The sequence below is a fragment of the Bos indicus x Bos taurus genome, chromosome 10 (genome assembly GCF_003369695.1).
Source record: "Bos indicus x Bos taurus breed Angus x Brahman F1 hybrid chromosome 10, Bos_hybrid_MaternalHap_v2.0, whole genome shotgun sequence".
Taxonomy (NCBI): domain Eukaryota; kingdom Metazoa; phylum Chordata; class Mammalia; order Artiodactyla; family Bovidae; genus Bos; species Bos indicus x Bos taurus.
In genome coordinates this window covers 38,955,333-39,027,421 of record NC_040085.1, presented here as the reverse complement: position 1 = coordinate 39,027,421, position 72,089 = coordinate 38,955,333, and the positions used below count along the sequence as shown (strand labels likewise).

Sequence of the window (72,089 nt, the reverse complement as noted above, 5' to 3'; positions counted from 1 at the left end):
AGTACTCTAGGAAGTTTGTGCCTGGTTTTTTCTGCACTTCACCCCCACGTGCTTTTTCCCATTGCTGACTGTACTTTGTAGCCCCATGCCCAAGGGGCGGCAGCCAAGAGGAGTTACCCCACGTCCGAGGTCAGGGGCAGCAGCCGAGAGTGCCAGGCTGCGACAGCGCAGGAACGCTGAGAAGAGCTACCCCGCTTCTGCTTCCGAGGCTGGGGCAGCGGCGGGAGGAGCAACCCCATGCCCAAGGCCAGGGGCGGCGGCCGGGAGGACCAACCCCACGTCAAGGAGCGGTGGCTGCGCGGGCGCAGGAGGGCCTAGAGGAGCTATCCCACATTGAAGGTCAGGAAGGGCGGCGGTGAGGACATGCCCCTCGTCCAAGGTAAGGAGCAGCAGCTGCACTTTGCTGGAGCAGCCGTGAAGAGATACCCCACGCCCAAGGTAAGAGAAACCCAAGTAAGACGGTAGGTGTTGCAAGAGGGCATCAGAGGGCAGACACACTGAAACCATACTCACAGAAAACTAGTCAATCTAATCACACTAGGACCACAGCCTTGTCTAACTCAATGAAACTAAGCCATGCCCGTGGGGCAACCCAAGACGGGCGGGTCATGGTGGAGAGATCTGACAGAATGTGGTCCACTGGAGAAGGGAATGGCAAACCACTTCAGTATTCTTTCCTTGAGAACCCCATGAAAAGTATGAAAAGGCAAAATGATAGGATACTGAAAGAGGAACTCCCCAGGTCGGTAGGTGCCCAATATGCTACTGGAGATCAGTGGAGAAATAACTCCAGAAAGAATGAAGGGATGGAGCCAAAGCAAAAACAATACCCAGCTGTGGATGTGACTGGTGATAGAAGCAAGGTCTGATGCTGTAAAGAGCAACATTGCATAGGAACCTGGAATGTCAGGTCCATGAATCAAGGCAAATTGGAAGTGGTCAAACAAGAGATGGCAAGAGTGAATGTTGACATTCTAGGAATCAGCAAACTTAAATGGACTGGAATGGGTGAATTTAACTCAGATGACCATTATATCTACTACTGTGGACAGGAATCCCTCAGAAGAAATGGAATAGCCATCATGGTCAACAAAAGAGTCTGTAATGCAGTACTTGATGCAATCTCAAAAACGACAGAATGATCTCTGTTCGTTTCCAAGGCAAACCATTCAATATCACAAGTCTATGCCCCAAGTCTATGCCCCAATGCTGAATAATGCAGCAATGCAGCAAAGTAATGCTGAAGAAGCTGAAGTTGAACGGTTCTATGAAGACCTACAAGACCTTTTAGAACTAACACTCAAAAAAGATGTCCTTTTCATTATAGGGGACTGGAATGCAAAAGTAGGAAGTCAACAAACACCTGGAGTAACAGGCAAATTTGGCCTTGGAATATGGAATGAAGCAGGGCACAGACTATTAGAGTTTTGCCAAGAAAATGCACTGGTCATAGCAAACACCCTATTCCAACAACACAAGAGAAGACTCTACACATGGACATCACCAGATGGTCAACACTGAAATCAGATTGATTATGTTCTGTGCAGCCAAAGATGGAAAAGCTCTATACAGTCAACAAAAACAAGACTGGGAGCTGACTGTGGCTCAGATCATGAACTCCTTATTACCAAATTCAGACTTAAATTGAAGAAAGTAGGGAAAACCACTAGACCATTCAGGTATGACCTAAATCAAATCCTTTATGATTATACAGTGGAAGTGAGAAATAGATTCAAGGGATTAGATCTGATAGACAGATTGCCTGATGAACTATGGAATGAGGTTTGTGACATTGTACAGGAGACAGGGATCAAGACCATCCCCATGGAAAAGAAATGCAAAAGAGCAAAATGGCTGTCTGGGGAGGCCTTACAAATAGCTGTGAAAAGAAGAGAAGCAAAAAGCAAAGGAGAAAAGGAAAGATATAAGCATCTGAATGCAGAGTTCCAAAGAATAGCAAGAAGAGATAAGAAAGCCTTCCTCAGCTATCAATGCAAAGAAATAGAGGAAAACAACAGAATGGGAAAGAGTAGAGATCTCTTCAAGAAAATCAGAGATACCAAGGGAACATTTCATGCAAAGATGGGCTTGATAAAGGACAGAAATTGTATGGACCTAACAGAAGCAGAAGATATTAAGAAGAGGTGGCAAGAATACACAGAAGAACTGTACAAAAAAGATCTTCACGACCCAGATAATCACGATGGTGTGATCACTGACCTAGAGCCAGACATCCTGGAATGTGAAGTCAAGTGGGCCTTAGGAAGCATCACTACGAACAAAGCTAGTGGAGGTGATGAAATTCCAGTTGAGCTATTTCAAATCCTGAAAGATGATGCTGTGAAAGTGCTACACTCAATATGCCAGCAAATTTGGAAAACTCAGCAGTGGCCACAGGACTGGAAAAGGTCAGTTTTCATTCCAAACCCAAAGAAAGGCAATGCCAAAGAATGCTCAAACTACCGCACAATTGCACTCATCTCACACGCTAGTAAAGTAATGCTCAAAATTCTCCAAGCCAGGCTTCAGCAATACGTGAACCGTGAACTTCCTGATGTTCAAGCTAGTTTTAGAAAAGGTAGAGGAACAAGAGGTCAAATTGCCAACATCTGCTGGATCATGGAAAAAGCAAGAGAGTTCCAGAAAAACATCTATTTCTGCTTTATTGACTATGCCAAAGCCTTTGACTGTGTGGATCACAATAAACTGTGGAAAATTCTGAAAGAGATGGGAATACCAGACCACCTGATCTGCCTCTTGAGAAATCTGTATGCAGATCAGGAAGCAACAGTTAGAACTGGACATGGAACAACAGACTGGTTCCAAATAGGAAAAGGAGTACGTCAAGGCTGTATATTGTCACCCTGCTTATTTAACTTCTATGTAGAGTATATCTTGAGAAACGCTGGACTGGAAGAAACACAAGCTGGAATCAAGATTGCCAGGAGAAATATCAATAACCTCAGATATGCAGATGACACCACCCTTATGGCAGAAAGTGAAGAGGAACTAAAAAGCCTCTTGATGAAAGTGAAAGTGGAGAGTGAAAAAGTTGGCTTACAGCTCAACATTCAGAAAATGAAGATCATGGCATCTGGTCCCATCACTTCATGGGAAATAGATGGGGAAACAGTGGAAACAGTGTCAGACTTTATTTTGGGGGGCTCCAAAATCACTGCAGATGGTGACTGCAGCCATGAAATTAAAAGACGCTTATTCCTTGGAAGGAAAGTTATGACCAACCTAGAAAGCATATTCAAAAGCAGAGACATTACTTTGCCAACAAAGGTCTGTCTAGTCAAGGCTATGATTTTTCCAGTGGTCATGTGTGGATGTGAGAGTTGGATTGTGAAGAAGGCTGTGCACCGAAGAATTGATGCTTTTGAACTGTGGTGTTGGAGAAGACTCTTGAGAGTCCCTTGGACAACAAGGAGATCCAACCAGTCCATTCTGAAGGAGATCAGCCCTGGGATTTCTTTGGAAGGAATGATGCTAAAGCTGAAACTCCAGTACTTTGGCCACCTGATGCAAAGAGTTGACTCATTGGAAAAGACTCTGATGCTGGGAGGGTTTGGGGGCAGAAGGAGAAGGGGACGACAGAGGATGAGATGGCTGGATGGCATCACTGACTCGATGGATGTGAGTCTGAGTGGACTCCGGGAGTTGGTGATGGACAGGGAGGCCTGGCGTGCTGCAATTCATGGGGTCGCAAAGAGTCGGACACGACTGAGTGACTGAACTGAAATGATTATAATAAACCATAGGCACAAGTACAGCTATGTGTGAATCTTGTGAATTCTTCTAGAGAATCCTAGAAATTGGTATAATTTGTATCTCTTCTGTGTGGTGCTTTTTGTCAAGTCTAGGTATCGATATAAATGAATCTGCTCTGGGTGACTTCGATGGAGAAAGATTTGGATCCCCTGTATGCCTGTGTGCTAAGCCGCTTCAGTCATGTCTGACTCTGCAACCCTATGGATTGTAGCCCTCCAGGCTCCTCTGTCCAATGGGATTCTCCAGGCAAGAATACTGGAGTGGGTTGCCATGCCCTCTTCTAGGGGATCTTCCTGACCTAGGGATCGAACCCACGTTTCTTACATCTCCTGCATTGTCAAGTGGGTTCTTTACCATTAGCACCACCTGGAAGCCCCTACTGATCTGATTTCTTGCAGGCTCCTCTCCTTTCCTGGGGCTCTGGAAAGTGGACTATGAAAATTACTGGTGCCTAGTATCTTCCTCGGAGAAGGCAATGGCACCCCACTCCAGTACTCTTGCCTGGAAAATCCCATGGACGGAGGAGCCTGGTAGGCTTCAGTCCATGGGGTTGCTAAGAGTTGGACACGACTGAGTGACTTCACTTTCACTTTTTACTTTCATGCATTGGAGAAGGACATGGCAACCCACTCCAGTGTTCTTGCCTGAAGAATCCCAGGGATGGGGGAGCCTAGTGGGCTGCCGTTTATGGGGTCGCGCAGAGTCGGACATGACTGAAGCGACTTAGCAGCAGCAGCAGCAGCAGCAGTATCTTCCTACAACTGCAAATTTTTATTAGTGTCATATCTCTGTGAGCTTTAATTTTGTTTTGTGTTATTTTCCCAGTTAATTTAATTTGTCTTTCCTACCTCTCCTTCTTCCCCAAAGAATCAGCTTTTGGTTCACTTATGTTTTTTCTCCTTTCATTTATTTGTCTTTATCATTTTAAATCCTATTTTGCTTAGGAACTGTTTTCTTTTTTTATTAAATTGTAAATAATGTTATCTTTTTTTTCATATTAAAAATACTTGGGCCGCCAGAGGATGAGATGGTTGGATGACATCACTGATTCAATGGACATGAGTTTGAGCAAACTCTGGGAGATTGTGAAAGACAGGGAAGCCTGGCGTGCTGCAGTCCATGGGGTTGCAGAGTCAGACACGACTGAGTGACTGAACACCAACAATGGCTTTCCCTCTAAAATACAGGATCCTATACTTCTTTTTTTTTTTTTTTTACATTCATCAGTTTTAATTATTTACTAAAACAGTTTTAGTTATTTCATTAAAGAGATTCCCTCCCTGTTCCCATGGTTGTTCAATAGTCTGAAAACTTAAAAGAAGTCATATTTTGAGTAATGTAGCAGGCTACACTGTTTAGATTAATCCCCCAGATGAAAACAACTAAAAAATGTTAGGCCAAAATCTGAATGAAAATGGGGATCTGGAGGGAAAGTAGAACACTGAGGTTGCTTCTGCCTCTGATGACATCTGCCAGCTAAGGAAACTTGGTCGTTATTTTTTTAAGTCCTCTGACAGCCCATGAATTTAGAAATTAAAGACTTAGTTGTGCAAAGATGGAGCGCGTAAGAGGAAACCTTCCCCTACAAGGCTAGGATCCTAAAGGGCTGTTATTTCCTCAGGTTAAGAATGAACCAGAATTAAACCTGCTCACACTCGAATTCTCATTCCAAAGAGACACATGAAAAATAAAATCCTTTGAGGCTGAACAGTGCAGAGGGAGTAAAGGAAAGAAAAACCCTACCCCAGGGAAGTTAAAACCACATGCTGGCAGAGACTGTGAGTATGTAACCTGATTCACCTTTCCTGGTTGGTCCAAAAAAGCGTCATGCTGTGAACTGGTCTAAAGTAGTCATGGATTGACTCTAGGTGCCTGGCCCAAATACAGATTCTCTCTGGAGGAAGGTACCATCATCCTAGGCCTCAGAGAATCTCAGAAATATGAGCAGTTAACATACTAACAAGCTCATCAGGCAATGAGACACCAGAAGCCAGATTCAGCAGAAATACACCTACAGTGGCTTCAGGTATCCATCATTATCTACATTCTTATTTTGAATTCCAGAAACCAAATAGATTGAATTTACTAGAATTCCCACTCTGTACAAAAGTTAGCCACATACTGCCCAGATTCAAGAACCTAATAGATTCGGATGATGAGATGATAAAAATCAATATGCAAATGACAGAGAACGTTCTATAAATGGGGAAAAGACTTTAACAGATCTTCACAGACAGGGATATCCAAATGCCAGTAAACACATGAAAAAGTGCATATGGGAATATGCAAATTAATACCACAGTATTATACCACTATACAGTCCCAGAACAGCTAAATAAAAATAGAAAGACAATATGTAAGGTATTGATGAACATGTGGATTGACTAAAAGTTTCATATAGTGCCGTGGAAGTAGAACCTAATAAAGTCCATTTTGAAAGACTGCTTGCAGTATGGACCAAAGATAAAACCTATGGCCTAGCAATTGCATTCACAGTTGTTTCCTTAACAAAAATGTATGCTTATGCTCCCAAAAGATGTGTACAAGAGTGTCTATTACTATCTGTAATAGCCCCAATTAGAATATCTTGAATGTATATCTTCAATGGAGTGGATTAATCTATTGTGATAAATTCATACTGTGGAAGACTACACCCTATGACAATGAAAATAAATAAAATACAGCTATCTGAACAACATGGATGCATTTCATAAGCATAAAGCTGAATGAAAAAAAAAGCCAAATACACACTGTGTGATTTTTTCCTATATAAATAAAGTTCAAAAGCAGACAAAATAAATATATAATATTAAAAGTTAAGAAAGTGGCTATCCTTTGTGAGTGAGGTTAGAGACATGGGATTCTGGTGAAATTCTGTTTCTTAATTTGGGTGCTGGTTAATTATCATGCTTAATTTGTCTACTTATAATTTCTAGATTTTTCTGTATGTATAAGTTAATAAACCCCCCCAATTTTAAAAGAGACATTGAAGAAGACATAAGTAAATTGGGAGATACACCAAATCGATAAATTTATCAATAGATCAGGTGAAATCCCAGTAAAAATCCCAGCAGGTTTTTTGTTTGTTTTTGGTGTAACTTGGCAAGCTTATTTTAAAGTTTCTGCAGAAACACAAAGCACTAAGATTAGTAAGGTCCTTGAAATTCTTGAAAAAGAATTAAAAGAAAAAGATGGACTTAGTGTACCAGGTACTGTACAACTACAGTAACTAAGACAACGAGCTAATGGAATAGTATAGAGAGACTGAAAACAGAATACATATTTAGAAACTTGATATATGACAAGATAATATTTAATATCAGTGAGGAAAGGATGGATTTTTTTTGATAATAAGTTCAATTGGAGACAACTGGTTATTTATATGGTAAAAATACAGAATTGAATATCTATATCACACCATACACAAAATAAATTATAGGTGGAATAAAACCTAGGAGTGAAGGCAAAACTATAAAGCCTTTATAATGTTGAAAAATATTTCATAATTCCAGGTTAGGAAAGAAATTTCTCAAGCAGGACATGAAAAGCTTAACCATAAAAGAAAAGCTTAATAAATTAGATTCCAATAAATAAAACTTCCATTCATTAAAAGTCACCGTAAAGAGACTGAAAAAGATTACAGAATGGGAAAATATTTTTGCAACACATGTAACTAACAGTAACAACATATAGTGAAGTGAAAGTTGCTCAGTCATGTCCGACTCTTTGTAACCCCATGGACTATACAGCCCATGGAATTCTCCAGGCCAGAATGCTGGAGCGGGTAGCCTTTCCCTTCCCAGGAGATCTTCCCAACCCAGGGATCGAACCCACATGCCTCCTACATAATAGGTGCTTTTCTAACAAGGCTAACAACATGTAGGACATCTACAAATCAGTAAGAAAAGACAGACATTACATGACAAACCTAGGCAAAAGACTTGAAGAAAAATTTTATAAAAAGAGAATTTCCAAACTGCCAAAAATATATAGAAAGGTATACAGCATCATTAATAACAAGAAAAACACATTAAAACCTCAATGAGATACCATTACAAAGGTATGAGAATGGCTAAAATAAAAAGTCCAAAATTACAAGTGGAGCAATGTGAGCTACCAAACAGTGCTGGTAAATTGGAAAACAATTTTTATAATAAAAAAGAAGATGTACATACTCTACAATCCTATAATTCCACTCCTAGGTATATGCTTTAGATATAACCTTTTGAATGTCTGACATTATACAGTACATGATAAAATAGTCAAAGTAGCATTATTTGTAATAAACAACCCCAATGTTCATTGGCAACATATGATATATTCATACAATAGAACATTATTCAGCATAGATATCATACGAACTGCAGCTATACAGTGAGGTGAATCTCAAACATAATATGTAGTGGAAGCTGCCCAATTTCCCTTACCAGGCCAGGGCACCCACCCCTCAGCTCCTGTATTGGCTGATAATGGTTCACAGGTGGCCCCTGCTCTGGAAAATTGCCCTCTTTTAAAAATAAAATTATTTATTTATGGCTGTGCTGGGTCTTTGTTGCTACGTGGGCTTTTCTCTAGCTGTGATGCGTGGGGGCTACTTTCTACTTGCGGTTCCTACTGCAGGGGCTTCTCTTGTTGCAGAACACCGGCGCTAGGGCAACTATCGGTAGTTGCAGCTCCCTGGCTCTAGAGCAAAGGCTTAATTGTTGTGGTGCACGGGCTTATTTGCCCTGCGGCATGTGGGATCTTCCCAGATTAGGGGCTGAACCCACATCTCCTGCATTGGCAGGCGAATCCTCTACCACTGAGCCACCAGGGAAGCTCCTAGAAAATTGCACTTGACCTGAAGGCCACCCCCAGTGCACCCTGGCCAAAGACTGCTTATGACCTGTGGGTCCAGTTCTGTGGTGTTTTTGCTCAGGGAGCAGGCTGCAGCTGAGACTTCATCTTTGCTTAGCGCTTGTAACTGCCCTGTCCCAGCTTCCTTCACTGCCTTTCTCCTGAGAACACAAGGTCCACAGATCACACACACCTGAAGCCCTGTCTTGTGTCTGCGTGGGAGGAATCTGATATGAGACACAGTGCTAAGCTAGGGAGAAAGATATAAAGAGTACATATTTTATGATGCACACTCAGGTGGTAAAGTAACGAAAAGTGAAGACATCCCAATGTCAGGATAATGTTCACCTCTGGTTCTGTTTCTTGATCTGCATGGCATTTACTTGAATGTTCACTTTATTATTTAAACAATATATGCACGTTTTATGCACCATTTTAGTATGTAATCAGTTTCCTAATGAAAGCTTCCCTTTAGACATAATCTCTGGTAATGTTATTCTGTGAATGAATGCCCTTTGCTTAGTTTTATTTCACAAAGAAACAACTGTTAGTCTTAGACCCAATAAGCATCTGCACGAGGATAAAGAAGCAGCTCCTCTGGAGGAGCATCTTTCCGTCATGGGCCAAAGGCTCTTTCACTGCCATTAATACTATGAGCATGTGAAGTAATGAGTTGTGATGACTGCCTGAACAGAAGTATTGTAACGGAAGTATTACAGATAACACGCTTTGGGGAGTTAGGTGTCAGTGATCTCAACTGAAAACATCTGAGAAACAGAGGTCAGAGAAACATTATGAATGGAGTCTTCTTTGAATGTTTTTTGGTCATTTGGCCAGTATTTTCTGTCTTTTTTTTTTTGGTGGAGCAGTGGTTCTTGAAATTGAACATGCATGAGAATCACCTTAAAGCAGACTGCTGGGCTCAGCCCCAGAGATTCTGATTCTGCTGTTGTGGGGGCGGGGCTGGGGAATGTATGTTTCTAACAAGTTTCAGGTGAGGCTGAGGCTGCTGGTCCAGTATCAGGCTTTGAGACGTGCTGGCCTAGAACAAAGAAATCTTCAGTTAAATGAACAAGAAGGGCTGTGTGGCTTGTGAGTGACTCATACTGTTTTATTCGTGGGATCCCTTCTCTCCCCAAAAGCTTCAGGAGTACCTGGCTCAGTCAGCCTTTGATGGACTTTTGGAACTAAGTTAATGGTCTTAATCACTGGCCCTTTATTAACATGGCTGGGTGATGGTTGTCATTGTTCAGTAGTGTCCAACTCTTTGCGACCTGGGTAATATATAATTAAAATCCACAGTTGACCCAGAACCTTCATTAGCATCGTAACAGCGATCTTCTATCCAGGTATACTGGCAATGTCAGGAAAAAAAGAAAGACTTTTTTCAGAATTCTTCCCTCTCCTAACTTATTCCTGAGTATACTGAAAGAAGAATAAAGGCACAGCTGAGTCATAAGTTGGAATCCTCCCTATCAGCTCTACCTATTAAAAAGCTGTACAACTCACCTTTCCCTGGTGTGGCCTGAATTCAGCTCCTCCTCTCCTCTATCCCTCTCTGGTGGCCTGGTGCTTCTGGGCCTGTATATTTGGCTTTTTTGTGCTTCCTCCCAGTAGAAAGATCATCAAAGGGGGCCCTTTCTTCTGAGCTGGTGCACTCCACGTACAGGCAAGCAGCCAGGCAAGCAAGTCCTTGTCTGCATGCTCAGTTGTGTCTGACTCTTTGTGACCCCTTCACTGTAGCCTGCCAGGCTCCTCTGTCCATGAAATTTCCCAGGCAAGAATACTGGAGTGGGTTGCCATTTCCTACTCCAGGGGATCTTCCTGACCCAGGGGTCGAACCAGTGTCTCTTGCATCTCCTGCATTGGCAGGCAGATTCTTTACCACTGTGCCACCAGGGAAGCCCAAGCAGGTCCTACTCATTTCCTTAACCAGCATGCTGGTCTAGTGCATGGACTGTACAACCTCATCAGGCCCCCATCTGCCCATCTGCAATTCATGCCACCAGCATGACCTCCCTCGAACTCCATTCTAGCTGCACCCGGGCTTCAAAATCTACAGTGAGAATATGGGCCCCCAAGAGCTCCAACCCTTCTCCCTGGACCCAACAGCCTTGACGGTGTGAAAACTGCATCTCTTTTCAGCTTCTTTTCCTGTCACCTCTGCTCATAATGCCCAAGCTACTACCAAATGGAGCTTCTAAGCCTGGACACGCCGTACTCCTTTATTCCTGCATGGCTTTGCACATATTGATCCTTTAACTTGAAAGCTTGTCCTGCTTGCCTTTTCCCCTTGTTTTGTCAGCCCATTTCTATTCATTATTTTAAAAAAGAATTTCACATGAAAGAAAATTGTACTTATTATTTTAAAACTTGGAAAATATGAAGAATTATGGGGAAAATGTCCATAAAAAAGATAACTGTGGTCCACACTTTGCTTCTCTGGTTTATTTTTTCAAGGTCTTATACACACACACACATATATATATATATACTTTAATTATGGATCATACCTTAAAATAGTTTGTATCAGGTTTGTTCCACCCCATATGACACTGTAAGCTTTCCTCTCAATTTTTATAAATTATTTGAAAACATCTTGTTTATACGGCTGCATTATTGTCATATATGTGTGTGTGTGTATATTATACATGAAGAGTTTGTCTAACCCTTGTTTCCGTCATTTAGATGGTTTCCTTTTCTTTTTTTTTGCTATTTTAAACAATGCTACAAGGAAGAGTTTTGCACATAATTGTGACAGCCCCTCTGATTATTTTCTGGAAAAGAATTCTAGAGTGGAGTCACTGGAATGGTAGAAAAGAACACGTTTAGGCTCCTGATATGCACTGCCAGGTTGCTATTGAGAAAATGTGAACAGGGCTTCCCTGGTGGCTCAGTGGTAAAGAATCTGCCTGCAATGCTGGAGACATGGTTCCATCCCTGATCTGGGAAGATCCCACAGGCTGTGAAGCAGCTAAGCCGGTGCACCACAACTGTTAAGCCTGTGCTCTAGAGCCCAGGAACCACAATTACTGAGCGCATGTGCAACAGCTACTGAAGCCCAAGTGCCCTAGAGCTTGTGCTGCCCAACAGGAGAAGCCACCGCAATGAGAAGCCTGCGCCCTGCAAGTAGAAAGTAGCCCCCACTCGCCACAACTAAAGAAAAGCTGGAACAGCAACGAAGACCCAGCACAGCCACAGATAGATAGATAGATAAATAAGTAATTTAAAAAAAAAAGAAAGAAAAGGTGGACAAATTTATAAACTCACCAGGGGAGCACCAGTGTTCTTTTTATTTAATAAGAGCCTTTCTGTTATTGACAGTCATAATTATTTTTGTGTGTGATCCTTGATAATTTGATTTTAATTTAGCATTTCTTTGGTTAGACAGGAATTCTTTTTTACATTTATTAACCATATGTATTTCCTCTCATGTGGACTATTTTAGTCCTTTCTTTAGTTTTCAACTGGAGTCAAAATTCCTACTCATCTTCAATACTTGACTTCGGTATCGTCTCACTGTGCAGTTCTGACAACCCTACAGAACTACCCCAAGTTAGGGTTAGTGACAACCCTACCCTATGTAACCCCGAGTTCAGATTTTCTCTTCTAATGGGACTTTGCATGCACATTTATTACTGGGATTTCCATACTCTGTTGTAACTGTTTACATGCTTATCTCTCCCACTGGACAAAGAGCAACTTATGGGCCAGAACTAAGTCTTATGTACTTTTTTCTTCAGCACCTAATTCCCTGGCACAAGGTATCTGTCAATTAAAACTTATTTAATAATATAATGAATAAATTAATGAGGATCATTGAAAAGTTGACTTTTGACTTAACAAGGATTTCATACAGATGGTGTATCTACATTGTGACAGAAAGAACCACTAATTCCTTGAATAAACATATGCAAAATTGTTTAAAGTAATGTATTTGCTAATGGGACAGTCTATAAAAACCCATTCTATTAAACTGCTAGAGAATGAAAGGCTGCTGGTAAACTTTTACTCAAAACAATGAAACAAAACCAAAACATGAAATTCTTTTCTTTCATTTGAAGAAAAGTAATTTTCTTTGCAAAATATTATAAAATTATGTTTATTGATTCATCTGGGAACTTTTCAAATGACCTTGACAATGATCATAACACTTTCCAAAAGGAGAGCATAAAAAAATGAACTTCCTCTGACAATAAAACACACAGGTAGTTACACATTAAGTACATAAGCAAGAGTTAAAGTTGAAAACAAGTGTATTTTGCATCACATCACACTCTCAATTATAATTTGTGTATTCCTGTATTTGACCATTTCACAGTTTTGGTACACACAAAAAACACACACATATTTCCAGGTTAATACCACCTCTGAGATAAACCAGAGGTAAAAGCGGGGCTGCTGCTAACTCTGGTCTTTGGAAGGGATGGCTAAATGGGGGTCTCAGGCTATTCAAACATAGCTGGTTCTCCAGCTCAGAGTCTGTGTTGGGTATAAAGGGGCCCCACAGATGCCAAAAGCCCTCTGATACCCCCGTGTATTCTTCTACCCAAGGTGAAAGTTCTTCCCTGCAAGCTGTGTCTACAGTCTCTTGTTTGGTTTAACAGCTGCAGCTGTATTTCCCCCACTTTTCCCTTTTGGTCATAGTGTTGCTAACATTTGTAAACATGTACAATTAAATGTATTCTTAAAGTGCTTGGCTGTGCTCCATCTGAGCCACATCCTGCTCCAGCTGTATTTCTCAGGAACCTCCATAAGATCTTACCATCTCCACCAAGGGCAGAATATGGCTTTAACAGGTAGCTGTTAAGGTCATCGCCACCATGCTCAGCTGAGGCTGACTGAGTCCCTGTGAGCTTGTTGCTGTGCTGAATGCCCCGCTCTGTTATAGCCATTTGTAGTAAACATGCTTTCTGGGAAATTATACATCCCAGTCTTTCAACGAACGATAAATCCCTCCCCACCAAGGAATCCATCAATATGATAAGCCTACAAAATGGAAGTTCCAAAAAACTGAAACATTTTGTAGCCCACTCCCAAATTTTCATGCCTACGGACACCCTCCAAATAAGAAATTGGACTTAAAGGATAAAAGGCATTTTTTTCTTCTTTGGATTGTAGACCTTGCCTCGCATTTACTTATTTATACCTTTGGCTCTTCACACAAGGCAGTGAGCCTTCTCTCAGGGGTTGGCCAGAGAAGGATGCTCCAAATGCCTGATCTAGTTACATTTTCACCTCCCTTTTAGGAGGTGCATCTCTAATTCAGGCTGTAGTTGAATCAGTTGGCAAAGATAAGACTTAATTAGGGGCAATTGTGATACACAATACACAAATCAAGTTTCGCTAGAAATAAGGAGAATAAGAAAATTTAAGAACAACCTATTACATAATTGTAAACAGTGGTGTTTCTTCTGGATTTAAATAAAGACCCAGAGGCCTAAGGTCTCCTTAAAAAATTAGGGACAACAAGTACAAACATTGGAACAATCACTATAATTGCTTTAAGACTTTAAACACTGTTTGGGTTAGTTGCTAAGTTGCACTGGACTCTTTTGACACCATGGACTGTAGCCCATCAGGCTCTTCTGTCCGTGGGATTTCCCAGGCAAGAACAGTGGAGTGGGTTGCTATTTCCTTCTCCAGGGGATCTTCCCAACGCAGGGATCGAACCCAGTTCCCAACCCAGAGAATGAACCTGGGTCTCCTGCTTTGCAGGCAGATTCTTTAGCAACTGAGCTACCAGTTTAACTGGTATAACTCAAAATGAAAAACTATTATAACTATTATTAGTTATAATAATAATAGTTATTACATTATAACTCAAAATGAAAAACTCCACTGAACTGATTCATGAATACAGAGGGACAACACATTAAGAATGAACAAACAGTTTTGAAAATACATTTAGATATTTTGTTATGGAACATACCTTTTATGGATATAAATTATAAGATTTTTTTGTGGCTCATGGTTCTTTGCAGAAGATGAGATGTATTCTTGAGTTTATGAGAGAGGATAACATAGTTATAGACTGGATTCCATGTTAGTTTGGCAAGAATTGCTGTGCCAATTTCTATATATAAGGGGCCTTATGAAAATCTTGCGAAAAAACATTCGAAACACTGATGTTCTGAAAATGATGAAAATCCAAGGGTCCACAATTGAGATCACAGAGAGAAAGCGCAAGGCTCGGAGGTCTTCAGTTTCTTCAGTGGTTCCATTTTGCTCAGGAACAGCTTTAAACGCTCCATAGTAAGCACGATACTGTTTTAAAGAAAAACATTAGATTAGGATAGCAAAAGGTCTATGGCTGCGATAAATTCCCTTACTTCACTTAGAAAACATTATTTTTCCATAAGAATATGGCAGTTTGCCTTGGGATATTCATTTTGGCCACTGTCATGGATGGGTGCAAGTGAGGAGCCAGGGAGGTGCAGGTCCTCCTGGAAGCCCCAGGCTAATCCCTGGAGCTACCCTGCCGGCAGTCAGAGCAGAATTAGCGTTACCTGGCCATGCAGAACTAGCGTTACCTGGCCGTGCAGAGGAAGAGCTGAAGTGGGACAGATCCAGTTCACTGAATTGTCTACAAACAGGGTCACCAGACTCCCAAAGATACTAAATTTCTTCCCTTCTTTCTTCTGCCTCCTTCCTGTTCTTGATTCTTAGCACAGAAATAAGTCACACGTGAAATGTCACATGTGTGGAGGCACCAATGAAACAGAAACTTCCCTTTCTCTGAACTTTTTTTATTGAAGTATAACTGATTTACGATGTTTCAGGTGTACAGCATATACATATATACACACACACACACACATAGATGCATATATATACACATACACACATATATACATCTATGTGTGTATGTGTATATATATACATATATATGTGTGCGTGTGTGCATATATATATCCTTTTTCAGATTCTTTTCCATTATAGGTTACTATAAGATATTGAATATAGTTTTCTCTACAATACTGTAGGTCCTTTATCTATTTTATATATAGTAGTATATATCCGTTAATCACAAATCCCTTATTTATCCCTCCCTCCAATTTCTCCTTTGATAACCAATTTGTTTTCTATGTCTGTGAGTCCATTTGAAACAGAAACTTTTAATCAATGTGAAAAGACAGGAAATATTCCAGTGGAGGGGCTTCCCAGGTGGCGCTAGTGGTAAAGAACCCTCCTGCCAATACAGCAGATGTAAGAGACATGGGTTCAATCCCTGGATGAGGAAGATCCCCCGGAGGAGGGCATGGCAACCCACTCCAGTATTCTTGCCTGGAGAATACTGGACAAAGGAGCCTGGTGGGCTACAGTCCATAGGGTCACACGGAGTCAGACAAGACTGAAGTGACTTGCATGCATGCATGCATGCATGCATTCCAGTGGAAAGACAGGAGACAACTCATGTAAATTAGTTATTCTTAGCACAGATGCTTATCTTTCTGTGGTTGGCATCCTCTTGTCAGACTAGGAAGAAACCTACAACATTCTAGGCAATATATTCAGGGACAGAAAGATAAGCCTACATACCTGTGCCCAGCCACTCCTATTGTCTTTCTCTTCCCTGAGGTCTCTGGCTTTTGGGTAGCCCTGCAAACTGCCTCATCCCTTTCCTGCCATTCAGTCAACACTGCTGTTTTGACCAGCACTGCAACTGCCTCCCACTTGGTTGGAGGCCAACTGCTTTTTCTCAATACCCTTACATCACCCAAGCCCACTGAGATTTTTAAATTTATAATGGGACAAAATAGACGCTAATGGACCAGAAAATATGCAAACTCAACATTAATGGGAGGGGATACAAATAAGTGCACAGACCAAACCCATTCAAGGCAGTCAGGGATATGAGAAGATGTATGTTCCCATAATTGTTTCCTTACCTTTTAATTCTTTTTTCAGTAGAGCATTTCAGTAGGCTCAGATACTCCCATCTAGTGCACTTAGGAAAACAGAGGTTATCTGGAAGCCCTCCCCCATTATAACTGTTTAATAACACAAAGAGTAATAATAATGGCTAATGCCCATACAGAATTTCATATTCCTAGGCACCATTCTAAGCATTTTACTTTAAAAAGTTTGTCTCATACTCACAAAAATCCTGTTAAGTATGTTCATTATCTCCATTTTACAGATGTGGAAATTGATCATGTGCCCAAATCCTACCTTTTTTCCAGGCCAACCTAAAGTATTACCTCCATCTCGAAGCCTCTTTGAAGTGATGGTTAAGCTCATCAGCTTTAGAGTCTGACTATCCAGGTTAGATAGAATCCTCTCACTGGCTATGACATTTCAAGCAAGTTACTCTGTTTCTTCATCTATACAATGGGGACAATCGAACCTATTTTCCAGCATCGTTACAAAATTCGAATGAGATAATATGAGTAAAACCTCGAGAACAGGTCCTTGCATATAATAATAATAATTCAATAATTAGCTAGTATTACTGTTTTATCAATTAGGAGTTAATCCTTTCCTTTTCTAAACTCTTTTCTGGCCCTACTCACTCCCTCTCACACCCTGGATTATAGCTCTGTGGGCAGATGAGAGGTTTTTCTCATTTTAATTCCCTGCAATGAATTATAGTGCCTGGAATGTTGTAGGTTCCAGATCTGAGATGAATGAGTAAATGGATGGCAACAGGCTACACACTTCAGTTGATTGAAAAAGGAAACACTTCATATGACTTAAATCTTTATATTTGCTCCTTTCTCCTCAAAGTGGAGAAAAATATAATTCTTACTATTTGAGAATGCTTGATTAGTTGGCATCTGGGTAACTGAACAATGTTTAAATTATGAAGACAAATCATTTTATTTCTATTCAGTATTCATCAATATCAATTTTCTTGCATATTAAGTTATTTTAGTTGATATTTTCAAGTCACTTGATTTGTATTAGAAATGTAATATTTATTCTATGAATGGCCTTTTAATTTTATTTATTTTGGGGGTTACTGAAATTATGACAAATTTGTTCACTCTGATAGTGATCAAAATACATACTCTATTCAAGATATCTGTTTGAACACTATCTAGACTTTCAAAAAATTTCTGATGATCAATAGTATTCCCTAGAAGATACTTTATATAACTGCTCCTATAAGAGAGGGTTGACTAAGAAACATACTCAGAATATACAATGGGCTTGTTTAGAGAATGCAGTCCATTACAGGGAAAATCAGATGGGAAGAGTGCCCTCTGCTGAAACTAGGGATCCATGAAAAAATGTTGCTGTTGCCAGCTCTCTGGATACTTAGCCCTGATTTGCTAACTCCTGCTTCAGAGTGTGGTTCTTCAAATGTGATCTCTACATCAGCAGATGAAGTGGAGGATGCTGAATTCTTCAAAAATGTCTGAATCAGCAACTGGAGAACAGGGCCAGCCAGCTATGTTTTTAAAAGTACTGCTGATGAGTCTGAGTGTGCTAAAGTTTGAAAACCATTGCTAAATATCTCCACCTATATCTTAATCTCTTTGTTTATATAGCTATATATTTATTTATTTTGGGGAGTTCCGATCCTAATTCAGACAACTATTGGCCCAATACTAAGACCTTCATTTAAGGGGGAAAAATCACATTATATGTCACTTTCATCTACCCTTGAAAGTAATGTCCAAAACTGCTACACTGCCATAAGAAACTTAACTTTCCTATTCACATAAGTCTCAGGGCTCCAAAAACATGGACTTGACAATGAATTTATTTAAACGTTGTTCACGTTGAACAAGTACACTGTGGAGTCAGGAGAGAAAGAGGAGCAATACTTCTAGCCTCAGCCACTCCTAGAAGTCTTAGCAGGGATCACAGGAAGAAATACCTTCAAAACGAGGAAGTAATTCAATCTGCACCACCACCTGCATCAGTTAATTGAAACACAAAATAATGGCCCACCTCGCTTGCCAAGGTAGAAACAACACCGGTCGAGACAGGTTATCAGAGCGTCACAACTAGTTGAAACCTTCCTCCACACCTGCTAGTCCAAACAGCCTTTCCGCCTCTGCAGCCACCACTCCCTGCAGCGGCAGCACGGGAAAGGGCGCCCTCCACTCCTCAAAGTTTACACACCAGTTAAAAAAAAAAAAAAGACTAGACTAAACCTACGCTTTTAGTCACTCGCGTCTGCAAATCAGTTTGGCAGGATTACACCTTCTCTTATTCCCTTTCCATACCAACACCGGGGGCGGGGAGGTAGGTGGGGTGGGAAGAACGCCCAGATGTCATTTGCGCATTTCTGATGCCACTAAAATCATGGGCAGGTGTAATGAAATAAAACCTCGCATAGCCATTGGAAAGTGGGAAAGGACTCGTACTGCCGAGGAGAAACCAAGTTCTGCTTCCCAAGTTCTGAGGTGCAAAAATAGCCTGAGACCTTCTCAGAGCACTGGAGAGGTTCTGCCGGACTAAGGGGACACAGTCCGGTTCCTGCTTTTCCTAAATTTCTGTGGCTTTACCTCTTTTCGCTCAACAAATCGGATTCTATCTACTGAGGACTGCGGAGGGAACGGAAACTGATCCGCGGAACGCGGGAACACACCCTCCGGGGTCTGGGCGCAGCTTCTCTTGCACCGCACCCAACACGCCCCACCCGTCCCTCTCCTCTCCTGCGGCCCACCGCGCGTCAGTCTCCTGCAGCTTTAGCGCGGACAACTCACAATTAAAGGCAGGGAGCACATGGTGAAGAGCACCGTCATGAGGGCTAGCAGCAGGAGGTGATCCAGCTCCTCCAGGTGCAGCGGGGTCGCCTCCCTCTCGCCGGCGCCCGGCTCGGCGCGTTCCCTGGAGCCAGGGCGCAGGAGTCCCCGCAGCCGCAGGTGCATGGCATAGAGGTTGCGCATGGCGCTCAGGTTGCACAGCACGATGGCGAGCACCAGCAGCAGCATGAGGCTGGCGTAGAGCACCGAGTAGCTCAGCACCGACAGCGAGCGCTCCTCGTGGACCATCTGGAAGAAGCACCAGGTGCCAGGGCAGTACTGCACAAACTTCCCAAAGCCCACCAAGGGCAGCGCGCAGAAAGCGAGGCAGAAGGCGCCCACCACCGGCGCCACCATTGCACCCCGGCGCGGGGTGAGGTGCCGTCGATGGAAGAAGGGGTGCCCCAGGGAGAGCCAGCACTCCAGGGCCATGGCCAGCAGCTGCAGCGTCGAGGCGAGCCCGAAGAAGGACATGATGAAGGCGAAGGCTTGGCACAGAGAGCTGTCCGATCCGGGCACCAGCTCCCGCAGGCTTCGGTTCTGCGCGTAGGCGGACAGCACGAAGGGGCTCACTAGACACTTGCCCAGGAGGTCTGTGATCGTCAGGCCGAACACCAGCACGTAGAAGACGGAGGGCGGCGGGCGCGGCGAGCGCGGCGGGCACGACCCCAGACCGGAGCGCGCCAGGAGTCCCAGGGCCAGCAGGTTGCCCACGAGGCCCGTGCTGAAGAGCACCCCGCCCATCGTCGCCGAATTGCCCTTCTCCACCGACGTGGTGTTGTGGCAGCGGTAAAACAGCGGCCTCATGACCGGCGGCCCGGCGAGCCGGAGCGGAGGCTGCGGGAGGACCGGGGCCACGGGGGTCCGGGTGCAGAGAAGCCTCCCGGCCGCTCTGCGCGCGTCTCGGCCGAAGAGGTTGCGCCGCCGAGGAAGCTCCGTGGGCGGCGGGGTGTTTCCCAAGGCGCCTCCTATCCAAACTCTCTGGTCACACCCCGCCCCTCGGGGCGGGACGCGCGGAGGGGTGCGCAGCTGCCAGTGGCTTTGCAGGACGCTCTGGGTCCTGAGCAGAGAGACAGACCCTCAAAGCCCAGAGTCGGGGGACAAAAAGAAGTAGGTAGCCTCTCAGCGTCCAAGGCCATCCCTTCTTGCGAGGCAAGAGAACGTACTGAAATGGAGGGGAAATTAAGCGGCAGCCACGAGGGTGGAGAGGGGTGAGAGGAAGTGGTGGTGGTAGGACTCTGAAGTCGAGCGCCGCTGGGGTGCTCAGAAAACGCGATACTACTTTTCTTTTATTTACTTATTAAATTAATTTGTTTATTTTACTTTAAAATATTGTATTGGTTTTGCCATACATTGACTTGAATTCTCCCTGAGTGTACATGTGTTCCCCATCCTGAACCCTCCTCCCTCCGCCCTCCCCATCCCATCCCTCTGGGTCATCCCAGTGCACCAGCCCCGAGCACCCTGTATCATGCATCAAACCTGGACTGGCGATTCGTTTCACATATGATATTTTACATATTTCAGTGCCATTCTCCCATATCATCCCGCCCTCGCCCTCTCCCACAAAGTCCAAAAGACTGTTCTATACATCTGTGTCTCTTTTGCTGTCTCGCATACAGGGTTATCGTTACCTTCTTCCTAAATTCCATATATATTCGTTAGTATACTGTGTTGGATGTGAAAGTTGGACTGTGAATAAAGCTGAGTGCCGAAGAATTGATGCTTTTGAACTGTGGTGTTGGAGAAGACTCTTGAGAGTCCCTTGGACTGCAAGGAGATTCAACCAGTCCATTCTGAAGGAGATCAGCCCTGGGATTTCTTTGGAAGGTATGATGCTAAAGCTAAAACTTTGGCCACCTCATGTGAAGAGTTGACTCATTGGAAAAGACTCTGATGCTGGGAGAGATCGGGGGCAGGAGGAGAAGGGGACGACAGAGGATGAGATGGCTGGATGGCATCACTGACTCGATGGACGTGAGTGTGAGTGAATTCTGGGAGTTGGTGATGGACAGGGAGGCCTGGCGTGCTGTGATTCATGGGGTCAAAGAGTCAGACACGACTGAGCGACTGAACTGATACTGTATTGGTATTTTTCTTTCTGGCTTACTTCACTCTGTATAGTAGGCTCCCGTTTCATCCACCTCATTAGAACTGATTCAAATGTATTCTTTTTAATGGCTGAGTAATACTCCATTGTGTGTATGTACCACGGCTTTCTTATCCATTTGTCTGCTGATGGACATCTAGGCTGCTTCCATGTCCTGGCTATTATAAACAGTGCTGCAATGAATATTGGGGTACATGGCGACACTAGTTTTGACTTTAGTGCTTTGAGGAGGGGAAAAGGTAACCAACCTTCACGTTAACACCTATGCCCTGAAACAGGGTCTTCTAGATCCTGAGATAGGAAAATGAGCTTCATTCCCTAGGTGAGGAAACACACCTTGGAAGGTCAAGTCACCTCTTAGGGTGACAGAGCTAGTAGTTGGTCGAGCTGTACCTGAAACCCGGATCTGCTATTGAGAGAGTCTGTCTTGCTTCCATGGTTTGTCCTCTCAAGATTTCAGGGAAGTGACTCCAGGGAAAACCAACAGGAGATGTTGGGTGGCATGAATCACAGTGGCTGTGTAGACACGGTGAGAAGAGGATGGTTAAGAACACTGATAATATCAGACCTGGGTTTAAGTCCCGGTTCTACTACTCATTGCTGGTGTGATCCTGAGAGACTTGCTTAACCTCGAGAGAAGTAACAATCTAACAGCTTGTTTGCCTCTTGGGAAACAGGGATAACGTGTGTAAAGTGCAGACACATAGGAAGTGCTGAGTATAGTACATTTATCAGGATTCTCCCCTGTTTTAGGGAGGCTGTTTTAATAGCTAATGTTTAGCTGCAATCTTGAGCATGGGTTTCGAAACCAGAAAATAGGAGACTTAGTTTAGTGCTTTTTCACTCAGGTTTGTGACTACTAGAAAACATTTCTTCTCTTCTGGCCTTTGACTTGGTTGCATTGGAGAGGCAAAGGAGTTAAATCGTGTAAGTGTGATAATAACTTTAATTAACGCTTGATACCCTGTGAGAGTGGAGAAGGAAATGGCAAACCACTCCAGTATTCTTGCCTGGAAAATCCCATGAACGAAAGAGCCTGGAGGGCTACAGTCCTCGGGGTCACAGAGTCCAACATGACTGAGCGGCTAACACACACCATGTGAGAGAAACTGGCTTGAGTGTATAAATTTGAGTGGGATGACCAGGGCCCTATTACATAAACAAGTAAATTATGCCTTGGCTTGAAGAAACTAATTTTTAGGCTCAGTGCCTGTTCTGATGGACAGACTCAGAGAGAAAGACTATTGGGCTTAAGATGTAAAAGCCTTAAGGGTAGCAGGAAAAGCTGCTTTCAGACTGAAAGCCTGGCCAGTAATTCAGGTCATGGGGTGGAGATGAAGAGTCCACACTTTGGAGTTAGACAGTTCTGAACTCCATCATTAGCTGTGTAAACTGGGAGTTATTTTACTCAATTTCCCTTGAGTCTCATAAATAGAATATGGGACTTATCCTGACCTTGTAGGGTTATTGTGAAGCTGGGAAAGCATAGGGCATTTGTCATAGAGTAATAAAAATACTGAGAGCTAACATTCATAGGCCCTTGTTTATATATGTGGAACCCTCTGTAATCCTTTCAGATATATTCACTCAATTAATAGGTCTTCGGGGGCTTAGTTACTTTCTCCCTCTCCTTCCTACCACCTCTCATGCCTACTTCCAGCCCCTAAAGAATAATGATGGATTTAGAAGAGCTCCATTTGCATTGATAAAGTGGAAGAAGCAGCAGTCTCAATAACCAAAGGGCATAAGAAGCTGATGAATCTGAGGTCTGCTCTCTAGACAGAAACACACACACTGGCACAATTTATACCAATTTCAGTGTTTTCACAGTTTCGTGAAAGAATGAGGCCCAGAGGAAGCCCAGTGGACTCTCTAGCTTAAGAATCTTCCTCTAATGTTGTTGTATAGGGATGTTCTCTGAGGTGTACCTATTCCTTTTTTTTTTTCTCTTTTTGCAGTCTCATTTTTCTCTTCCAGCTGCCTTGACCTCTACAGCCCTTCTGATAATGTAAACACCCTTTTAGAAACAACTCTAAAGTGGGACTGAAGGGGCACTGTGGATCCTTGACATGATCTCTGTATTTCATGTTTCAAAGGTTGATGGGTTTGAACGGGTATAATTCAGGAAACCACATGCTTCCTCCTGACCAATGTAGCTGGCCTTTACCACGGGGTTTCCGGCCTGTTCTGCCTGTTCCCTCTGGTTCATCCTGCCCTGTTTTCAGACTTAACTTTGGAGTATCCTGTCCCTCCTCCTAAGGAATCTTGTTTTACAACTTCACTCTTCAGCCCAGAAAAGAATCATTTGTTCATTCATCAATTTTGCTCATTCATTTTTGAGCTTTTACTTTGTGCCAAGCATGGGGGGTGAGTTGTGTGGGCTTTGAGGAACATACAGCAAAGAGAGAAGGCCAGTGACTGTCATGTGATTTTTTTACATGGTTACATTGATACATTTTTGTATCAGTTTTCAGAGTAACTAGGCTAAGTCATCCCCACCCCCGCTACCCCCAGCAAAAGAGAAACTTTAATGAAAATATCTTGGGTCCAGTTACACAGTAAAGGTACCTTCATTATTTACAGAGCTTGGAGAAGGCAATGGCACCCCACTCCAGTACTGTTGCCTGGAAAATCCCATGGACAGAGGAGCCTGGTAGGCTGCAGTCTATGGGGTTGCTAAGAGTCAGACAAGACTGAGGGACTTCACTTTCACTTTTCACTTTCATGCATTGGAGAAGGAAATGGCAACCCACTCCAGTGTTCTTGCCCGGAGAATCCCATGGACGGAGAAGCCTGGTGGGCTGCAGTCCATGGGGTCGCACAGAGTTGGACACGACTGAAGCGACTTAGCAACAGCAGCAGCAGCAGCAGCAGCAGCAGCAACCACGCTGCTTATTTGGGTTACAAGAAAAATTTACTGGAAAAATATATATGGTATAATGTAAGCTGCTAAGTCACTTCAGTGATCCCATGGATTGCTGCCTAGCAGACTCCTCCGTCCATAGGATTTTCCAGGCAAGAGTACTGGAGTGGGGTGCCATCGCCTTCTCCAATAATGTAAGCAGACACATCTAAATATGTAATTGTATGATGATTTTGTAAATATAAAGACTGCATATGCTCATGGATAAGAACTAGAAGTTGACATAGGCACATAAAACATGAAGTTAAACTTGAGAAGTGATGGTAGAAAATTTCTTTTTAGATTTGTGACATTTTTAATACAGTATCTGTAATAATTATCTGAAAAGATTTTAAACAGAAAACAAGTATATGCTCATGACAAGATTTTAGGAAGGGAAGAGTAGGAAAAAGAGTAGTATTTCCTGGATCCATCCTGACTGTCCTTACCCATTCCTCACTCCCACTGAACTCTAAAGTGATATTCTGGGCTGGGAGATTGTGAAGAGCAGAGAATACAGAGGAGGAAAGCTAAAGAGTAAAGAACAAACTTAACTAACGATTTTAGAGCGTCTGCTGTGTGCTAGTGGCCATGCTGGACACTCTGCACACGCAGGGGTGAGGGGATGGCATGTATATCAGTGTGGAAGTGATGGAGGGAGGGGAGCGTCTTTGCAGTCGTACTGTGTGAATTCACATCTCAGCTTTACCCCCTTGCACAGCATCGTACCCTTGAGCAACCTTCTAACTTTTATAAACCTGTTCCCTTGTCTGTGAAAATGGACTGAGGAGGAGTCAGCGTACTGAATTCAATGAACACATATGGTAATGTTGTGGCTTAAATAAAAATACTCTTCATGGAGCTATCATTCTTAGCCTTGGCTGTACATAATGTATTCTTTTTTAATTGAAGTATAGTTGATTGACAGTATTTCAGGTATATAGCAAAGTGATTCAGTTAAGAGGTTTATAAACCTGTAACCCATTCTGATATCTTTTGCTGCCAAAGCGAGTGATTAAATCCTCCAGAGATTCTGAGGAGTGGGTATGTGTGTCTTGGCTGACCTCAGTGGACTTTCTGTGTCCACGTGTAAATCAGGATCAATGTCTCTGTATGTTTGGGTCTTGGAGAAAACATATTCTGAGTTACGGCTTGGCTATAGATTCAACCCTAAAGATCAGAATGAAGTTTTGAAAATGCTTTTGTGTGATGATGAGCTGGGAATAAACAAATGGTGAAATATACATTTGTTAACCCAGTTATAGGTTAGACAGTCCCCTGATTACTGAGATTTTCTAGCAGTTTGCTCGTGGTTCTAAGCAATATTGTTGGTAGGTGTGGCTGGTTTGCTGGTTTGCAGATGCTGAGATGGAGGCTGGCACGTAGGATATTCATTAGGGAGTGCTTGGGGGATTAACACCTGTGAAAGAGAAGGAACAGAAGCAGGCCTGAGTCAAGGGAGGAGTCAGGCTGTGATCCAGTTTCTGTAAAAGGCCTGAACCAACCTGGGTGGAAGCTCAGAAGCTGAAAGGGGTCCTCAGAGTCGCCCTGAGCTGGGGAGTGAGGGCCTTATCACATTGGGTAGGGTGGGCCAGACACTGGGGACCCAGGGAAGGGCACATGGCTTTGGGTGCAGCAACTCTTTTGAGACCTGGAGGGGGCTTCCCTGGTAGCTCAGAAGGTAAAGAATTTGTCTGCATTGCAGGAGACCTGGGTTCTATCCCTGGGTCAGGAAGATGCCCTGGGAAAGGGAATGACTACCCGCTCCAGTATTCTTGTCTGGAGAATTCCATGGACAGAAGAGCCTGGTGGGTTATAGTCCATGGGGTCGCAAGAGTTGGACATGACTGAGTGACTAACACTTAACTAATACCTGGAGGGAGCTGACAGCCAAGGGCAGTGTACCAGTAGCTGGAGGAGTAAGCCCTTTAGTTTGGAGGGAGATCTGGGTGGTGTGTCAAAGCATCCGCTACCTGGATGGTACTGGTAGGGATCTCAGCTGAGACCTGGAGGCTCTTAGGCTTCACCCACATTTACCTCAGGTTTAACGAAGCCTCCCCAAACTTCTTTGTGGTGTCCCAGGCAGGTTAGGCCAATGCCTAGGTTATAGCATTCCAAAATTATTTTTTGTTATTCATACTTTTTTGTGTGTGATCTAGCTTTCCTCAGCATAGTCTTGGATTTTTCTTTCTTCAGATTCTTCCCAGAAGTCACCCTCATCCCCAAACCTAAGAAACCCATTCTCTTGGCCTCCCAGAAAGTCCTGTTGCATTTACTGTACTACATTGTGTTGTGTGTTTGCACATTGGGTTGTGAGTCTCTCATGAGCAACCATGTCTTATTCAACTTTCTCCCACATGTCCCAGCACACACTGCTAGGCATACAATCAATATTTACTAAATGAGCAAATAACCAAAATAGCTTTTTAAAATTTATTTATTTATTTTGTTCTGAGAGCCTATCCTGAATCTGAAACAATTTTCATCTTTCCTTCTAAGAAGCTAAGATATTCTTCTGTATTCAGCTGCCAGGCAGAAAGCCCAGGGTCAAACAAATTTAAGTTGTATGCATACGCAAGGCTGGGTCTCAAAATTATTTTGTATATCTGTCTGTGGCTCTGGAGGAAGACCTAAAGAAAATAATGGAGACTGGATTTTTTTAAAAATTGGAGATAGTTGCTTTACAATGTTGTGTTAGTTTCTGCTGTACAGCAAAGTGAATCAGCTATATGTGTACATATGTCCCGTCTTTTTTAGACTTTCTTCCCATTTAGGTCACCACGGAGCACTGAGTGGAGTTCCCTGTGCTATGCAGTAGGTTCTCATTAGTTAATTTTAACTGATGGCTGTGCTGGGTGTTCGTTGCTGTGTGTGGGCCCCTTTTCTAGTTGCAGCACTGGCTTTCTCTAGTTGCAGTGAGCTGGGGCTACTCTTTAGTTTTGGTGTGTGGGCTTCTCATTGTGGTGGCTTTTCTTGTGGCAGAGCACGGGTTCTAGAGTGCATGTGGGCTCAGTCGTTGTGGCTAACGGGCTTAGTTGCTCTGTGGCATGTGGAATCCTCCTGGGCCAGGGATCAAATCTGTGTCCCCGGCATGGGCAGGCCAGTTTTTAACCACTGAACCACCCAGGGGAGCCTGGTTATTTATTTATTTTATATGTAGTAGTCAATCTCAATCTCCCAAGAGACTGGCTTTTGAAATCAATTGTTTTTCTCTATCTGTGCTAAGTTGTATGAAAGATTGTTGTTGTTCAGTTGCTCAGTTGTGTCCAGCTTTTTTTGACCCCATGGACTGCAGCATGCCAGGCTTCCCTGTCCTTCACCATCTCCTGGAGCTTGCTCAAACTCATGTCCATCGAGTCGGTGATGCCATCCAACCATCTCATCCTCTCTCATCCCCTTCTCCACCTGCCTTCAGTCTTTCTCAGCATCAGCATCTTTTCCAGTGAGTCAGCTCTTTGCATCAGAGTATTGGAATTTCAGCCTCAGCATCAGTCCTTCCAAAGAATATTCAGGATTGATTTCCTTTAGGGTTCACTGGTTTGATCTCCTTGCAGTCCAAGGGACTCTCAAGAGTCTTCTCAATAGTTCAAAAGCATCAGTTCTTTGGCACTCAGTCTTCTTTACAGTCCAGCTCTCACATCAATACATGACTATTGGAAAAACCATAGCTTTGACTATATGAACCTTTGTTGGCAAATGTCTGCTTTTTAATACACCATCTAGGTTTGTCATAGCTTTCCTTCCAAGGAGCAAGCATCTTTTAGTCCCATGACTGCAGTCACCATCTGGAGTGATTTTGGAGCCCAAAAAAGTAAAGTCTGTCACTGTTTCCATTGTTTCCCCATCTATTTGCCATGAAGTGATGGGACTGGATGCTATGATCTTTGTTGTTGTTGTTGTTGTTGTTTTTATCTTAGTGTTTTGAATGTTGAGTTTTAAGTCAGCTTTTTCATTTTCCTCTTTTACCTTCATCAAGAGGCTCTTTAGTTCCTCTTTGCTTTCTGCCATAAGGGTGGTATCATATGCATATCTGGGGTTATTGATATTTCTCCTGGCAATCTTGATTCCAGCTTGTGCTTCATCCAGCCTGGCATTTCACATGATGTACTCTGCATATAAGTTAAACAAGCAGGGTGACAATATACTGCCTTGATGTACTCCTTTCCCAATTTGGAACCAGTCCATTGTTCCATGTCCTGTTCTAACTGTTGCTTCTTGACCTGCATACAGGTTTCTCAGGAGGCAGGTAAACACGTGGGTAAATCTAAATAAATATATCCTATACAAAAAACAATCATAAAGCCTTGTGTAGTTTAAATATGTATAGAATTAAATGAATGATGACAATAGCACAGGAGGCATGGGGGTAAATGGAGTTAAAATGTTTTAAGGTTTTAGCATTATGTAGGAAGTGATAAAGTATTAATATATACACTATAGAATAATAAGTCAACAATGCATGTCATACTCTATAGAGGAACTCTCTAGAGGAACATACTGTCTAGTTAAATAATAGTAAAAAAGTATATAACTAATAAAGAAGAAAATGCACCAACATAAAATATTCATCTATTTCAAAAGAAGGAAAAAAGAAAAAACATAAAATATAAGAAACTAATAGTGAGATGGTAGATACAAACTCAAATGTATCATCCATAAAATTAAGTGTAAGTGAATTAAAGTCACTGAAGACTTTTAATTTTGAAAAAGATTAAGCTGCTTCTCACTGGTTAGAAGCACATAGAACATAGTAGGTACAGTGAAACTAAGAAAGTTAGCAATTTATGCATCATTTAAAATTAAGTAAAATAATTTTTGCAAACTACAGACATCTCTTCTGCCTCTTGTTTTTCCAAACAAGATCTCCCATGTTTTGAAACATCAACTGGCAGTGAGGAGATAGAGTGAATAAAAGGAAAACTAAACCAAAAAAGGGAAAGGACTTACATACAGCTCTTTAAAAAACTGACTTATATTGCCTTTGTGAAAGGCTGGTGATTAAATATTCAATAAAAGCCAGGTAACTCATATTTTCAAGATATTAAAAAAGAAAGATGTTAGCACATCAATTCATGCCAATTAAATGAACATTAGTATGGCTTTTGAACGTAGGTTCTGGGATTCATGGCTAGATAGAGGCCATTTGGGAGCAATGTTTATTGTAAGTCTCTCAAACTTGGACTCCTGTTCAAATGCCCAAAGATTAATAAATTTGTAAGAACTTTTAATGTTACACGTTCATTTAAATAATTTAAAACATTTGTATAAGTCTGTTCTGGCTAGTTAACATGACCTAGTACTGTTCCCACGTTTCTGTTCATAATCACATGGTACCGAGGCCTTACGATGTCATAGCACAGTGTAAAAAGAAATGTTTCACACTTACTACAATAAACAGAAACTGTGGACGAATCACTTTACCACGTGGCACATAATGATATAGGCGTGCAGAACCCAATAGAAACTTCAAGCCGACAGTCAATTCCAATTTTCAATGGATGCTTTTGGTAGATCTACCCACTTTGCAAATACCATCAGCATCAAATGTAGTAGTACAAACCCAATGAAGACTTCTCTGTTAAATTTGTATTTTGGGGTACACACAAACAAATGAGCCATCAAAATCATAGATCTGGGGCTTAAAATGAGTTCACTATAAAAAGCAAAAATAGCAAAACATGAATGATGATAGTGATTCATAACCTTGAAGACCACGTTGTAGAGAGCTATAGCTGGGCTCCCTTCAGTTCAGTTCAGTCGCTCAGTCGTGTCCGACCCTTTGCGACTCCATGAATCGCAGCACACCAGGCCTCCCTGTCCATCACTAACTCCCAGGCTCCCTTCACTATGGTCCAAATGAGAGCTTGGCAACAGCCATAAAAGTGTCCCAAACAAGTAACCACAGGGATTCATGCCTTGGGTATCTTGACAAAAGGGAACCCTTGATGCTCTAGGGAAGAGCAACATCAACTGACAGGACGTGCTCAGACTCTGGGTCCTTAGGAGATGAAGACAAGAAAACCAAGAAACAATGTTTCCTTCTGGGAGTTGCCTCCTATAAAACAGCAACAAACTGTTTAAAGTATGTAGGTAAACTGGGTCTCTGTGACCAGCTCCAAGAGCTGAGCTCTAAACCTAAGGAGCCAAGCTTTAGTGGAGAAGAACAACTAAAACAGACTCCTACACACCAGAGGCACAGAAGGGGAATGGTGATCATTTGAAACAGCAACAATAGCAAAAATAACAGCACTTAAAGAGACTTTATTTTTTGGGCTCCAAAATCACTGCAGATGGTGACTGCAGCCATGAAATTAAAAGACGCTTACTCCTTAGAAGGAAAGTTATGACCAACCTAGATAGCATATTGAAAAGCAGAGATATTACTTTGCCACCAAAGGTCCATCTAGTCAAGGCTATGGTTTTTCCAGTGGTCATGTATGGATGTGAGAGTTGGACTGTGAAGAAAGCCGAGCGCCAAAGAATTGATGTTTTTGAACTGTGGTGTTGGAGAAGACTCTTGAGAGTCCCTTGGACTGCAAGGAGATCCAACCAGTCCATTCTGAAGGAGTTCAGCCCTGGGATTTCTTTGGAAGGAATGATGCTAAAGCTGAAACTCCAGTACTTTGGCCACCTCATGTGAAGAGTTGACTCATTGGAAAAGACTCTGATGCTGGGAGGGTTTTGGGGCAGGAGAAGGGAACGACAGAGGATGAGATAGCTGGATGGCATCACTGACTCGATGGACATGAGTCTGAGTGAACTCCGGGAGTTGGTGATGGACAGGGAGGCCTGGCATGCTGCGATTCATGGGGTCGAAAAGAGTTGGACACGACTGAGTGACTGAACTGAATTGAACTGAAGGAGATTTGAGTCTAGCTCAAAATTTTTTCCCTAAAACTAAAAACATGAGTGTCAAACACAACTTAGTAGATGAAATGAAGAAGTTGCTTTCTTTTAAGACAGAGATGCTTTCTTTGGCTGTCTGGTTGTTTATTCAAAAGTTCAGCTCCTTTTGTGTATTATGGTTGGAATGGTTCATAGCCTCTTTCTGGACCCCTGAGAGATTTGGGTTTTGGACCTTAATTCTCTGTGGCTACCCAGGTATGTTTTTCAAACTTCTTACACTGTTCCTAGGATTTAGAAAACTTGACATGCCCCTGAAAACTTGCCTGCAGCCTTGCATCGGCATGCTGCTCCTCAGGCAGCTCGGCTGTCTCCCCACTGTGGGGTCAGGAATGCAGGTGCAAGACCCTTGGAGGGCTTTGCTTGAGGTTCTTTTACTTGTCCAGGGCTGCATTCCCAAGGCCTCTTCCTGGGCTCTACAGGTACTTCACCTCCCTTTTCTCTTCACAACTTTTCCATTAGTATTAATAGTACTTCATATTAATGACTTACAATCTACATACATGTGACCCTAAATTTTAGAGTTCTAGAATTTATGTCCGTGATTTTTATATATTCCAGTTCTTTTGTGAAGTTCTCTATCCTATCATGCATTTTTACTGAACATTTTAATCACAGTTATTTAAGTCCATGGCAGATCATTCTAATATCTGAGTTGTCTGTAAGTATATTTCTATTGTCCGCTTTTTCTCTTGGTACTGCCTGATCATTTTTTAATTGAATGATGAACGTTGTGTAAAAATTCTGTAGAAGCTTTAATGAAGTTATCTTTCTCCAGGCAGGGTTCACTTATCTTTTAGAGGATAACTAGAGTGAGGGCAAATGACCTTAATCCATTAGGGACTCAGGCTTCTCTGGTGGCTCAGTGGCAAAAAATCTGCCTGCTAATTCAGGAGAGGTGGGCTTAATCCCTGGAGGAGGAATTGGGAAAATCCCCTGGAGGAGGAAATGGACATGGACAGAGGAACCTGGTGGGTTATAATCCATGACGTCACCAAAGAGTCAGACACAACTAAACAACAACAACAACAACGATAACAATCAGAGACTAAGCTGACTTGAGGCTGAGTGCAAGTCTTTGTAAAGCATCCTAGGCTGAGGGAGTGAATGGGGGCTGAAATCTAGCTTGTAACTCTGCTCCCTAAGCCATGATTTCCAGTGTGATCTGCATATGCCCAGAGAAACGTATGTTCTATTCAATTCATACAAAAGTATGCATACGGGCCAAGTAGTTGCCCATTTTCAGCTCTTCTCATTGCTGTCACATTCAAGGAAAATGGGAATGGAAACGAATCTTTCAGTGAGGTCTTCCAGTGAGGTCTTCTGTGGCAACCTCAGTTACAGCTGTGGTCTTCCAAAACTTATTCTGATATTCCAAGAAACTTATAAGACTAACTGAAAAGAAAAGCACCAGTCCATTAAAAAACAACATGAGTAGCATCATGATATATAAATTTACATTTTAATAATAATTTTGTAAAACATTGTCCTGAGGTGGTTGCTGCTGCTGCTAAGTCACTTCAGTCGTGTCCAACTCTGTGTGACCCCACAGACGGCAGCCCACCAGGCTCCCCTGTCCCTGGGATTCTCCAGGCAAGAACACTGGAGTGGGTTGCCGTTTCCTTTTCCAATGCATGAAAGTGAAAAGTGAAAGTGAAGTCGCTCAGTCATGCCCGACTCTTAGCGACCCCATGGGCTGCAGCCTACCAGGCTCCTCTGCCCATGGGATTTTCCAGGCAAGAGTACTGGAGTGGGGTGCCATTGCCTTCTCCGCCTGAGGTAGTTAGATGTCTAATTAATTCCAAGCAGTATTGATGGCAGGTGTTAAGACAAAAGGGCCAGGATACAGAAGAGATGCTCTCTGAAGAATGACAGGCAAATTTTCTCCAAAATCCCACAGGTATGTTCAGTGGACATTTATAAGCCTTCTTGGTTTCAAGATGATGGGAACAAAGAGAGTAGTAGTAGTTGTTGTTCATTTGCTGTATCATGTCTGACTCTTTGCAACCCCATGAACTGCAGCATGCCAGGCTTCCCTGTCTTTCACTGTCTCCTGGAGTTTGCTCAGATTCATGTCCATTGAGTTGGTGATGCTATCTCATCTTCTGCCACCCGCTTTCCTTTTGCCTTCAGTCTTTCCCAGCATCAGGGTCTTTTCCAAGGAGTCAGCTGTTAGCATCACATGGTCAGAGTATTGGCACTTCAGCTTTAGTCCTTCCAATGAATATTCAGGGTTGGTTTCCTTTAGGATTGACTGGTTTGATTTCCTTGCAGTCCAAGGGACTCTCAAAAGTCTTCTCCAGCACCAGAGTTCGAAAGCATCAATTCTTCTGCGCTCAGCCTTCTTTATGGTCCAACTCTCACATCCATACATGACTACTAGAAAAACCATAGCTTTAACTATACAGATCTTTGTTGGCAAAATGTTGTCTCTGCTTTTTAACACACTGTATAGATTTGTCATAGCTTTCCTTCCAAGGAGCAAGCATCTTTTAATTTCATGGCTTCAGTCACCGTCCACAGTGATTTTTGAGCCCAAGAAAATAAAATCTGCCACTATTTGCACTTTTTCCCCATCTATTTGCCATGAAATGATGGGACCAGAATCCATGACCTTAGTTTTTTGAATGTTGAGTTTTAAGCTAGCTTTTTCACTCTCTTTCTCCCTCATTAAGAGGCTCCTTAGTTCCTGTTTGCTTTCTACCATTCGAGTGGTATTATTGGCATATCTGAGGTTGTTGATTTCTCCCAGAAGTCTTGATTCCAGCTTGTGCTGCATCCAAGCTGGCATTTCACATGATTTACTCTGCGTAGAAGTTAAATAAGCTAGGTGACAAGAGTAGAAGACCCAGTAAATAGCTAGAATCTCTGACAAAGCTGGAAACCAGGCTGCCTCATCATATAGGGTCCCTTCAGAGTGACCCACAATAGATATACACTTGACAAAATACTTCTTCACTTAGTTAAATCACTTTATTTATGGACATTAGGCCCCAAACAACAAAAATATTTAGAAGTAACTCCTGCAGTTTGTTTTGACTAAAGGAAGTACCACTTCATTGGATTCCAAACAACTTTGCAGTTGGGCTTCTCTGATGGCTCAGTGGGTAAAGAATCAGTTTGCAATGCGGGAGAAACAGGAGACTCAAGTTTGATCCCTGGGTCAGGAAGATCACCTGGATAAGGAAATGGCAACCCACTCCAGTATTCTTGCTTGAAAAATCCCATGGACAGAGGAGCCTAGTGGGCTACAGTCCAGAATTTCACAGAGTTAGACATGACTAAGCACAGCACAACTTTGCAATTACATCATATTTCCCATGAATTAGTAAATTATGGTAAATGATATGAAAGAGAAAGATGCTGTAGCCTCTATTGTAAGACAGCATATTAAAAAGCAGAGATACTACTTTGCCAACAAAGGTCCATGCTATGGTTTTTCCAGTAGTCATGTATGGATATGAGAGTTGGACTATAGAGAAAGCTGAGTGCAGAAGAACTGATGCTTTTGAACTGTGGTGTTGGAGAAAACTCTTGAGAGTCCCTTGGACTGCAAGGAGATCAAACCAGTCAATCCTAAAGGAAATCAGTCCTGAATATTCATTGGAAGGACTGATGCTGAAGCTGCAACTCCAATACTTTGGCCACCTGATGTGAAGAACTGACTCCTTGGAAAAGACCCTGATGCTGGGAAAGATTGAAGACAGGAGAAGAAGGGGATGACAGAAGATGAAATGGTTGGATAGCATCACCAACTCGATGGACATGAGTTTGAGCAAGCTTCAGGAATTGGCAATGGACAGGGAAGCCTGGCGTGCTACAGTCCATGGGGTTGCAGAGTTAGACATGACTGAATGACTGAACTGAGCTGATAGATAGCTTCTAGCACATTTATGATAGTTCACACCATTTAGAGTCATTTATGAATTTCCAATTCAGTTCAGTTCAGTTCAGTTGCTCAGTCGTGTCTGACTTTTTGCAACCCCATGAATCGCAGCACGCCAGGCCTTCCTGTCCATCACCAACTCCCGGAGTTCACTCAGACTCACTTCAGTGATGTGATGACTCATGTCGTCGAGTCAGTGATGCCATCCAGCCATCTCATCCTCTGTCGTCCCCTTCTCCTCTTGCCCCCAATCCCTCCCAGCATCAGAGTCTTTTCCAGTGAGTCAACTCTTCACATCAGGTGGCCAAAGTACTGGAGTTTCAGCTTTAGCATCATTCCTTCCAAAGAAATCCCAGGGCTGAACTCCTTCAGAATGGACTGGTTGGATCTCCTTGCAGTCCAAGGGACTCTCAAGAGTCTTCTTCAACACCACAGTTCAAAAGCATCAATTCTTTGGCACTCAGCCTTCTTCACAGTCCAACTCTCACACCCATACATGACCACTGGAAAAACCATAGCCTTGACTAGATGGACTTTTGTTGGCAAAGTAATGTCTCTGCTTTTGAATATGCTTTCTAGGTTGGTCATAACTTTCCTTCCAAGGAGTAAGCGTCTTTTAATTTCATGACTGCAGACCATCTGCAGTGATTTTGGAGTCCAAAAAAATAAAGTCTGACACTGTTTCCACTGTTTCCCCATTTATTTCCCATGAAGTGATGGGACCTGATGCCATGATCTTCGTTTTCTGAATGTTGAGCTTTAAGCCAACTTTTCCACTCTCTACTTTCACTTTCATCAAGAGGCTTTTTAGTTCCTCTTCACTTTCTGCCATAAGGGTGGTGTCATCTGCATATCTGAGGTTATTGATATTTCTCCCGGCAATCTTGATTCCAGCTTGTGTTTCTTCCAGTCCAGGGTTTCTCATGATGTACTCTGCATATAAGTTAAATAAGTAGGGTGACAATATGCAGCCTTGACAAACTCCTTTTCCTATTTGGAACCAGTCTATTGTTCCATGTCCGATTTTAACTGTTGCTTCCTGACCTGCATACAGATTTCTCAAGAGTTTCTCAAGAATCCTCGCGTTCTCAAGAATTTCCAATTATAGATACCTAAATATGAAAGAAAGAAATCTGGGAAAAAAAGTATTTTTCATGATCTTTCCTTCTTCCTTAATGTGTGTGTCTGTATCCTGTCCGGAGATCTTGCCCTATGCCCTGTTTCATTGTATCTGGATATTCCCCTATGACTAAAGGCGCTGTAAGTAGAAAAGTATGCACTCCTTCACATTAGGGCTCTTCTTTCCTGTTACCCAACTGTGACCTGTGGGTCTGGCATCTGAAATGGGAAAGGAAAAACCCTAGGGGCAGCCAGCATGACCCTCCAGTTGTTCTAGCTAAAGAATGCTGCATGGTGCGGGTGTGCTCAGTCGAATCCAAGTCTTCATGACCCTTGAGACTGTAGCCCACCAGGCTCCTCTGTCCATGGGATTTTCCAGGCAAGAATCCTGGGGTGGGGTATGATTTCCACCTCCAGGGGATCTTCTCGACCCAGGGATTCAACCTGTGTCTCCTGAATTGGCAGGCGGATTCTTTACCACTGAGCCACGTGGGAAGACCAATCTAAATTATAGTGTGTGGTAAAGGCTATACCCTTCATCCATTAGGGTCCAAGATTTTAGAAATGTAGAGACCTTTTCCCCTCAGAACTATAAGCTCTAACTTGAATTTCAAAATCCTCAGTACGAACTGAAAAGCCAAGTCTTACTTTCTTTGTTTCTTGTTACAAGCCTTCACCTAGGGGCTTCACAGGTGGTGCTAGTGGTAAAGAAGCTGCCTGCTACTGCAGGAGATGTAAGAGGTGTGGATTTGGTCCTTGGGTGGGAAAGACCCCCTGGAGGAGGAAATGGCAACCCACTCCAGTAGTCTTGCCTGGAGCATCCCATGGACAGAGGAGCCTGGCCGGTTACAGCCCATAGGGTCACACAGAGGCAGAATTGACTTAGCATACAAGCAAGGAAAAGATAGAAAACCCTTTCTGTTTGTTCTGAGGGATGGGCCAAATGTACAAGTCTTCAGAAGAACTATGATACCACATGAGGTGTCATAACAATTAAAAATAGTTTTTCACAGTTAATACCCTTCATAATCTGACCAGGCCTACTTTTGGAAAAAACCTTATCATTTATTCCCTGCTTTCCTCTACCCGCTTTCCCAGCCCCCTGCCTGCCTGCTCACTTACCATTTATCCTGTGGTCCAGCTGTTCAGGACAACTTTTCATTTCCTGAGCATGCTGTGCACTATCATGCCTCTGTTCTTTGCTCAAGCTGACACTGCCTAGAGTGTTCTTTCATCCTCTTACTCTCTCTGCTGCTGAAAGCTTACTGTTCTTTAAGGTTCAGCTAGTGGCTTCCTTGGGCTTCCCTGGGGGCTCAGTGGTAAAGAACTTGCCTGCCAATGCAGGAGACATGGGTTCAGTCCCTGGATTGAGAAGATCCCCTGGATGAGAAAATGGCAACCCACCCTAGTATTTCTTGCTTGGGAAATCCCATGGACCAAGGGGCTTGGCGGGCTACAGTCCATGGGGTCACAAAGAGTTTGACATAACTTAGTGACTACACAACAACCACAACCACAACAATGACTCCCTTGGAGAAGCCTTCTGGCCTGTGCCTTATCCTGGATTCTTCCTCTAGGCTTTACCAACAGGTAGTTCCTACTATTATAAAAAGGCATGTATCATATCATTTATGGCCAACCCAACATCTGTGGGGTGGGTCTTCCCTATAAAGATGAGCCTCTAGAGAGATGGAACGTTGTTCTGGGCATCTTTGAACTCCTAGTGTTTAGCACATGGAAATCATTCTATAAATGGAAAGTATTTGAATAAATGAAAGAATGAATGGGAAAAAAGCAGAAAAGTCTGAAGGAGGAACAAATTTAGATGAAGGGATGGTAATAATGGATTTGATTTTAGATACATTAAATTTGAGGATACCAGTGGGACATCCAGGTCAAGCTTCCCCATCATCTAAGTTATCCCTAGTATCCCTCCTGGATTCACAGTGGCTGCTCCATGTGTCTTCAGGTTATGCTAATTGGATCCATTCAAGGTTGGAACTGCATCAGTTAGGTTCTGGCAAGAAAGATATATCATCCTTAAGTGGGAGAATTGAAGAGAGTTAATAGACTGATTCGGAGAAGGCAATGGCACCCCACTCCAGTACTCTTGCCTGGAAAATCCCATGGATGGAGGAGCCTGGTAGGCTGCGGTCCATGGGGTCGATAAGAGTCAGGCATGACTGAGTGACTTCACTTTCACTTTTCACTTTCATGCATTGGAGAAGGAAATGGCAACCCACTCCAGTGTTCTTGCCTGGAGAATCCCAGGGGCGGAGGAGCCTGGTGGGCTGCCCGTCTATGGGGTTGCACAGAATCAGACATAACTGAAGTGACTTAGCAATAGACTGATTACAAACACACTGGGGGAAAGTACATGGGGTGTTGAAGCACATACTAACAGTATATTTCTTCATCTTGAAAAGGCAAGGAGTGGTTACTGGAATTTACAAGAGTGGAGCTGGGGTTGTGGTTGTAGCTGGAGCTATAGGAGAAGCTGCTGGAGAGAAGCTGTGGTCTTTTGTGGAGGGATCCAGCCACTGCCAGCCTGCAGCCACATGTAGGGAGCTGAAGGAATAAATATCCTGACTTCTCTTTCCTACGTAAGGGCTTCCAAGGTAGCTCAGATGGTAAAGAATCTGCCCACAGTGTGAGAGACCTGGGTTTAATCCCTGGGTCAGGAAGATCCCCTGGAGAAGGGAATGGTAACCCAATCCAGTATTTTTGCCTGGAGAATTCTATGGACAGAGGAGTCTGGAGGAGTCCATCGGGTTGCAGAGTTGGACATGACTGAGTGACTAACACACACACATACCCTTTCCTACTACTACTTTTATTGAAGTCGCTCAGTTGTGTCCAACTGTTTGTGACCCCATGGACTGTGGCCCACCCTCCTCTGTCCATAGGATTCTCCAGGCAAGGATACTGGAGTGGGTTGCCATTTCCTTTTCCAGGGGATCTTCTTGACCCAGGGATTGAACCCAGGTCTTTGGCATTGCAGGCAGACACTTTACCATCTGAGCCACCAGGGAAGTCCCAAACTCCTTACCATTGGCCTAACCTAACTGGAAATCAGTAGACAAGGGATCATGTTTACTATCCATGGAATGACCTCTAGATAGTAGACAGGACCCCTTCTAGGGGCTTGAACAGGTAGAAAGGTATGGAGAGTGGATCTGGAGGGCAACCTAAGATCATCTGGTACAGAGGCTCTCTAAATCAAGCCAGCACCACAGTTTGCAGTCTTCAGCAGAGCTACCCTCTTGAGCATATGCCATTAGAGATTCCAGGGCTCATGTTGGATAGACAAGGTGATGAGCTACAAAGCAGGGATCTCAAGGGAGTAATTGTAATTGAGTATGGTAGCTAGTGGCAACCCACTCCAGTACTCTTGCCTGGAAAATCCCATGGACGGGGGAGCCTGGTAGGCTGCAGTCCATGAGGTCGCCAAGAGTCGGACACGACTGAGCGACTTCACTTTCACTTTTCACTTTCATGCATTGGAGAAGGAAATGGCAACCCACTCCAGTGTTCTTGCCTGGAGAATCCCAGGGATGGGGGAGCCTGGTGGGCTGCTGTCTATGGGGTCGCACAGAGTCAGACATGACTGAAGTGACTTAGCAGCAGCAGCAGCAGCATGGTAGCTAGAAGTCAGAGCTGGCTAGTGAAGCAATACCAAGCCTAAGTCTATGGAGTGAGACCAATGGAGGAATGAGTGAAGGAGTTAGAAGGAGAGCAGGAAGAAGCAGGATGTAGACGGCTGGAGTGACAGGGCTGTGTGGTTCAGGAAAGGAGAACAAGGGAGGTGAATTGTTACAGGTGAGCTCTTACCTGAGCAAGCAACACAGCAGAGTAAAGAGAGATGGCAACCTCTTCAGTTAATTATACCAGGCCAGCCCCCACATGACTTGTTGTCTTTGCATTGATTGTTTCCAATTGTGACCACAGTTCTTAAGTTCTGCCTCCAGCCCAACCTACCTCTCTCAGCACTGGAAGTGCCTCCTACTTCACTAGGATGATTGAAGTCATCAGAAGTAGGTTTGTTCAACCTCTACTTGCTGCCTCACTTCCTGTCTTCACTTCCTCTTGTCCCAGAGAAAAAGTTTTCTTTCCTCTTCTATGTGGCTCTCTGAGCCTTCTCCTGTATCCTTAATCTCTTCATCTCCCCCATTCTCCAAAAGGAAGTTGATACTTCAGTTGTCTTTTCTCTCTAACACTTTCCACTAGCTTTCCTTCACACAAATTAGCCTGAAAAAACGAAAATCACAGACTGATCACCCTTTTCCAGCTACTGTCCTCTCACTCCTTATCTTGGGTACCAAAACCCTAGAAAAATTAGCTCATGGTCACTGGCCCCCAATTCTACCATCTACTCCCTCTTCTCTGTGTTTTGACTCCTTTGACATAGCTCAGCTGAATATGAAGTCTCCAGTGGCCAACTAATCAGCCCCTCAAAATTTTTTTCTCCATCTGGAGTTATGAATTGTATGAGAGATTTTAATTATAAAACAACCTTGCCTTGAAACTTGTTCCTTCACATGCATGACCCAGTGTTCTCCTGGACCTCTTCCCTCTTCTTCCAATGTCCCTGTGCCTTCTCCAGCAGTGTTGGGCAGGGTGGAGCTCTGGAATTAGACTTTCTGGGTTCACATCCTAGCTCATCCACTTCCTATTTGTGCAGTGTTGGACAAGTCATTGGATCTTGTTGAACCTTGGTTTCCTTGTCTGATAAACAAAAGTGGGATTGGTAGCTGCCCTTTTGGGTGGTGTGAGAATTCAATGGCATGATAAACATAAAGCACTTTGCAGGCTGCCTGGCTTGTAATAAGTGCTGCATTAGCTTTCAACATTTTTATCTCTCCCCTCTTATCTCTGATATATTTTCTTCCATCAGGTGTACCAATACATCATTCTTGAACTTTCTTTGTGCTTGCCTGCTTTTTGCTCACATCATTGTCCCTCCCTGGAAGGTTCCCATCTCAACTTCATTTATTGAAATCCATCTACTTCTTTAAGACCCACTTAAATGTCACCTTCTCTCTGAAGCTCTCTCTGGTCACTCAAAGCAAAGCTTATTTATTCTCCAATGAAAGCTTATAATCTTTTGTTCATTCTTCTGGCATATTTTGTCTTGTATTGTAATTATTTAATTATATAATTTACCTTATTTATTTTCAATTTTTTGATTGCAAAGGGATAACTGGTGGGTGTTGAGTAGTAGGTGGTCGTGAATACATTAGTATGGGGCCATGTATCCTAATCCAGTGAGGAAAGCATTACATTAGATTCAGTGGAAATATCTTTATAAAGAATATAGACCATCTCAAGGGAATACTGAACAGAGTTCACTTAGGTGATTCTGAAATAAATGACATGGGAAAAGCAAAAGAATGAGCACATGAATTCTTCACTTGTTTTTAATACATACAAAACACTGGGAAAATATGTAGAAAACTGGAGGTTAAACCTCAGAAAAGCTATCTGATTTTAACACGAATAAGAATGAAGTGCTGAGTCAAAGTTGTTTAAGAAATTAATCAAGTAAATAAAAAAAGTTTATATATTCCATGCCTGTTCTCAGAAACTCAGAAAATAACTGAGAGAGTTTAAATTTGGCTGAGTATGAGAGAAGGAAAGAGACAACAGAATAGATCTTGCACTCTGTGGGCCTTTGTTAAATATGAGTGAACAAATGAATTAAGAAATGTAGCCATCAAAGTAAAATCTTACTGCTTTAAAATCACCATACTCAACAAGAGTAAATTGAATTTGATTGATTTGGCTGTGTGGCTTTGACAGTGAGCTCTTTTCACTCTGTAAATATTTGTCACTGATGCGCATTTTCTCATTAATGTTCCCTCTTGTCTTGGATCCTTTCAAGACACTGCTGTGATGGACCTAGAGATGATCATACTAAGTAAGTCAGACAAAGACAAATATCATGTGGTATCACTTATATGTGGAATCTAAAAGAAATGATACAAGTGAATGTATTTACAAAACAGAAATAGATTCAGATATAGAAAACAAACTGATGGTTATTGAAGGTGAAAGAACGGTGGGGCGAGTAGGGATTAACACACACAATTATATATAAAATAGATAAACAATAGGGACCTACAGTATATCACAGGAAACTGTATTCAACATCCTTTAATAACCTAAATGGAAAAGAATCTGAAAAAGAATATACATATATTTGTAAATAGCTGAATCATTTTGCTGGATACCTGAAACTCACACAACCTTGTCAATTAACTATGCTTCAATAAAAAAAAAATACTGCCGTAGTTTTCTTCCTACTTCTCTGGTTACACATTCTCAGTATTTCTTCTTTAGCATTCCTTTCTTCGAATGTGTCTCTTCTCATTTTGCTCTCTATATCCTTTCTGCATGATCCATCCATCCATCCCCATGGTTTCAGGTCTCTTTCATATACTGATAACTCTCAAATATACATTTCCAGGCTCCAGACACACATATCCAACCAACTACTTGAAGTCTTCACATTTCACTCATCAACACTGAGCTGAACTCATTGACTTTTGCCACCCAGCCTGAGACTGAGGCACATGAGCCTGTTAGCTAGTGGTGAGCCTTCATGTCACCCTTTCAATATTAACTGATTGATTGTATAATTTATAGCATATTAGTTTCAGGTGTACAGCCTAATGATTCATATATATTGCAAAATGACCACCACAATAAATCTAGTTAACCTCCTCAAGCTTTATTTAGAATAGAGGCTGAGAGCTTTTGAAAGGAAGGATAGAAAAAAAATTGTTAGTGTTTCAGCGCTCCAGCTTCTATTTCCCTGGCCAAATCTGCTTGGTCCCAAACTTGGATATCTCATTAAGAAAAGCAAAAGCCATGTGGCTAATCAGAACCTTCCTCCTTAGGAGTCAGTCCAGTGAGTTGCCATCTTTATTAGAATGTTCCATCACAGGGAGAGGAGTCTCAAGTGAGGAGTCTCAAGTGGCTTATCTGAATATTCTGTACAACTACATGTAGTGATCTCTTCCATAGAGGTTCTGACCAGAGTTTCCTCCTACTCCTTGTATTTCCGGTGATATTTAGGGATATAGGTAATTTCTCTTGGAAGCTTCCCACATAGTATGGCTCTGCCCTAACTCAAGGCTCACTTTCCTATAGAATTAGCAATCTAAGTAAATGGTATCACATTACATATTTTCCCAAGCTGGAACACCAGATATCATCTTTATTTCTTCTTTCTCTTACTCAACCACCATGCCAGATCTGTTTCTTATTTTCTAAAATTACCCCACTTTCTTATTTCAAATACTTTATCCATTAAGTCTCTTGAATTCTTGCCCAAGAGTGATACCATCTGTGCGTAATGAGGTTCTATTTCTTTCCTTCCAATTAGACTGCCAGTAAAATGTTAAATGGAAACAGTGATAGCAAGCATCTTGGTTTTATTTCCTTTTTGAAAGGAAATATTTCTAATGATTCATCATTAAGTATAATGTTTGCTCTAGATTTTTGGTGGATACTCTTATTAAATTAAGAAAATTCCCATGTATTTCTAGCCTGCTAAGGGATTTTCTTAAAAGGCTATACATCTTTTATCAAATGTTTTTTTCTATATATTTGAGATGATCATATTTTTGGACTCACACAAATCAGAAAGAATCAAGCTTCTCTATTCACTTGGAGGCTGGTCTAGATTTTTATTTTCTCCTATTGCTCTTGTCTAGGTTTAGTATCAAGCATTTACTTGCCTCATAACAAGAGATGGGTGAGTTGACCCCCTTTTTTTGACTCATTGGAACAGTTTGTAAAAGCTTGAGATTGTGTGTTTCTTAACGTTTTGCTGGAACTCACCTATAAGACTGACTAGACCTAATATTTATTTCTTTCCTTTTTATTTTGGAAGATAGATTTTAGTTTCTTGAATAGCTCCAGGCCTATTCAGGCTTCTTCTTGAGTCTGCTTTGACTAGTTTTTATAATTGTTACCAAATCCAAGCTTTCACATTTACAAACATAAAAAAAAAATTAATGTCTTTCTGTCTCTGAATGTGATATAATTTACTTCTTTAATTGCTCAGTAATTCTTCAAAAGTGTATAGGTCATAAAAGACATGTAAAGACTAAGGAAATGTCACAGATTGGAGGAGACTGAGGAAAAATAGCAACTAAATGTAATTTGGTACCTGGATAAGATCCTGGAACAGAAAAAGACCATTTGTGGATAAATAGGTGAGCTTTGAATAAAGTTTGCAGTTTAGTTAATAGTAGTGTACCAATGTTAATTTCTTAGTTTTGATAATTGTACTATGCTGATGTAACATGAGGAGAAGTTTAGTGAAAGAACTCTTCTATCTCTTTCAACTTTTCTGTAAGTCTAAAATTAGTTTAAAGTAAAAAGTTAAAAAAAGAGATAATTCTGGTAGTGTGTAGAAAATAGACTGGGAGTGGGGGCAGGCTGGACACAGGGAAAATAAGTAGCAGTTCAGGAAATGTGGTTTGGAAGAGTAAGGATGAGAAGTGGTTGATTAAATTTAAAACTACCATGTCTGTACCTCTGTCTTATTTTTGATTCCTAATATTTATTTTACTGTCTCCCTTTTTAACTTAATAAATCTTACTAAAGTTATATTGACTTTAGCAGTCTTCTCAAGGAACTAAATTTTGAAAAAATTCTTTAAATTTTTTTCTTTCTTTGCTATTACATTCATTTTTATTATTTCCTTAATAAATATTTATTGTGCTCTTAGTATATATCAGGCATTTTCTAAGCACTATAAATAAGTCAGTGAACAAAAGTGACTAAGATTCCTGTCATCAAATCCATGAAGCCTTAAAGTCAAAGGTGCCCAGCAGCAGGACCTAGTGAGAGGGCAGTGGTACATCTGGGACCAAGACCGGAAGAACCAGAAGGCATGAATAAACTGTATGAGCAGATAGTCCAGAGCCCCATGTCACCCTGACAAGTGCATGGGTGCTCCTCCCCCAGCTCATACGTGCGGCCATATGGAGAGATCCTTGTGACCATGCAGTGTGGGCATAATCCCAGGTTGGTTTACAAATGAGTTGGCTGAAAATTATAGCTACATTTGTCAATGACCTTGAAAGACTTCAGAGGGGGCAGATCTTCCCAATGGATGGCATGTGAGAGATGCACCTGGTCATCTACTTTGTGCTGAAGTGGCCTGAGGTGAGGATGCACATAGATTCCTGGGCAATGGCCAATGGCTTGGCTGTCTGGACAAGAAATGTACTGGAAAATCAGACACAAGGAAATCTGGTATAGAGATGAATGGATGGACTGATGGGAGTGGGCATGAAGTGTAATGATCTTTGTGTCCCTTGTAATGCCCACTAGAAAGGATCCCTCATGGGAGAGACTCTGAACAACCAAGTAGACAGATTGACTCAGCCAGTTGTCAATCAGCCAGTTGTAGGCAGCCTTCATCATCAGCTACCCCAGAGCTGGTCTTATGGGCACCCGATTGGAGTGGCCACAGTGATCGAGATGAGGGCTACTGACCTGATTTAGCAACTGTGGCCTCTGAAAGTCTGAGTTGTTAGCAATAGAGACCAGTGCTGAGCACCTGGATATGGTACTATTCCCTGAAAAGGTTAATCAGCCACCTGGTGGCAAGTCGGTTACATTAGGCTCCCTTCATCCTGGATCAGCGATTGGTTTTCACAGGGATAGGTGCTTATTTTGGGCATGCTTTTTGCCTTTCCTGCCCATACAGCAAGCCTTAGCCAGCACCCTTATTTGGGAGCTTATAGAATGTTCAATCCACAGGCATAGGATCCCACACAGCACAGGGTACTCATATCACAGTAAAGAACAGGTGGGAGCGAACTCATGCCCATGGGAACCACTGGTTGCATCACAAGCCATATGCCCCAGAAGAAGCAGGTCTCAGAGAGTTCTGAAACAATCTTCCAAAGGCACAGCTGAAGCCCTAGCCCAGCCCAGACACAATACTATGAGAGACTGGGGCATTATCTTTTAGGATGCAACATGTGTCAGAGACTTATGTATGGCACTGGGTCCCCAAGTGAAATAATATATGGATTGGAGAACAGAGGAGTGGAAGCATGAGTGATCCCCTCCCCACCTCCCCGCCCACTTCCATCACTCCTGATGATCCACTGGGAGATATTGTCCTTCCTGACCCTGCAACTCTCAAATTGGCAGGGTTAGAGATGCTTATCCTTTAAAGAGGCTCATCTTTACCAGGGAACTAAAGCCCTTTGGATTTCTTGTGTCCAGGATCAAGTAGGCAAGAAGAGGTGCCTCTGTCTCACCAGGAAGTAGAGCTGCTGTTATAAAGGGGGCAGGAGGAACACACATGGAGCTAGATGATCCACTAGGGAGCCTCCGGGTGATCTCTGGCTGCTTGTAATTGCGAATGGACACATGCCCAACCTGAGAAGATGCCTCAGCAATGAAGGTTTGGGTCACACCACTAGGAAAGCCACCTAGACCTGCTAAGGTGATAGCTGAGGGTGAGGGAAATTTAGGCTAATTGTGGAGGAGGGAGTTATGCCCTGGTAGCTACTCCATCAATTCCCCCTCCTCTAAGCTTTCCCTTAGACTAGAGGCCATGGGAACCATGGAAGAGCTGCTGCCCAAACTTACCTTGAAAAATAGTTCTATGCAGGTGAAGGGGTGGACTGTGGCCGCCGTGGGAATGGACCACTCAGATCTTCTGCTGAGGGGAGTATGGCTGCCTGACAACCCCTCTGTACACACCACTATATTCACACAGAAGACTTGTGTCTTCTGGGTTCTTCCAGCTATGACGGAGCACAGCTGGATACTAGTGCTGACCCATTCTTGAAGGTCATGGGATAACTCTAACGGGAAACTTTGGCTCAAGGACTTCACATCAACCTAACCAAACTATTTGGGAACTGAGCTGCAGTTTGAGACTCTTCCTACCCAAACCTCCTTCTTTCCTCCTCTCTTTTTCACAGGTATCATCATGATTGGAAGCCTCTCTCAGCCTACTCCTGCTTCCTTTATGCTTCACAACAACATATGAATCTCTTGCACATATAATCCCATCTTGGTATCTGCTTCTTGGAGGACCGTGAGTAACACTTGATATTTAAGGCCTTGAGACTGGGGGAGGTGCTCAAGGTTGTGAGTGCAGATAGAAATGAGAAGGGAACTGAGGTCTGGGGGCTCTCCAGCATCGAGTGAAGGAGAAGAGAAAATTAACAGCAGAAACCAAGAAGGGTGGCTAGCAAAGTAGCCAAGAGAATGTGCTGTTCTTGAAACCAAGTAAAGACAGTGTATCTGAGAAAAGGAATAATTGACTATGTCAGGGATGGTGCCTGGTTGTGTAAACTAGAGGTCATGGGTTTAGCAAGATTACACTCACAGTGACTTTGACAAGAGCAATTTTAGTGGAGGGTGTGGATGACCCCTGATTGGTGTGTGTTTAAGAGATAATACGAAAACCATTTCAAGTTTTCGTACCTGGGATTTTTCAGGAGTGCTAACTAGAACAACTTTATTGAGGAGATGTGTTGCAAAGAGAAACTGGGAAATGGGGCAGTAGCTGGCTGGGGAACTGAGATCAACGAAAGGATTTTTAAAGATGCTCGAGATAATGCCATTTAAGTATGCTGATAGTGGGCTGACCCAGTAAGGATAAAAAAAAATTTATTGACATAAGCAGAAAGTGAAGCACTGTTGAAGTGGAGTGCTGGTGACTCTGTGAGAAAGGATGAGGTCACTGAAGGGGGAAACTCTTTAAAGAGGATTCACTCCAACTCCCTGCTCCTCCCAGGCCGACGCCTTGCCTGAGGTCAGTTACCCTTGAGTCCTTGAAATAAAACAGAATTTCCCATCCTTTCAGGGAATTTCACAGAGAATTTCTTAGCACTCAAATTTTCAGTTCCCTCTTTGCGTTTGGTATCTAGAGATTTCACATAGCCTTTCATGATTTTTGACTATACTTCTAAGCTTATTTTAAAACTTTAACCCATTTCATGTTTTTGTATCTGGAGTTTTTATCTGGCTATCTCAGTTTACTATCTTAGTAGAAGTGGGAGTCTCCTGCAGGGATTTTTTTCTCAAGTGGAGATCTTGTTAGGGTACTTCTTTGATGGTTTACAGTTATAGGAATAAGATCCAGGCTTCTCGTGATGACGTGTAAAACCTGTTTCTTTCTTGTCTGGCTCCTAGCTGTCTGTCTCTTGCAGTCTCAGGAGACATGAATAGGTCCTAAGACTCACCATGCTTTCTAGTGCCCCCTTGTCTTTGCATATGTTGCTCTCTTCCCTATAAAGGCATCCCTTCTCCATAAGTCTGAAGCTTGCTCACCCTGTAAGACCCATTTAGGGAGCTGATGCCTAAGACCAATCTTTCCAACTCACCTCATTCCCAAGAGTAATTTAAATGCCTATCTCACATGCTCATCACACTCATAGCTCAGGGAAAGCTTTGTGCCCTGAGTATCATTGTCTATTTGTGTGTTAGTTTCCTCTGTCTGGTTTGCTCCTGGCTGCCTCTAGCATTTCCAGTGCTTCTACATCCTAGGCATACTGTACCTTGGTAAATGTTGGGCGCTCTTCCCTGGTGGCTTAGGTGGCAAAGAATCCATCTGCAATGCAGGAGATGCAGGTTCAATCCCTGGGTCAGGGAGATTCCCTGGAGAAGGGAATGATTACCTACTCCAGTATTCTTGCCTAGAGAATTCCATGGACAGAGGAGCCTGGAAGGCTATAGTCCATGGGGTTGCAAAGAGTCAGACATTACTGAGTGACTAACACAATAAGTTTTCTGTATGAGTCACAGAAGTCTCAAAATTTCTTCTGGATAGGGAAATATATCTCAATAATATTTTTTATAAAATATATTTTGTTGATTGTTAAAGCCTTTATATAGCATTGGCATAACTTAGATAAATAAAGACTGTTAGAATTTCAAATCTGGAGAGAATCTAGATATTCTTGTTGTTCAGTCACTCAGTCATGTGCGACACTTTGCGACCCCACAGACTGCGGCACACCAGACTTCCCTGTCCTTCACTATCTCCCAGAGTTTGCTCAAACTCTTGTCCATTGACTTGATGATGCCATCCAGTCATCTCATCCTCCATCACCCCCTTCTCCTCCTGCTCTCAATCTTTCCTAGCATTAGGGTCTTTTCCAATGAGTTGGCTCTACTCATCAAGTGGACAAAGTATTGAAGCTTCAGCTTTAGCATCAGTCCTTCTAGATCAACTAGTTTGATCTCCTTGTTGTCAAAGGGACTCTCAAGAGTCTTCTCCAGCACCACAGCTCAAAAGCATTGATTTTTCTGCATTCAACCTTCTTTATAGTCCAACTCTCACAACCATACATGTGCTTGTGCTTGGTTGCTCAGTCGTGTCCAACTTTTTGCAACCCCATGAACTATAGCCTGCCAGGCTCCTCTGTCCATGGGGAATCTCCTGGGAAGAATACTGGAGTGATTTGCCATGCCTTCCTCCAGGGGATCTTCCCAATCCAGGGATGGAATCCAGGTCTCCTGCATTGTAGGCGGATTCTTTACTGAGCCACCAGGGAAGCCCAAGAATACCATAGCTTTGACAATACAGACCTTTGTTGGTAAAGTGATGTCTCTGCTTTTTAGTATACTGTCTAGTTTTGTCATAGTTTTTCTTTCAAGGAGCAAGCATCTTTTAATTTCATGGGTGCATTCACCATCTGCAGTGATTTTGGAGCCCAAGAAAATAGTCTGTCACTGTTTCCATCGTTTCCCGATCTGTCTACCATGAAGTGATGGGACCAGATGCCATGATCTTACTTTTTTGAATGTTGAGTTTTAAGTCAGCTTTTTCACTCTTCTTTCACCTTCATTAACAGGCTCTTTAGTTTCTCTTCACTTTCTGCCATAAGGTGGTGTTATCTGCATATATGAGGTTATCGATATTTCTCCCAGCAATCTTGATTCCAGCTTGTGCTCCATCCAGCCTGGCATGATGTACTCTGCATAGAAGTTAAATAAGCAGGGTGACAATATACAGCTTTGACATACTCCTTTCCCAATTTGGAATCAGTTCATTGTTTCACGTCTAGTTCCAACTGTTGCTTCTTGACCTGCATACAGGTTTCTCAGGAGGCAGGTAAGGTGGTCTGGTATTCCCATCACTTTAAGAGTTTTCCATAGTTTGTTGTGATCCACACAGTCAAAGGCTTTAATGTAGTCAGTGAAGCAGAAGTAGATGTTTTTCTGAAATTCCCTTGCTTTTTCTATGATCCAATGAATGTTGGCAATTGGATCGAAATTCTTAGGGATTACTTAACTCATCTCCTTTATTCCCTGCATAAAAAAATGTATCTTTCTTTGTACCAATTTCTGTGTCTATCCACAGTGTATGAGAATGCCTCTTTCTGCTCACACTTTCTTCCTAGCCTAGGTATTTTCAGTGTCTTATATCTTTGATAGTAAATTGAGTGTATCGTATATGTTTATTGGAAATTTATCTTTCTTCATTTCTGAAATGTCTGTTTATATCCTTCTCTCAGTTTTAATAGGGATGTTGATATTTTTCATATTTATTTGTAAGTGCATTTTATAACTAAAGATATTAACCCTTTGTTTCTCATATATACTACAAGAGTTTTTCTAGATTTAACTTTCTTTAGAGTGTCTTCTGTACCAATGGTCAAATGTGTCAGTTTCCCTTCTTGGTTTTAAACTTGATGCCATTCTAGGGATTATCTTCTTCACTGAGATTATAACAGAACAGAGTATAAAATTGTTCTATCCCTAAGAAAACCATAATTGAAAAAGACACATGTACATCAGTGTTATTAACTGCAGCACTATTTAGAATAGCCAGGGCTTCCCTGGTGACTCAGCTGGTAAAGAATCTGTCTGCAATGCATGAGACCTCAGTTTGATTCCCGGGTCGGGAAGATCCCCTGGAGAAGGGAACAGCTACCCACTCTAGTATTCTTGCTTGGATAATTCCATGGACAGAGAAGCCTGGCAGGCTACAGTCCATGGAGTTGCAGAGTCAGGCACAACTGAGCAACTTTCACTTTCTTTCACTTCAGAATAGCCAGGACACAGACGCAACCTAGATGTCTGTCAATAGATGAATGGATAAAGAAGTTGTGGTGCATATATACAATGGAACATTACTTGATCATGAAAAGGAACAAATTTGAGTCAGTTCTAGTGAGGTGGATGAACCTAGAGCCTGTTAGTACACAGTGAAGTAAATCGGAAAGAGAAAAACAAATATTGTATGTTAACACATATATATGGAATCTAGGAAAATGGTAGTGATGAACCTATGGGCAGGGCAGGAATAGAGACTCAGACATGGAGAACAGACTTGTGGACACGGGGAGAGAAGCACTGAAATATGTACATTACCATGTGCAAAACAGAGAGCTAATGGGAAGTATGGTGTGACACAAGGGGCTTCCCTGGTGCTCTGTGACAACCTAGAGGGGTGGAATGTGGCAGGAGGTGGGAGGGAGGCTCAAGAGGGAAGGAATATATGTAAACCTATAGCTGATTCATGTTGATGTATGGCAGAAGCCAACACAACTTTGTAGGGCAACTATCCTCCAATTAAAAATAAATAAATTAAAAAACTGTTCTATATTTAACAAAATGTGCTGAGTGGCTCAGTTGTGTCTAACTCTTTGCGACCCCATGGACTGTAGCCCGCAAGGTTCCTCTGTCCATGGGATTTCCGAGGCAAGAATACCGGAGTGGTTGGCATACTCTACTCCAGGGGATCTTCCTGACTCAGGGATCAAACTTGCATCTCTTGTGTCTCCTGTATTGGCAGGCAGATTTTTTACCATTGTGCCACCTGGGAAGCGCCATTTAACAGTACATTTTATTATTATTTTTTACATTTCAGATTTTAGTCCACCTAACTTTTTTTTAATGTCAGAAAATAATCTCACTTTATCTGCCCTCACATTTTTTATCGAATTGCTCCAATGCTGTTTCTACAGTTTTATATATTACTAATTCAAAGTGAAGGCACTGGTATATTTTCATGAAGAGCACAGAGAGGAGGGCAGAGAGGTCTGGATCTCCTTGCTGAGCACTAGCTCTGCCTATTTTCTGATGTTGTGAGGTTTAATGGAAATAGTTTATGTGACATACTGGCACCGATGAGGAATGTACTGTCATTGGGCACCTTTATGACTTAGTAGTAGTAGCATTAATTGATTTTTTCTTCTCTGGACTCTATTTTATTCTGTTGATCTGTTCATCTATACCTGTCCCGGGATCAGATCAGATCAGATCAGTCGCTCAGTCATGTCCAACTCTTTGCGACCCCATGAATCGCACCACGCCAGGCCTCCCTGTCCATCACCAACTCCCGGAGTCCACTCAGACTCACATCCATCGAGTCAGTGATGCCATCCAGCCATCTCATCCTCTGTCGTCCCCTTCTCCTTCTGCCCCCAAACCCTCCCAGCATCAGAGTCTTTTCCAATGAGTCAACTCTTTGCATCAGGTGGCCAAAGTACTGGAGTTTCAGCTTTAGCATCATTCCTTCCAAAGAAATCCCAGGGCTGATCTCCTTCAGAATGGACTGGTTGGCTCTCCTTGTTGTCCAAGGAACTCTCAAGAGTCTTCTCCAACACCACAGTTCAAAAGCATCAATTCTTCGGCGATCAGCCTTCTTCACAGTCCAACTCTCACATCTATACATGACCACAGGAAAAACCATAGCCTTGACTAGACAAACCTTTGTTGGCAAAGTTATGTCTCTGCTTTTCAATATGCTATCTAGGTTGGTCATAACTTTCCTTCCAAGGAGTAAGCGTCTTTTAGTTTCATGGCTGCAGTCACCATCTGCAGTGATTTTGGAGCCCAGAAAAATAAAGTCTGACACTGTTTCCACTGTTTCCCCATCTATTTCCCATGAAGTGATGGGACCGGATGCCATGATCTTTGTTTTCTGAATGTTGAGCTTTAAGCCAACTTTTTCACTCTCCACTTTCACTTTCATCAAGAGGCTTTTGAGTTCCTCTTCACTTTCTGCCATAAGGGTGGTGTCATCTGCATATCTGAGGTTACTGGTATTTCTCCCGGCAATCTTGATTTCAACTTGTGTTTCTTCTAGTCCAGCGTTTCTCATGATGTACTCTACATATAAGTTAAATAAGTAGGGTGACAATATACAGCCTTGACAAACTCCTTTTCCTATTTGGAACCAGTCTGTTCCATGTCTTGGGATAGTACTGCTTTAATTTCCTGCAGTTTGATCAAATATTTTATTATCTATTAGGCAAAATCCCTTGTGTGGGTTTTAACTTCTTGTAAATAATATGAAACATCTTTTTTATTGCACATATAACAGTACATTTCGTTGCTCCTTTTTCTTGTCCTTAGTTATTATAAAAGCATCTCAATATTTTTTAGCATTTAGTATTTTAGTATCCAGAATGTAATTCTAGTTCAGAAGTTTAGGAAAAGATGGCAAACAATGGATGTCATAAGAAAAAGTTGAATAGTTAGGGTTATTTGGATTTACTTGATGTATCATGAAGAAGAAATTAACTTGTTATGTTCCATCACCTCTGTGAACCAAATGAGGAAATAGGTTTAAATTGCAACATGGGTTTTGGTTAAACAAAAACAAAAAATTTTTCTTAAAAAAAAAAGTAAGGCTGATTAGAGAGTGAAGCATACTTCCAAAGAAAATGTTAAACAATATTCTGAGGTTTTCTAATTCTTTCTTATATCTTTGTACACGCTTGGCCTGTGGAAGGGAAAGGAGCATCTATCTCTCTGTTGATTGTTTAAGGGACTTTCTAACTTTAGGATTCCATGAATGTTAACCTTTAATGCAAGCTAACCTGCATTTTGGGGACTTTCCATGCATGTTAGGAACCAAAGTGCCATCATCCTCAACAGAGTCTAGTTTAATAATAGTTTTGCACAATAATACACAAGTCTTAAAAGCACTTGTTTTTCTTTAATCAGTTTCTCTTGACTTGTCATTAGTATTTCGAGCATATGAATGAGTCATTATCTCTTAAAACGTGCCTCTTCCTTTGTTTACTTTTTGCACATATGCCCCGAGACAGGGAGCAGCAGGAAATGGCCCGTTACTGGCGACTATCAAATAGTGATCTGCAATTTCTTTCACTGCATGGTTTATTTTTTTTTAATTCACACATCCACTCACTTTATTAATGCTTTTCCACACCTAATGCACATTTCTGATGCTGCTTTACATTTGAGAAAATTCTCAAAATATCACAAGTGAGCTGGAAACAGAGAAATAATGGAGACTTAGGGCACTACAGTTCCCAGCAAGGTCTTAACTTTCTCATAACTTTATTGCTTTGGATTAACATCAATCAACCAAATGTTTCTGGGGTTACTCTTACAGTGGGTGTTGTGAGATTAAAAAGAAATATTTATTTATTTCATTATGCATTCAATAGTTAGCAAATATTTATTAAGAGCCCTGGATAGATGCTGGAATCTACTGGAAAGAAACTACACCCAAAGTTTTCAGTCTAGCCAGATTTGCAGATATAAGTGTTATGAGTGCTATAAAAAAAGAAGAGGGATCAAATTTATTTATTCAACATGCATCTCTTGACCCTTCTTCTTGCTTTGTGCAAAGCATAAGTGTTATATAAATTGGGAAGTGGATCAATAGAGGCTTCCTGTAAGGAGTTGAGTGCCAGCTAAAAATATAGGGACTTTCAGAAGTCATAGGTAAATGAGTTGCCCTTGTAGTGCATGAGCCAGATAATCACTGAGGCACTGGCAGAAGTTTCCCTCCTGTCTTCCTACTGCCTGCCACCCTGAGAGCCACACAGCACATGGACTGCCATTTCCAGGGAGGCAGCAGGGCAGCTGTGGAAGCCACCTCAAGCTGGCAGAAGGAGAGGTCAGCAGAAGGACCTGAAGTGTCAGTGGAGGGGAAAGGAGGCAGAAAGATATATCTTCCCAGCCAGGGAAGGTTCTGAACAGGCCCAGGTGAGGGACCAGTATAGGTCTCTACAGCCATGTTCTTCCTCTGTGCTCTGAAAATGGGAGTTTCACATCCTTTCCAACTTATGTCTAAATCCTAAATCACATCAAGAACCATGCCTTCCCTCCCCTCACCCAACCATTCATTCAATCAGCCATCAAATCGTTCTGCCAAAACTTCACATTTCTCATTGGCCTGTCTCATAGAGCTCTTCCTCCATTTTTTTCTCCCCTTCTGGATGGTTTTCAACCTTGGATACATATTGGAATTACCTGGGGAGTACTTGATGCTTGACTTCCATCCCAGAGATTCTGATTTAAATGGTCTGAAATATGGCCTGGGTATCATGATTTTAAAAAGCTCTCCAAGTAATTCTAATGTACTTACAAGGTTTAGACTCATTAGTCTTAAAAATAATGTGATCAATGTTCCATCTAATTCATTAAAGGAAAGAGAGCACTGCTAATCATGTTCATCTGTTTGTCAGGAAAAAAAATAAAAAACTTGAATTAGAACCATAGGATTTTAAGTAGATATTTGGTTAGGATTGTTGTCTATAAAGAGTTTCCAGGGAAGATGAAGATGGCAGTGGCCAGGGGATGGTCCTGTGAGACTGAGGGCTATAGAGGGCAGAGTGAAATGCGGTATCTTTGGGAGCATGGACAGCTCCTACATCATGAAGGACGTGCTCCCAGGGCCCTACCCCAAGACCCTAGAAGAACAAGTAACCATAGCCAAGAAGTATAACATGCAGGTGGAAGATGAGGAGCCCTGGCTGGATGATGGCATGGGATATGGCAACTACCTGAAGTTCCCTGACAGTTCACAGCAGGAGAGGGATCCATGGTGTGACTGGGACCACCCAGACCTGATGTTGAACTGGGGTGAACCAAGGCTCTGGGGCCTGGGTGTGTATATCAGAAAACGTATGGATGTATCCTCCATGCCCGTTTCTTGGAATCTCACATGTAAGCAGCTCCACAGCTTCACGGCCTTCATGACATTCATGTTTTGGGTGTGGGGAGAATTATACCACTCACCTGCCCATGTGTGGAACCAAAGCTGCATCCTTATACTGATCGGCAACTGGAAGCGGTCTGCAATCCCACCACAGAGTTGGAGCTGGTGGTTCATCCTGAGATCTGGGGAGGCTTTGTTCCCCGTAAGTGGCTCTCTCATCCCTGGAGATTGAACCTTAATAAAATTCCTAATGAAACTCAGTGCTGTGGAAGTAAAAAAGAAACAAAAAGAAAAAAGAGGTTCTACTTCAGTGTGGAGTTGTAGAAGCAAGTCCAGAAGGAGGCAGTATGTGAATACTGTGGTGGCATCATGGACTGAGTATTTGTGTCCCCTTAGAATTCATATATTGAAATTCTAACTCCCGATGTAATGGGAAAAGCAGGTGGGGCCTTTGGGAGGTAACCAGGTCATGAGGGTGTAGGCCTCATTCATGGGACCCGTGAGAGACCCCAGAGAGCTCTCTCTCTCTTTTTGCCCTGTGAAGATACAATGAGAAGATGGCAGTCTGCAACTTGGAAGAGGACTTTCTGTATCCATTTGATTTTAGTATCTCCTTATTGTTTAAGCCACCTGGTCTATAACACTTCTGTTTTAGCAGTTCAAGCTAAGACACGTTATGACAATTAATCAAGGAAGTTAGCATAAGGGAAGGCGAGGAGTTGTAAGCAAGCATTATCATGTTGGATTTATCAGGAGAATGCCTGCCCAGGCTTTTCTAAGAAATTTTATACAATTTAATCAGTTCATGGGCATGTGGACAAAGGATAGCTTAATGCACTGAACAGTGACAGGTAGTCCTAAGAGGAGTTGATCGCCTTCTTCAGATATCCAAAGGGTTGTGTCATAGAATGAAAATTAGATTCTTCGGAGCCAGAAGAAAGAATGAGGGTCAAAAAGGCAGTGCTTCATGGAAACATATATTCATTCAATATAAGGGGAACACTTGTCTTTTCAAAATGCTGTCAAGTAGTGAAGTGGGCAGCTTCAATGGGTAGAGAGATTCTTGACTCAGGAAATATTAAATCAAAGACTGAAAAATCTTTTATTGGTTATTCTGTTTGTGAGAGATGGGTATATGTGAGAGAGATGGTAGGAAGAGGCATGGTATCCACAAGACATTGCGATGTAAATGCTCATGTTTAAACATGTACATATGTGTAACACACATGTATAGAACTTAGACTTTCCTTTATTAAAAAAAAATAAACCTTGAAATGAGAAAAGAAAATGCAGCCAAGGTTGAGGCCTGGATCCCATGGAAATCAAGGCCTGTGTAAGAGTCTTTCTTCTCATCTTCATTTCTTACACTGCTCACTGTCACTTAGAAAAAGGGGCCTAGAATAGGGTCAGCAATCTGCCATGTACACACAGGGGAGGGGCTTGGGCCAGCCATCAAAAGACTGAGGCAGAGGGCCTTGTGGACTTGATACTCTCTGACCTTTCTGTTCTCCTGCTGCGCATGAACCCTGTTCTTTGACCCTCAGGTCTCTAAACAATCATGGTGCCTTTCTGTTGTGCACAGCTGACCCCTGCATTCACGGTGTCTGCTGCAGAATGCCATCCTAATGCTCTCATGTCCATTATTTTGTCCTCTCCTCTCCAACCTCCTTTCTACCAGATTCCCTCCCAAACTTTCCCGTCTGTTTAATCTCCAAATATAATGACCTGAGAAATTTATGTTAGTGTTTTGAATTGGCTCACTTATCCTTGGGAATCAAGAAAGTAAGTGGAGGTGTTCTTGGATATGTGTGGTGGATTTGGAGGGTAGAGGTTGCTGTGTGGACCTGCAGAGAACTTTTTCTTGTCCTCAGTTCTAGGGCCAGGCAACCTGGAAGCCTATTTGCAAGGCTGCCAAATTTTGATTTAATTTATTTTGAAAAGTGTTACCCTTCTTAGCCAGGTATTTCCTTCTTTTGTAAAACTGGGCAAGTTATAGACATTGTTCCAGTGATAATTTCTATGCACAATAACTACAAAAACATTTCTCATATAAAGTTCAGTTTTAGTGTGGAAGAGAAAGTAAGTGTGGCACATTTCCAAAGTAGCAGAAGGAATAGTTGCAGGAAGACCATCATCTGTTTCTTGTAATGAACACTCACCCGTACAACACCCAAGGGCCTTAGGGTTTCTTTAAGAATTTTATTTCAGTAGTGTGCTGTAAAAGAATAAAACTGGGAGCTTCTTTTTCTTGAAGTAAACATAGCAAGATTTTCTTCTGTCTGGGAAGACTGTTTTTTGGTCCGGGAAGATTAAGAAAATTTTTTTCCTGGTTTTTATTTTTATTGCATTTATTTATTTAAAGTACCTTCATCTTTATTCCTAGGTGGCGCAGTGGTAAAGAATCTGCCTGCCAATGCAGGAGAATCAAGAGACTCGGGTTTGATCCCTGGGTCAAGAAGATCCCCTGGAGGAGGGCATACTGACCCACTCCAGTGTTCTTGCCTGGAGAATCCCATGGACAGAGGAGCCTGGTGGGCTACAGTCCATAGGGTTACAAAAACATGACTTAGCAGCTGAACAACAACAACTTTATTTGGGAAGGGGAGAAAGGAAATTCTGGGTCATCACCTGCCCCACTCTGCTCCATGATCTAAACATGTTGTCCCCAATCCCTCTTTCTTTCTTGGGTGAGGGGAGAGAACCAGGTGGACGTGGGCATCGGGAAGTGGTGGAAGATGACTGTGGAGGAGGGAGAGTCATGGGGACTCCAGTACAGCAGGGTCAGCTAACATTGTGGTTGCATGCAGTGCCAGGGTAGGAGGTGGGGTGTTCCAGGAGGGGCTCCAGGAGGATGTCAATTACACGTGTGTGAGTCCAGGAATTGCAGCGGGTGTTGACCTGCTAGACGTTTTGCTCCCTTCTAACCTGCCCTCCCATTTGCACTTCTAGATTGCAGTTTGCCTTATCTGTGGCCTGAGGAGGTATTCACCCTTTTAGGCTGCACGGGGAGAGGAGAGAGGCCAGGAGTCAAGGGTAGGAGCAAAGTCGGGGGTGGCACATTGGCAGGGCGAGGGCTGCAATAGGTGCTACCATAAATACTAGCAGAGTTTAGCCAGTCCTGAGCATGGAGCAACAGACTGGTTCCAAATAGGAAAAGGATTACTTCAAGGCTGTATATTGTCACCCTGTTTACTTAACTTATATGCAGAGTACCTCATGAGAAACATTGGGCTGGAGGAAGCACAAGCTGTGGTCAAGATTGCTGGGAGAAGTATCAATAACCTCAGATATACAGAAGACACCACCCTTATGGCAGAAAGTGAAGAAGAACTAAAGAGCCTCTTGATGAAAGTGAAAGAGAAGAGTGAAAAAGTTGGCTTAAAGCTCAACATTTAGAAAACTAAGATCATGGCATCCAGTCCCATCACTTCATGGCAAATAGATGGGGAAACAGTGGAAACAGTGGCAGACTTTATTTTTGGGGGCTCCAAAATCACTGCAGATGGTGATTGCAGCCACGAAATTAAAAGACGCTTACTCCTTGGAAGGAAAGTTATGACCAACCTAGATAGCATATTCGGAGAAGGCAATGGCACCCCACTCCAGTACTCTTGCCTGGAAAATCCCATGGATGGAGGAGCCTGGTAGGCTGCAGTCCATGGGGTCACTAAGAGTCGGACACGACTGAGTGACTTCACTTTCACTTTTCACTTTCATGCATTGGAGAAGGAAATGGCAACCCACTCCAGTGTTCTTGCCTGGAGAATCCCAGGGATGGGGGAGCCTGGTGGGGTGCCGTCTATGGGATCGAACAGAGTCGGACACGACTGAAGCGACTTAGCAGCAGCAGTAGCAGATAGCATATTAAAAAGCAGAGATTACTTTGTCAACAAAAGTCTGTCTAGTCAAGGCTATGGTTTTTCCAGTAGTCAGGTATGGATGTGAGAGTTGGACTATAAAGTAAGCTGAGTGCCAAGGAATTGATGCTTTTGAACTGTGGTGTTGGAGAAGACTCTTGAGAGTCCCTTGGACTCCAAGGAGATCAAACCAGTCCATCCTAAAGATCAGTTCTGGGTGTTCATTGGAAGGCCTGATGTTGAAGCTGAAACTCCAATACTTTGGCCACCTAATGTGAAGAGCTGATTCATTATAAAAGACCCTGATGCTGGGGAAGATTGAAGGCAGGAGGAGAAGGGGACGACAGAGGATGAGATGGTTGGATGGCATCACCGACTCAATGGATATGAGTTTGGGTGGACTCTGGGAGTTGCTGATGGACAGGGAGGCCTGGCATGCTGTGGTTCATGGGGTCACAAAGAGTTGGACACGACTAAGCGACTGAACTGAACTGAATGAGCATACCATGTCTTACGATGAACCTGGCTCTTTCTCCGTGTCTGTCTCCCTTTTGTCCCCTCCCCTCTGCATCTCAGCTGGCCACTCTCTGACTTCTCACCTGCCATCATCCTTCTGGTGGGTACCACCATCCTGCCCGTTATTGTCTTCCTTGGAGAGGTGAACCAGGGAACACAGACAGGTAAGAAGAGGCCAGTGCCTGTGCTAAGTCCTAGCAGTGAAGGGGCTGTAGCTTCCCCAGGCAGTGGGATCAGGGCAGGGCGAGAGCCTGCAGCTGGGAAGCTGGAGGGCTTGTAGTTTCTGTCAGATGATGGAGTTCAGCTCAGGAACTGTAACCTGCTTATTAGCCCACTGGATGTTTCCTAAGAACTGCTGCTACTGCTCTGGGGAAAGGTAGGGTGGGTCCTGGCACTTATCCCATTCAGCCCCTTGAAGATTTCAGCTTGCTTGTGCATCTTGATGTTAAAGCTGCAGGATATTTCCTGTGCTTAGTTCCTCAGTCATGTTCGACTCTTGTGACCCCATGGGCTGTAGCCCACCAGGCTCCTCTGTCCATGGGATTCTCCAGGCAAGAATAATGGAGTGGGAAGTCATTCCCTTCTCCAGGGGATCTTCCCGACCCAGGGACTGAACCCACATCTCCTACACTGGCAGGAGGATTCTTCACCACTGAGCCACCTAGGAGGCCCTAGGATATTCGTAGTACATCACATAATGATGCTGGGTCTCTGGCTTCTTGCCAGCCAGCTTGTCACATTTGAGTTTCAGACTATGGTACTGAGCCTGCAGCAGCTGAACCTCATGTTTGATGAGGTCGCAGGGGTCTGAGGTGGTGAATTTGAGTTGCTGGAGTGGGTGTGACCAGCCGGAATGCCTGCTTCGTGCTGACATCTTGTTAAGTCATGGTGGGGCCCAGCCTCCAACTGCTCAGGGCAACCTCACCTTTGTCTCCATAGCACGGGTCCGCAGCTCCCAGGGTCTTCGCTGTAGCCTCCTGTGCCTAGCCTCGCCTGCTTCCTGCTTTCTGTCTTTTTACATGTCTTATCTGAATTTTGTAAATTAGACTTCCCCTCCCCTAATCCAGGGAGCTTCTGATCTGATTTTTTGTAGTTACTGATCTCATCAGTTTTCTTGTTCCAGAGTATCTGTCAAATAGAAATAGGTAATTTGAAAATGTTTAGTAGCTCATATAGCTTTCTTCTAGAATGCCAAACAACTTCATAACTCTAGAGTCTGTTTCCTTTTGCTGAATATGTTTTCCAGTTTCATCCTTGATGTAGCAGCAGTTCATTCTTTCCTATTGGTGGGCAGTATTTTATTTTACAAAAACACAATAATTTGTTTACCCATTCTCCAGTTGATGTTGCACTATTTCCAGATTTTAGCTGCTTTGAGAAAAGCTACTATGAACCTTCATGCACCAGTCTTTTTAATACATGTTTATCTTTTAGGTGATACAGGAAGTTAATATTTAAGTTTATCAGAAACTGCCTACCTGCTTTCCAAAGTGTTTGATCCATTTTATACTACCTCCAGCTTTGTGTAAGAGTTCTAGTTGTTCCACATCCTTTCCAATACTTTGTATTTAGTCTTTTGTTTTGTTTTGGACATTCTAGTTATATCCTGTAGGGGCTTTTATTTTCATTTTATTGATGACTAATAATGTTGAATACCTTTTAAAATGTGTGTTGGTCATTTGTATATCTTTTGCATAGAGTCTTTTGCAGAATTTTCTCTTTTTAAAAATGTAGTCTTCTGTGGGGAGAAAGGACACTTAGGGAATTTGGGATCAACATGTTACATACTGCTGTATTTAAAATGGATAACCAACAAGGCCCTACTATATAGCACAGGGAAATCTGCTCATTATCATGTGACAGCCTGGATGGGAGCGAAGTTTGGGGAATAATGGATACATGTATATGTATGGCTGAGTTCTTTTGCTGTCCACCTGAAAATAAAAAATGTTAAAAAAAAAAAAAAAGAAATGTGGGTAAGAATAGCAAACATCTGAGAAAGTGAGCTGCAACAGGTTTTACTTCCCCCGCCCTAATAAAGGACTAGCAGTCTAACATAAGTTATAATTTCTTTCTCAACACTCTCAACCTCACCTCTAGAAATTTCATCTATAAAATTTTGCCTGGTTGATAGCTGGAAGAATATCCTTCCCCCACTCCCCCCCATCTAGCTCTCTCTCCCAATCTGGCCTCACTTTTGCCTTCACAGGCATTTCCCACAAATTTGAAAGGGGACTTACAGTGAGACGACAATGTCCCCAAATCACATTCTTTGAGGAGCATGGCTCCCAGAAAGAGTTACCACCCGAGGCTGTGTGTTTTTCTTGTGTTGTGTTCCTGGTTGGCCAGGCCACAGAGACTGGGCAGGAAAATGACCCACTGGCATATAGGTAGGCGGGTTCACTCCTGATTATGTAGAATAGAGCAGAGCTGTCTAACATTCACATATTTATGAATCACTGGGGATCTTGTTAAAATATAGATTCTAATTCAATAAGCTTCTGGGATAGGGGCCAAGAGCCTATGTTTTGATGTGTTTGTGGGGGAGAAGCGAACTCCATGTCTTTCTACTCGGGTCATCTTGGGCTCCTCCCCCTAGAGCCTGCAGTTCTAACATGCTCACAGCGATGCAGGTGCTGCTACTCTGTGGCACAGCACACCTCTCCTTGACCCCCTATTCTACTACCTTCTCATCAGAGAATTTTAGAACTGGAGGGAATCTTGAACATCTTGTTTCAGTTCAGTTTAGTTGCTCAGTTGTGTCCAACTCTTTGCGACCCCATGAATCGCACCACGCCAGGCCTCCCTGTCCATCACCAACTCCTGGAGTTCACTCAGACTCACATCCATTGAGTCAGTGATGCCATCCAGCCGTCTCATCCTCTGTCGTCCCCTTCTCCTCCTGCCCCCAATCTCTCCCAGCGTCAGAGTCTTTTCCAATGAGTCAACTCTTCGCATGAGGTGGCCAAAGTACTGGAGTTTCAGCTTTAGCATCATACCTTCCAAAGAAATCCCAGGGCTGATCTCCTTCAGAATGGACTGGTTGGATCTCCTTGCAGTCCAAGGGACTCTCAAGAGTCTTCTCCAACACCACAGTTCAAAAGCATCAATTCTTCGGCACTCAGCTTTCTTCACAGTCCAACTCTCACATCCATACATGACCACTGGAAAAACCATAGTCTTGACTAGACGGACTTTTGTTGGCAAAGTAATGTCTCTGCTTTTGAATATGCTATCTAGGTTGGTCATAACTTTTCTTCCAAGGAGTAAGCGTCTTTTAATTTCATGGCTGCAGTCACAATCTACAGTGATTTTGGAGCCCCCAAAAATAAAGTCTGACACTGTTTCCACTGTTTCCCCATCTATTTCCCATGAAGTGATGGGACCGGATGCCATGATCTTCGTTTTCTGAATGTTGAGCTTTAAGCCAACTTTTTCACTCTCCACTTTCACTTTCATCGAGAGGCTTTTTAGTTCCTCTTCACTTTCTGCCATAAGGGTGGTGTCATCTGCATATCTGAGGTTATTGATATTTCTCCTGGAAATCTTGATTCCAGCTTGTGCTTCTTCCAGCCCAGCATTTCTCATGATGTACTCTGCATAGAAGTTAAATAAGCAGGGTGACAATATACAGCCTTGACGTACTCCTTTTCCTATTTGGAACCAGTCTGTTGTTCCATGTCCAGTTCTAACTGTTGCTTCCTGACCTGCATATAGGTTTCTCAAGAGGCAGGTTGGGTGGTCTGGTATTCCCATCTTTTTCAGAATTTTCCACAGTTTATTGTGATCCACACAGTCAAAGGCTTTGGCATAGTCAATAAAGCAGAAATAGATGTTTTTCTGGAACTCTCTTGCTTTTTCGATTAACATCTTGTTTAGTCTACCCTAAAATACTGGCCTATGGAGTGGCCTCATCTGAACCACTGGGAGAACTTTACAAACTTAGACTCCCAGAGATTCTGATTCAGTTCTAGACATCTGTGTTCTTTCAAAGCTTCCTAGGTCAACTGGAGGAGAAAAAAGGCTTTGAACTATTAACTGTATCCTTTTATAAATAAGGAAACAGGTTGTGGGGTGATTATGTGACTTGTCCAATAAGACCCAGTTAGTGACAACATCGGGACCAGAACTTAGAGACCCTTTTAGCACACCACTCTGTTATTTCCTTTTTGGCTGCCCAAGGCAGTTGCTTGGGCTAAGAAAGGAAAGCAACTTTCCATTCTGAGTAAATGATTCTTAAATGTGAAATAAAAGCCAGGTTCAGTGTGGTTTACTGGGGTGCCATTTCACCCAGAACATTTTCCTCTGCTGGAAGCAAACCCAAAGAGGTCTAATGGGCATTTGTTTCCATCCTACTCTGGAAGGAAGTTGCATGGACAAGTGCACTGTAGAAATGGAAGTGGTTCACATCATATTCCCCTGGGAGATAATTTCATACTTTAAAAGGTTTTTGTTCCTAGGTGTTTTTGACACCCAATGAAAATATCACTGGTTTCAATGTAATCAGCAATCTTAAAGTTGACATTGTAATCCTTTCATCTTAGAACTTAAAGCTTTCTTGTTTATTTTCATTTCAGGTGCCATAGCTCCTGGATTGGGTTGCCTTTATCTGGTGTCTTTAATTTTTGGTGGGACACTGAAACTTGGCAGGAAGTCAACTTCTCCCTCCTTACTGAGCTGTGCCAATTCAGAGAGTAGAACTATGATTTGGGTTTTTCCTTCTCTCTGGGTAATTCCTGCTTTACTATTTTTGGTTCTTTCTTTTTGAGAAGAAAATAGCTCTGTTAATGTTAAAGGAAAGTATATACTAGTCTCATTCCACATAAACAGGCCTGTTGTCCAGTTGAGGGAGTTTCTATGTGTTACAAGGGTTTTCTCCGCAGTATCTGCATTTCCAAACTGGATCATCTCCTCTGCACTTACAGTGAGCTATCTCAGCTGGATAACTTCTCCTTCCATTCTGAAGCTACACGGGCTACTCTGACCATTAGAGACTCCAGCCTCTGGTCACCCCCTGAAGGACATCTTGTGAGCCATCCTTGGGTTTCTCTGCTAGAGACAAATCTGTTCTTGCCCTGTGAATGCTGCCTCTGCTGCTGCTGCTGCTGCTGCTAAGTCGCTTCAGTCGTGTTCGACTCTGTGCGACCCCATAGACAGCAGCCCACCAGGCTCCCCCGTCCCTGGGATTCTCCAGGCAAGAACACTGGAGTGGGTTGCCATTTCCTTCTCCAATGCATGAAAGTGAAAAGCAAAAGTGAAGTCGCTCAGTCGTGTTTTAGCGACCCCATGGACTGCAGCCCACCAGGCTCCTCCGTCCATGGGATTTTCCAGGCAAGAGTATTGGAGTGGGGTGCCATTGCCTTCTCCCAAATGCTGCCTCTAGATAAAGAATAAACACAGAGCCTTCTTCAAGTGAATTTTCTTTCTAAAGCAGCTTTTAAGCAAGTGACCTAAAATTAATTCTTGCTTAAGGACAGTGCAAACATTTTCAGGGCACTGACTTTCAGCAGGTGCCTTCATTATACCGTGGGCTTAGCTTGGACTAAGAATACATGGTTGAATGCCAGGCTCAGCTCCCCTCTGCATAGTCAGAGTCCTAGAAAGCTTCAAGCTTCCCATTCTTATAATGGGAATAATGTTACCTGGACTGTTTAAAATGGGAGGAGATATGTAAAAGCACTTAGCAAGATGTACACCTTGAAACAAATATAAGGCAGTACTATTATCACCAAGAAATAATGTTCTACGTGTTATGTAGAATCATTGGCCTTATTCCCTGTTAGACTTTTTTTTTTTATGTTTTTAAATTTTTATTCCTTTATTTCTCATGTGTTCCCCATCCTGAACCCTCCTCCCTCCTCCCTCCCCATACCATCCCTCTGGGTCGTCCCAGTGCACCAGCCCCAAGCATCCAGCATCGTGCATTGAACCTGGACTGGCATCTCGTTTCATACATGACATTTCACATGTTTCAATGCCATTCTCCCAAATCTTCCCACCCTCTCCCTCTCCCACAGAGTCCATAAGACTGTTCTATACATCAGTGTCTCTTTTGCTGTCTCGTATACAGGGTTATCGTTACCATCTTTCTAAATTCCATATATATGCGTTAGTATACTGTATTGGTGTTTTTCCTTCTGGCTTACTTCACTCTGTATAATAGGCTCCAGTTTCATCCACCCCATTAGAACTGATTCAAATGTATTCTTTTTAATGGCTGAGTAATACTCCATTGTGTATATGTACCACAGCTTTCTTATCCATTCATCTGCTGATGGACATCTAGGTTGCTTCCATGTCCTGGCTATTATAAACAGTGCTGCGATGAACATTGGGGTACACATGTCTCTTTCCCTTCTGGTTTCCTCAGTGTGTATGCCCAGCAGTGGGATTGCTGGATCATAAGGCAGTTCTATTTCCAGTTTTTTAAGGAATCTCCACACTGTTCTCCATAGTGGCTGTACTAGTTTGCATTCCCACCAACAGTGTAAGATAAAATATGATGTTGCAGCTATGTGGGGGTTGGGAAAATTCTCCACTCGGACCTCCTCCTTGGAAGCAGGGTTTAGCCCTTGCTAGTCGTCACAGCATCAGGCCCTATTTTCCAGGAACTGCTCCCAGCCAAGGCTACATGTGGCAGGGGTTTTAAGACATGGAAACACAGCTCCTCTGAAGGGCGATTTTGCCTGAGGAGTCTCCATCAGTTTGCTACAACTTTCCTGGAAGTGCACAGGGTTTCATACCTCCCTCCCTTCTCTCTCTCTCCTTTGAAGAAGTATGAACTTATTGTAGTTTGCTTGTCCTCCCTGCCTCTTCTTCCCCACCCACCCCCTCATTATTCTCCACTGGTGTTGCCGGTTTTAATCCCGTAAAACAAACTTCTTGCCTCCCTTAATCTCAATTTACTGTGTGCTTCTTTGAGACTTGGACTAATGCAGACTGTGAATTCAACTTTCTATGACTGTTCCAGAGCATTCAGAGCTATTAGTGACAATTTTGGGAAGCTTCCTTGGAGTAGGTCAGTTCTCCGATTCTACTCATTTCTTGGGCACAAGACTGGTTCTCATACAAGTGTCCTGCTTTGGCCCCAGCACTCTTTGGACACTAACTGCCTATGTGGCACTGGTAGGGACAGACCACTTACTCTTTAACCTCTCCACAGCCTCCTCTTCAGCCTGCCACTTCTCTCTTTAGTCCCTCATTTACAAAAGCCCTCATTTTGCCTTTTTTCACACACAGTAGTCCCTAATTTCCTCTATTAGAATGAATGAGCTTGTAATGGAGTTAAAAAAAAAATCAGTGATTTAAAAGAACAATGGTTTATTTCTCTATTACCCTGTGTGTCTGCCATGGCTTGATAGGAGGGCTCTGCTTGTCACAGTCACTTAGAGGTCACAGGCTAGCGCTGAAACAGGCTTCCTCTCAACATGTGCCACACCGATGATGGAGGCAGAGAAGAGCAGACTGTGGTACGAATACTTGCAATTACATGCTTTGTCCCGGAAGTGACGTAACTGATCTGTTTGCATTTCACTGGTCAAAGCAAGTCACGTGGCCCGTCGTAACTTCCTGGGGGCGACGTAAAGGGGAGCAAGTGAAATGCTTAACCCCACAGTTTCTCAGAAAAAATAGGTCTGAACGAACCCAAGTTTTTCGTTCGTGAACTCAATTGATGTCCCTGGAACCTTGGGAGAGTTAAATTCTCTGAACTGACAAAACTTTAAAGGAATGAAAGAAGTCCTTTCGGAAGCTGCCTGAGGAGAAGGGAAACACCGTCTTGATCAATCCTTGGGGACCTGCACTCTCAGAGATGGATGTAGAACGATTCTTTCTCTGGCCTTGGCTGAATGAGTCTGTTTACATAGCTTTTCTGACTCTTGCTTTTCCCTGTGGATGTGGAGAGGTTTCTAAGGGCCTCAGATTTAAAATGCCAAATACAGTGTGGATTGAATTTCAGTTCTCTTGGGTGAGTTGAGTAAAGGGTATTGCACATGGTACCTTAAGCAGATCAATTCAACAGAAAAATTAAGTCAGATGATTTTTTTTCATATGTGTGCGACATAATGGTTAAGTGAACTACAATGTCCATTTTCCCAGTGGCAATTTTTAGAAAATGAAAGATATAGAATATATGTATAAAGTTAGGTAGAGTCCTTCTTTTTAAGAGGGTAAGGGAATGTGTAGTGCAAAGGAGTGAAGCATCAATGAGAGAACTTTTGAACAAATTAGCTTGAAACAGTATAAAATTCTATCTGCCTCAAAATAAGACTTTAGGTCCCAGAGTTCACTTTCTCTGAACTATTACTCTAGTGTAGCATTCTTGTTCCTCTAAGTTTTAAGAAATTCATTGAAAAAATCTTATTTGTAGTCATGAGTCAGAGCGCACAGTAGGGGATATGTTAGTATTTCAGCACAGCTGGCAGCATGTTGCTCTCTAAAATGGGCTGGTAGCCCTTTTCTTGGCCACTGCTCATAGAACAATAACCAAATGTTCTATAAGAGGAGAACCGAGTTAGACTTCTGTGCATGGTATAAAGCAGCATTTTTTTCTGCCGCCCCTCCCCCGCCCCTTTTTAAAAAATATGTGTCCTTGCCAAATTTTATTATGGGATGATGAAGTCTTAACAGTTCTTATTCAACCTGAAATTATCAGGAAAAGACCTGTGTTTGCCTAAGGAGAGACAGGGAGGACTGGTTTCATTCTGTTAATAGTCTGTTGCTGCTACTGCTGCTGCTAAGTCGCTTCGGTCGTGTCCGACTCTGTGCGACCCCATAGATGGCAGCCCACTAGGCTCCATCTTCCCTGGGATTCTCCAGGCAAGAACACTGGAGTGGGTTGCCATTTCCTTCTCCATTTCATGAAAAGTGAAAGTGAAGTCGCTCAGTCGTGTCCAACTCTTAGCGACCCCATGGGCTACAGCCTATCAGGCTCTTCCGTCCATGGGATTTTCCAGGCAAGAGTACTGGAGTGGGTTGCCACTGCCTTCTCTGCAATAGTCTGTAGGTATGAACAATTAGAAAACCTCTCTCAACAGCTATTTTTAGAAGTGCATTAGATCATCAGATAACAGCTTCTTAGGAGTCCTCTTGTTACATCTGAGTCTAGGGAGAGTTTGGATGAAGGTATGAACAGGTATTCACCCAGATCTGTTTGAGGATCAAAATTAGAGGGAGGTACTTGGTTCTAACATTATAAAAAGCACCCATTTTTTTTTTTTTGTAAATTTATTTATTTTAATTGGTGGCTAAATGCTTTACAATATTGTAGTGGTTTTTGCCTTACATTGATATGAATCAGCCATGGGTGTACATGTGTCCCTCATCCTGAACCCCGCACCCACCTTACTCCCCATCCCATTCCTCAGGGTCATCCCAGTGCACCAGCCCTGAGTGCCCTGTGTCATGCATAAAACCTGGATTGGCAATCTATTTCACATATGGAAATATACATGTTTCAATGCTATCTTTCAAATCATCTCACCTTCGCCTTCTCCCACAGAGTCCAAAGGTCTGTTCTTTACATCTGTGTCTCTTTTGCTGTCTCGCATATAGGGTTATTGTTATCATCTTTCTAAATTCCATATATATGTGTTTATATACTGCATTGGTGTTTTTCTTTCTGACTTACCTTACTCTGTATAATAGTCTCCAGTTTCATCCACCTCATTAGAACTGATTCAAATGCATTCTTTCTAATAGCTGAGTAATATTCCATTGTGTATACATACCATAGCTTTCTTATCTATTCATCTGCCAATGGACATCTAGGTTGCTTCCATGTCCTAGCTATTGTAAACAGTGCTGCGATGAACATTGGGGTACACCTGTCTCTTTCAATTCAAAAGCACCCATTTTAAAATCAAAATATCTATAATTAATTTATGAGTCCCTATTTGAAAAGTAAATGAAGGTTCCCCAGACTTTTCTTAGAGAGTAACTTCTTTATTGAGTGTGATTTTTAATCCTCTAAGAGAGGATCAGGGTATGGAGAAGGCATCTTCTCAGTCTAGTTTGTCTCAAGATGGGACTTGGTGACACTGTTAGGAATCATACGATGTAATCTGCCAAAATAAAGTGCTAGCCATCAGGCACAGAGGATACACCATAGTAACAGCTATAAATCATTAAATAGTTACTATATATAGCTCTACTATATAGAGGTACTTTACAGGCCTTATCTTGTTTAATTTACTGTCTAGTAACTGAGACCAGACATAGAAACCATCTGTGTGCACTTTAGGGTAGGAAGAATATGAAACAAGATAAAAAGAGAATAGCTTGTTATCACATGAGCCTGGAAGCTCAAATATAATTCCTCTGATATTAAAATCACCAATATGCCTATCTTTGTTTATGCTGATTTTTTTTTTTCCTGTATGGCTGGAAGCTATTTTCTAAGAGTCAGTATTCTTACAGGCCAGTAACAGAGTCCAAGTGATAAGCAATTCAGGTCCGTTTAGAGTTATGTATTAGTTAGAATTACTTCAGCAGCAAATAACAAAATACCCTACTAATAGTAGATGAACCTAAAAACGTTTAAGTGTTTCATTTACTAGGAAATCTAAGGGTAAGTGATCCCAGGGTTAGATGCTGTTACGTCGGCATCTCTACAGTTGTTTTGGCCTTTAAAATGTCACAAGGCATTTGCAGTAGCTTTGGCTTCCCAGGTGGCGCTAGTGGTGAAGAACCCTCCTGCCAATGCAGGAGACTTAAGAGACACGGGTTCGATCCCTGGGTTGGGAAGATCCCTAGAGGAGGAAGTGGCAACCCACTCCAGTATTCTTGCCTGGAGAATCCCATGGACAGAGGAGCCTGGTGGGCTATGATCCATGGGGTTGCAAAGAGTCGGATACAACTGAAGTGACTTAGCACATCATGTCCACATATAATAACATCCAAAAGATAAGGAAAAGGTGACCAGAAAAGCGGGACTCTCTCCTTTTGCATCTTTCCTATTGGAAAGAAAATCTTGTCGAGATACCCAGGCTTCTTCCTACAACTCATCAGCCTTACAGCATCCTCCCCTTACCGACTCATTACTGTCAAAGGGATACAGATCGGATTGTTATGACTAGTTTAAACAAATCACAATTCATCCTCAGGGACTGGGTTTATTGCCTCCTTGATAGGCAGGATAAAGGCCCTCCAAAGATGTTTATGTCCTAGACCCTGGAACCTTTAAATACGTTACCTTACATGGAAAAGGGGCTTTGCATAGGAGATTAAGTTAAAGATCTTGATATGGGGAGAGTAGCCTAGTTTATCTAGGGGGCCCAGTATAACCACAGAGGTCCTTCTGAAGTAGAGGCAGGAGGGCTGAAGTCAGAGAAGGAGATGATTGAAAAAGAAATTGCAGTGCTGTGGATCCACAAATCAAGGAATGCTGGCAACTTCTAGAAGTTATAGAAGATGAGGAAATGGATTCTGCCCTGGAGTCTCCAGAGGATTGTTGACCCATTTAGAGCTCTGACCTCCAAATCATAGAAAAATAAATTCTTGTTGTTTTAAGCCACAAAATTTGTGGTAATTTTTTACAGTAGCAATAGGAAACCAATGTACCTCATAAAG

The 72,089-nt window shown here is 42.6% G+C and overlaps 1 protein-coding gene and 2 pseudogenes across 1 annotated transcript; 1 reads left to right on the top strand and 2 right to left on the bottom strand.

Annotated features, from left to right (window-relative positions):
• Nucleotides 1–12,696: 12,696 nt before the first annotated feature.
• PTGDR (prostaglandin D2 receptor) lies at nucleotides 12,697–20,607 on the bottom strand. The gene is made up of 2 exons (XM_027553754.1): nucleotides 19,275–20,607; nucleotides 12,697–14,877 (listed from the first exon to the last, which is right to left on the bottom strand). Exons 1-2 carry the CDS (start codon nucleotides 20,118–20,120, stop codon nucleotides 14,638–14,640), a joined length of 1,086 nt encoding a protein of 361 aa, XP_027409555.1. The 5' UTR covers nucleotides 20,121–20,607; the 3' UTR covers nucleotides 12,697–14,637.
• On the top strand, nucleotides 20,119–56,472 carry LOC113899629 (annotated as a pseudogene).
• Nucleotides 56,473–60,491: 4,019 nt separating this feature from the next.
• LOC113899512 lies at nucleotides 60,492–62,321 on the bottom strand (annotated as a pseudogene).
• Between the last annotated feature and the right edge of the window lie 9,768 nt (nucleotides 62,322–72,089).

Excerpts from the sequence above, each read along its gene's own strand:
- PTGDR (XM_027553754.1), bottom strand. The coding sequence starts at position 20,120 with ATGAGGCCGCTGTTTTACCGCTGCCACAACACCACGTCGGTGGAGAAG. Across the intron at positions 14,878-19,274 it reads TGTGCTCCCTGCCTTTAATT|TATCGTGCTTACTATGGAGC; the intron begins GTGAGTTGTCCG and ends TCTTTAAAACAG.